Raw genomic sequence first — 72,089 nt, 5'->3', positions numbered from 1 at the left:
GGCAAATTTCCATATCAAGTTCATGAATTTCTCCAATTAAATCATGTCTTTTTTCTTCCACCAAATAGTATTGTAATGGATGGAAGTTTGTTTCACAAATAAAATGGATCTCTTCTTGAAGATCCAAAATTTTTTGTTTACTCCAATAGATTTCATCTAGGCTATTTGAAATGGACGAATCCAATTCATTTTTCATTTCTTACACTTGACGTCCCACTGGGCGTGCCAAAAATTGTTGGCTTGAAAATATCATAAATGCAAGCGTGCCAGCAATGATTGAAAAATCCTTACAGATTAAATTCAAGTCAATTATCAAGCGATTGTGTTGACGGTTCTTTTGCCTCAACGAAGAGGACTTCAAAATTGTCAAGTGTAGAGAAAAGAAAAAGTAAAAAAAGAAAGAGGGACGGAGAAAGACGATTGAGTGAACAATCAAAGTAATAATTACTTACCTCTACTCCTATGCTTCGAAAAGGAAGTGCATAAAATACTTTGAAAAGAAAATGTTGAAAATAAATGTTTCGAAATATAAATCTACGTTAAATTACTCCTAAGATAAGGAAAATGACAAGAAATATTGAAATCAATTGTCTTTGATTTGAATTCTGGATCTTCTACAATGTAACCATGAATAGCTATTTATAGGCAAATATTTGTAGGAAAAAACTTCCAGCAATAACTACCCAATATCCATCTAAAACTACCCACTCTTCCATCTTCATTCCCACAATGCCACATATCCCTCAATGTCTTTATAACCTCCTTTAACCTCCAATTCATGCTCCATGTTCTCCACTTTATTCTCCATCATTTTTTCACATTTCATAACTTATCAAAACCTCTAAATGAGTAGGAGGATGCCACATATCCTGCAATTATATAAATAATAAATAATAATAAAAATTGTAAATTTATGGTGCCAACAGTTTGGTAGAGTTTTCCAAAGTTAATTACATCGCTTAGTTTGAGGTAGATGTTTGGTTACAATTTTTAAAAATTAATTCGATACCCACTTTTGCAAACACGCCTACCTGATCATCTTCCTAGACGTCCCCTTGAACATCCGGCCGATTGACTAGAACAATGTTCTTTTTTTTTTATTTGGTACCTGTTATTTTTATATTTCAAATAAAAAATATTTTCAGAATTTTTTTAAAATTTTTTATGAGCTTTGAATAGAATTTTGGGTTATACGTTTGGTTATGAGTTATACGTTTTTGAATCAAATATACTATGTCAAATAAAAAATTTCAAACTCTTTTCAAAACTCACAACCAAACTAATTTTCTACACTCAAATCATAATTCCAAAACTCACAAACTCAAAATACAACTCTATTTTCAAATCATAATTCTAAAACTCTACCAAACGCTACCTTGACCTCTCAAATCTCCAACTATCTACTCTCCACAGTTCTCTAGTTCTCTCTTTCTCTCTCTCTCTCTCTCTCTCTCTCTCTCTCTCTCTCTCTCTTTCTCGCTTCGATCATCTAGTTCGATGGCTGATGTATTCGAAATCGTAATTGTCCGAGTCCACCACTCATCCAAGAAATTTTTTTGGCGGCACCGGTGGAAAGAGGCGTCGCACCACAAAGAATGGATTGCTCTGTTTCTTTCTCTCTCTTTCTCTCTCTCTCTCTATATATATATATCTTCTCATCGTTTGTTGCTTCGACAATGACAAGAAAAATGGGAAGAAAATTGTCGATACTATTGGGAGATGTACAGGTTTGCTCAAGCTATCTGGATGCTAATCATCAGTTGTATTTTTCTTGGTTTTGGTACTGGATTTGCAGATCAGGTAACTCATTTTCTCAATTTCTTTATAATATGTTTTTTGATCTTGTTTTGTGTAAAGTTGTTCTTTGTTTTAGATCAAGAGATTGGTACCAACTCATTTCTATTTTTTTTATTTTTTTGGTTTTTTGTTTTGTGCTTTGTAATGACTTCAATGACAATAAAAGCAAACTGAAAGTAATTTTGTTACTTTCTGAAGAAAATATTGTTGTTCTTCTAATTCTTAGTGTGATAGCCCGAATCTCTAATATGCTTTAATTCCCGGATTATGTGTATGATTATATGCCTGATTATGTGTGTATATTCAATATTGTTGTATCTGGCCAACTTGAATTTAATTTGAATTTTTTTAGGGTTTGAGTAAAGTATTTTTAAATTTGGTATGGGTTTGAATAAAAATCCAGAAGTCTGAATTAAATTTGGATGAATTTGGATAAAGATATCAAATAATCTGAGCAACTCGAAACCTGAATTATATATATAAATATATATAAAAAATATTGAATATACATATAAATTATTAGTCATTAGATGATATTAAATTAATTTAGATCATATTGAATATATATTATATACACAAGTAATACAATACAAAATCGGATTATAATTCGGGTTGGGGAAGACAACCTTGGATTATAATCCACGCTTGTGCAGGGCTAGACAGCTCTCAACATAACTTGGATTAAGCTTGAACAATTTCTCAACCTGCTCGAACACGTCCAAGTTGCACACTACCTCTATATGGCTGTGTAGTTACAAATCATGAGTAACAAATAGTTTGTATTTGAATTTGTAATCTAACTTTACTAACAAACTAATATCGTATAATCTTGGATAATAAAAAAAAGTATGTGTTTGAATTTGATAATTACAGGAGAAGGCTAGTTGGGAAGTAAAAAAATGTGACAAAAAAATTGGTACTAAGAATATTGTTTGTTTTATATAATGGAATAGATGTCATGTAAGATAACACTGCTGGATTTATTTTCTAGTGTGGCTCAATAGCCTACATTTTTTTACATGTTTTATTTTATTTGGACTCCACAATTAAATAAAGCCAATATTATATATAAAGTCCAGTAATTAGAATTTTAATATAATCACTCTTCTATGATAAGAAGGAAACCTTGATGGATTAGGAATTCTTCTGATAGAGTTTATTTGGCCCTCTTCTCTCCTCTATATAAGGATGGGTGACTCCCCTTTCATATCATGAGTATTTTTCCATCACTTTAAGTTTTATAGTCATCCTAATTAAGAGAGACGGAGAGAAGAAGGTGAGCCAAGAATTCAAGGTTCAACTATTAGGGGTATTTTCTCAACTTCTCTAATTCAATGGCTGACAAAGGTATGTTCGTTTTATTCTTGAGTTGTATTGAATTCAAGATCCTGTTAAGTTTAATTCCGCATTATTATTATGGTTACATGTATTATTAATACTTACATGTGGTATCAGAGCTTTAGTTTTGTGAATCAATACACCTTGGAATAATAATATATTTATGATGCTGTTATTAATAAACGGTACCTTTGTTTTATTAAAAGTATTGACTTTAAAATATTATCTCAATTTGTTTGTATTGATCAAACGTGTAATACACCTTTTTGATTTTTGTTATGCTATTAGCATGCTCTCCATAACCCTTTACAGTAAGCATATACATAGCCATGACGTTAAAGTTTGCATGATAATAGTCCACGTATCTGCCACATAGGTTGGTTGGTTAAATTTAAAGTTAAAACCTTGCATTCTTATTAGAGAATTGGACAAGCTTTTTTTTAAAACAAGCCACGATCAAAAATTTGACTCAGGCCGTTACTTAGTCATTGCACAATCCAACTGATTTTGCTACCAATTTTGATTGACTTGGTACATCAAAAATTGATTACAAATTATCGGATTAAAAGTGATTTTAGAATTCGTTGAATCATTCAGCCTATTAAATAAATATTTGATTGTATTACGTCAAATAATTATGGTTTTATCTTGTCTGATTATGTACACTTTATTATTAATATTTATATATTTTCATGATCTAAAATTGATATCATGATATAATTTTATGACATTAATTATTAAATATTGAAGTGTAATTTTTATTGACCATTGTATGAGATATTCATGATTGTCATATATATATATATATATATATATATATTCATGTTTGTCTAGAGTTATTATTATTATCATATTAGTAATTGCAATCACATAAAAGAAATTCTAGAAATCATTAAATAGTGATTGAATTAATGATAATTAAATAACTCAAATTAATGAATAGAGAATATTGTTGGTTAGTTCTATATTCATAGGGTTTACTAATTTAGTAGCTGCCAAAGTGGCCTAGATTTGTAAAACTTGTGAATATAGAACTACATAAAAGAATTGTTAAAAGGGTAACATTAAGGTTGATAATATTCTCAATTGCAGTTATAATTAGGAGATTGAGACTAGCCCAAAGGAGAGTCACTTTCAAATAATTATAAACTGGGTAGGATAATGTAACTTATGTAATTTGACATATTAGAATTGAATATCCAAAGGTAACATGACTAGCTGAAAAATTGCATAAATTACTTTAGACCTACATAAGTGATTCTTGACGAGTGGACAATAGATATACCTAAGTTTTGCCCAAAGGAAAGACTTATGTGATATCAATAGTTCATCATAATTCTCAAAGCTTTGATATGTATATTGTTTATGCCTTTTTCTGTGTTACTTATGAGATCTTGTGTTAATACCTCTTAAGATCTGTCAAAAAGATAGATTGCTATCTAAGGTGGTTGGATTTAGAAGGGAGGCTATATTGACTCCTCCGACCTTCCTAGGATCTTACTTGGTTATTGACCAATGGACTCTTTAGTAACGTTACCCCAACGCTTAAAGTAAAATTTGGTTAAAGGTTGTTGAAGATCGACAAGCCACTTGCTGGCATTATTATGGTTGAATTAACAACAATGAAATATAATGGCCATCGAGGAGTTTAGGATCACATCCTCAATATGGCGACAAAGTTGCAAAACTTAAAACTTTAGGGATACAGGTTGATGAAACTTTCCTCGTGCAGTTTATTCTCAACTCACTTCCATCACAGTTCGGTGTATTCAAAATTCATTATAACACCAATAATGATAAGTGGAGTTTGAATGAGCTAACTAATATGTGTGTTCAAGAGGAAGTGAGGTTAAGGGAGGAAGGACGTCAAACTGCATTGGCTGTAACTCATGGAGCTATAAAGAAAAAGATGGGTAAGTTTGTAAAATCAAAGAAAAATCCGCCAAAGAAAAAGAATGAACTTGGGGAAGAAAATCTGGCTCAGAATGGTTTCACTGTCAAGTGCTACTTTTGTGGCAAGAAGGGACATGTGAAGAAAGACTGCAGCAAGTGAAAGGCTTGGTTCGAAAAGAAATATAAGAAATTTTCTTTTGTTTGTTATGAATCAAATCTTACTGAAGAATCTTCTAATACTTGGCGGATTGACTCTGGGGCCACGGTCCACATTACAAATGACATGCAGGGATACCTCTTAACCAGGAAACCAAAGGAAAGTGAAAGATTTGTCTATATGGGAAACCGTCTCAAAGCTGAAGTCGTAGCTGTAGGAACCTACCGACTGATCTTAGAGACGGGTTCGTCAGATGGATCTAGAAAACACTTTTTATGTTCCTTCAATTTCTAGGAATTTAGTTTCATTATCCAAATTAGATCGTGTTGGATATTCAGTTTTATTTAGTTGTGGAAAACTCAATTTAATGTTTAATTCAATAATAATTGGTTCTAATAATTTATGTGATTGTTTATATAAAATTACCTTAAATCATTAGTTTGCACAATCATTAGTAACTCTGCATTCGAATATTGGTTTAAAACGTGGTCTAATTAATGAAAAATCCTCAATCTTGTGACATAGATGGTTGGGGCATATCTCTAGAAATAGAATTGAAAAATTGATGAAGAATTGGATTTTGGAAAACCTAGACTTCACTGATTTTGAGATATGTGTGGATTGCATTAAAGGAAAGCAAACCAAACACACCAAGAAAGGCGCCACAAGAAGTAATGAGCTTCTTTAGATAATTCATACAGATATTTGCGGGCCACTCAACATTCCATGTCTTAGTGGTGAAAAATATTTTATTACATTTATAGATGACTTCTCACGTTATGGATATGTGTATCTAATTCATGAAAAGTCTCAGGTTGTTGACATCCTTGAGGTGTACATAACTGAAGTCGAGAGACAATTAGACAGAAAGGTTAAAATAGTGAGATTAGACAGGGGTGGTGAGTGTTATGGTAAATATGATGAGTCAAGCCAAAATCCTGGCCCATTTGCCAAATTCTTAGAAAAGAAAGGCATTTGTGCTCAATATACAATGCCTGGTACGCCACAGTAAAATGGAGTTGTTGAAAGGCGCAATCGTACACTTAAAGATATAGTTAGGAGTATGTTAAGTTACTCAATTGTACCTATTTCAATATGGGGTGAAGCTTTAAAGACTACAATGTATATCTTAAATAGGGTTCCTAGTAAGGTAGTCCCAACAACTCCTTTTGAGTTGTGGACTGGTAGGAAACCTAGTTTGAGACACTTACATATTTGGGGTTGTCCAGCAGAGGCAAGAATCTTTAACCCACAAGAGAAAAAGTTAGACTTAAGAACAATATCTGGATATTTCATTGGTTATCCAGACAAGTCTAAAGGGTACAAATTCTATTGTCCTAATCACAGTACGAGGATAGTGGAGACTGGTAATGCTAGATTCCTAGAGAATGGTGAAATTAGTGAGAGTGAGAAAACACGAGTGGTGAATTTCGAGGAAATTAGGGTGGATGTCCCAACATTTGACCCTTATCAAAAAATTGTTGTACCTCAGACTTTTTCACAGGCTGAGGGAAACGAACAACAAAATGCAAATCCTTCACCACCTCATGTTTCACCACTTCATGAAGATACCACCATTGAAAATATTGTAGAACCACCACAACCGGCAGTTCTAAGAAGATCTCAAAGGGAAAGAAAGCCTGCCTTTCCAAATGATTACATGGTGTATCTACAGGAATCTGATTTTGATATTGGGATTAACAAAGATCCAGTCTCATTTTCACATCCCATGAATAGTGATGATTCTTCTAAATGGGTCAATGCTATAAATGAAGAGTTAAAATCCATGGAACAGAATAGTGTTTGGGATCTCGTCGAATTGCCTAATAACTGCCAAAAGGTCGGGTATAAATGGGTCTGCAAGACCAAGCGTGATGCAAAAGGCAATATCGAACGATTTAAAGCCAAACTTGTTGCCAAGGGTTTTACTCAAAAAGAAGGCATAGACTATACAGAGACCTTCTCTCCAGTATCTAAAAAGGACTCGCTTAGAATCATTCTAGCATTGGTAGCTTATTATGACTTAGAGTTGCATCAAATGGATGTGAAAACTGCTTTTTTAAATAGGAATTTGGATGAAGAAATTTATATGGTGCAGCCAGAAGGATTTGCAAAGAAAGGTAAAGAACATTTAGCTTGCAAATTAAATCAATCCATATATGGCCTTAAACAAGCTTCCAAGCAATGGTATTTAAGGTTTAATGATACCATTATTTCTTTCGGATTTAAGGAGAATGCAGTTGATCAGTGCATATATCTGAAGGTTAGTGGGAGCAAGTTCATTATTTTGGTGCTATATATGGATGACATTTTGTTAACTAGTAATGACCATAGCTTATTGCATGAAACCAAGGAATATCTCTCCAAGAACTTTAAAATGGTTGATATGGGTGAGGCAAACTATGTTATTGTCATAGAGATCTTTAGGGATCGATCTCGAGGATTGCTACGACTATCTCAAAAAGGATATATTGATCATGTTTTGGAGAGATTCAATGTGCAGTTTTGTTTAGTTGGTGATGCACCCATCACGAAGGGTGATAAATTAAGTGAAAAACTGTGTCCAAGGAATGACTTTGAAAGAAAACAAATGAAGGACATTCCATATGCTTTGAGGCTACAAATCATGCTTTATGGTTGCGAAATTTCATCTCAGGACTTGGTGTTATTGACTCAATTGCCAGGCCGCTGAAGATATATTGTGACAATACCACAACAGTTTTCTTCTCTAAGAATGGAAAGTACTCTAGTGGTTCCAAACACATGGAAGTAAAGTACTTAGTTGTTAGAAAAAGAGTCCAGAAACAACAAGTGTTAATTGAAAACTTAAGCACCTCTCTTATGATTGCTGATCCATTCACAAAGGGATTGTCACCAAAGACATGCAAAGAGTATGTTATCAGGATGGGTCTTTTAAGCAACCCTTAATGTGTATGGTTAATCGTGAGTACTTATTTTTATTTGACACTATTTGCGCAATAATAATTTTGTTTCTATTTTTCCTGTTTCTTAAAGTGTGTGTACACATTAATTTGAATATTGATAAACAGGGAATGTCTTAACAAGACAAATTACAGGGGCCTTTCAGGAAAATAATTATATATCCCGATAAAGGACTGGGTTGGTGAAGGTTATCAAGGGTGCAGTGCATAGAAGGAAATATGACATAAATGTTATATAACCGCTATGACTCACATTGGTGATCTGAAACAATCACAGTATTATAGTTTCTATTATATCTGAACTTATTGGCTATTTTTAAAATTCATGATCACGTGTCAAAGTTTTTAGTGTGGAATCCAATGAGTCAAAAAATTTTATAAGTTGCATACTTTTTGGAAAAACTCATACTTGCATCATAATCGGCTTAATGGGCCAAGTGGGAGAATGTTTGATTTATTTTCTAGTGTGGCCCAATAGCCTACATTTTTTTATATGTTTTATTTTATTTGGACTCCATAATTAGATAAAGCCAATATTATATATAAAGTTCAGTAATTAGAATTTTAATATAATCACTCTTCTAAGATAAGAAGGAAACCTTAATGGATTAGGAATTTTTCTGATAGAGTTTATTTGGCCCTCTTCTCTCCTCTATATAAGGATGGGTGACTCCCCTTTCATATCATGAGTATTTTTCCATCACTTTAAGTTTTATAGTCATCCTAATTAAGAGAGACAGAGAGAAGAAGGTGAGCCAAGAATTCAAGATTCAACTATTAGGGGTATTTTCTCAACTTCTCTAATTCAATGGCTGACAAAGATATGTTCGTTTTATTCTTGAGTTGTATTGAATTCAAGATCCTGTTAAGTTTAATCCCGTATTATTATTATGGTTACATGTATTATTAATACTTACAAACACAATTTATTTTTATTTTTTTACTAATAAACATAACGCAAAATTATAAAATCATTTTTAATAATATGATAGGAACAACTTATACAGTAGAGAAAAATATATAACAAGGGTGGCGCCACTAGAAGGTAACTAAAAAAAATGTTAGTTCTAATACATGTATATACATATTAGTTTTAAATAAATGGGAAAAACTATGTATCATATGCATTTTATAATTAAAAAAAATGATATAATTTTATACTTTTTGGATCATAACTAAAAAAAATAAAAATAAAAAAGTTATAACCAAACAACACATGAGGCATAACTAAAGATATCATGAGTCATAACTAAAATAAAATCGTAACTCAAAAAGAAAATTTGTCATAATTAATAAAGAAAATGACATAATTTAGAGGTGCAGACAATACAGAGTGTGTATAGTAAAATTTTCCCAAATAAAGATGCTAGTTCTAAGAATAACATTGGTTAGTTTTGTAAAATGTTTTGAATACCCTATGCAACCCTAGTCACCTCTAAAAATATTTTTTGCACGCCTTGGTGCTACTACCTTATCACTTTGAAACAAAAAAAAACAAAGAAAAACAATTTTTTATTTTTTATTTTTAGATAGTTTATAGTGCAATTTAACATCCTCAAATTTGGCATCTTTAAAAACTAGGGTGTTCAAGCTATAGGCCTATTTTATAGACTTTTAAGGGTATAGATCAAGGGCCTTTTTGTTTAGAACGCATAATTTGCTTGGTCCATGAGGACAGTGCATTATTTGTACAAATTGTGCCCAACAAGCACTCTATCACTCTTTTCAAACGGTCATGGAGGTGAGTCAACCAAAACATATTCTCTCTCCTCTTTCTGTCTTTACATTTCCGTAAAAAATTTGGGCTTTGTTTGGAAGAGCTTTTCAAAGTTAATTCTACCGCTTGGTTTGAGGTAGGTGTTTGGTTATAATTTTTAAAAATTGATTCGACACCCACTTTTGCAAACACATCTACCCGATCATCCTCCCGGATGTCCCCTTGAACATCTGGCCAGTTGACCGGAACAATGTTCTTTTTTTTTTTTTGGCACCTGTTATTTTTATATTTTAAATAAAAAATATTTTCAAATTTTTTTAAATTTTTTTATGAGTTTTGAATAGAATTTTGAGTTGCGTGTTTGGTTATGAGTTATAAGTTTTTGAATCAAATATTATACGTCACATCAAAAATTTCAAACTCTTTTCAAAACTCATAACCAAACCAATTTTTCATACTCAAATCATATTTCCAAAACTCACAAACTCAAAATATAACTCTATTATCAAATCATAATTTTAAAACTCTACCAAACGCTACCTTGACCTCTGAAATCTCCAACTATTTACTCTCTACAGGTCTCTCTCTCTCTCTCTCTCTCTCTCTCTCTCTCTCATTTTGATCGTCTAGTTTATGGCTGATGTATTCGAATCGTAATTGTCCAAGTTCACCACTCCTCTAAGAAATTTTTTGGGCGACACCGTTGGAAAGAGGCGTCACACCACAAAGAATGGATTGCTCTCTCTCTCTCTCTCTCTCTATATATATATATCTTCTCGTCGCTTGTTGTTTTGACAATGACAAGAAAATTGAGAAGAAAATCGTCGATACTGTTGGGAGATGTATGAGTTTGCTCAAGCTATCTAGATGCTAATCGTCAATTGTATTTTTCTTGGTTTCAGTATTGGATTCGCAGATTAGGTAACTTATTTTCTATATTTCTTTATAATATGTTTTTTGATCTTATTTTGTGTAAAGTTGTTCTTTGCTTTAGATCAAGAGATTTTTTGGGTGAATAAATCATAAATAAAAGACAGAATTTACAAGAATACAAGGGGCATGCCCCATGCCCTAACCCAACAAAAACTAAATACATAGCTACTGACAAAAAAAAAATTGTACCTGCACAAACAAACATCAACTAAGGTCATGTTTGTTTGGATGGACATGGGCTTAGGATTGGATTAATAATCCAAGAAAATTATTAATCCGATGTTTGGTTAAAAAATTAAAGTACGGATTAACAATCCTTTCGGATATGATGTCCCACATTTGATGGATTATTCAATCCCACAAAGAGGGGTGGGATATAAATTGGGGGATTAGCCAAAGTCTGGATTAACTCTTCAAATGACCAAATTAACCCTCACTATGTATCATATTTGTTGATTATTTTATTCTACAAACTTCACTTCTTCGACATCGCAACCTTCACTTCTTCGACATTGCTGTGATGGGATGAGAGTCTTCAAAGTTCATCGCCGAGCTTGAGCCACTGATCACCGATTTAGAGCCACCATTTACAAATCTAGAGCAACTGTTCATCGATTTGGATCCACCATTTGTTGATTCGTTGATCTCAACAAATTTCAGTGAGTAATTTTTTTTTTTTTTCCCGTTGATGTTCGGTTTGAATTAAGGTGCTATTACATGGTTTGATTTGCTATGAATCTTTGTTTTACATTATTGCTCTTTCTCTCTCTTCATCTTCATAGATCCATATCTAGGGTTATGAGTTTTTCACTCACATTGAAATCTCAGATTTGTTGATTGTGAGTTCATATTGAAATCTCAGATTTGTTGAAATCTCAGATTTGTTGATTGTGAGTTCATATTATTGATTGTGAGTTCATATTGAAATCTCAGATTAGGCAAAGTTTGGACTATGTTGCTTGCTATTGGATGACAAAGTTGAATGCTATAATACGTTGGTAACTGTCATCAGTGCTGAGTGTTCTTGGGGTTTGAAATGTTAAATCCTCTGTGTTCATACATGGAAATTGCTGATAGCCTTTTCATTTTCATGACATGAAAATTGCTGATAGATAGGTTAGGAATTTGCTGATAGATCCTCTGTGTTAAATCCTCTGTGTTCATAAATCCTCTGTGTTAGATCCTCTGTGTTGAATCCTCTGTGAAATGATAGATCCTCTGTGTTAAATCCTCTGTGTTCATACATGGAAATTGCTGATAGATAGGGTAGGAATTTTTATTGATTTGAATGGATTTAAAACTGGACTTAGCTTCTTCTATTTTTCTGTTTTCTTTTTATCGATACAAATTAATTGGACTTGGATTTATTTTATTTTTTTTTAAATTAGCAAAAAGAAATATATTGATGTAAAAATCAGTCTGGACTTAGAAGCTGTTCGAATTGGATCTTGAATTAAACCTAATAAGCTTTGCAACATCAAATATGGTCCATAAATTAGTACACAGCCAGCAAGATAACCCAAAAAAAATAATTCATGCACACATACACACAAAACCAAATAAAGACCTATGGAAGTTGATGAGAAAAACCAAATCATCACCAATCTGTGTTCCAATTGAGATATACAACAAAGAAAATCAATAAAATGGTAGCAATCTGCTTAAGGTAAATAATGCAAGAAATATGTTTTAATGTACCAAAGAAATGTGAAATCCCAAGTGCCAATCCATTAGAGATGCATCATTAGTTGACATGCGTGCAAACTTTTCAAGCATATCTGAATGAGATGAGTCATGTTCTGTGTCCCTGTCTTCCTGCCTTGAGAAAAAACAAACACCACATACCCAATTTCAATCCTACTCCCCAAAACCAATAAGTCAAAAAACATACAATAATAAAGATAAACAAAAAGAGTTAAATGGAAAATGTTCAACTAGTCAATCACTACAACAAAGTGAGGGAAAGGAGTCAGCTTTTATCTACAGAAAAGTAGAGTAAATTCTCAAAGTTCCCTTGTTCATAATTTCTTACATCTCTATGTATGTGAACTTAGATAGCCATCACAAGAGGCACAATAGGACAAAAGAACATAAGGTCCATGACATTATGCCTCTCCAAATTGTATATAGTAAGAACTAAGAACATTAGATGCTGATCCTTTTTTTCCTGCTACTTTTCACTTTCTTCCTCATTTTCATTCTCAATTTTCTTTTATTGTTTCTACTTAAATATCGTTTATCTTGTGCTTCTCCTTCAAATTCTAAAGCACCAACAAGAAAGCCAAAAAAAAAAAAAAAATTGATTTTATTCATATAAGTTACCCACAAACAAGAAAAGCATGAAGGCCTGTTTGCATTTGGAATCGGGAGGAAATCACATAAAAATTCATTATTATCTGTTACCTGCTAATGAAAAATTCTCCATGCTGGTCATTAAGAATCCCATAAACCATCCAGGAAGCAAGTTGATTATACATGACCTGGTGCCCATGCCAAAGAAGCCTATGCTTTCAGGAAACCAAAACAAAAATAGTTTGGTTATTATTTTGTATCTCAATAAATATTATGTCTGCATTTCATAAACGACTAAAGTATAATTAACACAATACTACTCCATTGGGCTTTTAAGAATAAGTCATTTAGTCTGTCCCAGAAAAAGACCACTGGTTAAATCAACACTTATCACTAATCATATCACAGTAAATTTACGTTTGAAGTCCAAGATTAAGAAATTGAACCAGACAAAGACTGTAAAAACTATGCATCAAACACAATTTCAGAAATCTACCACTACTATTACATTTGAAGCATAGTATTAGTAACATGTTAAAACCTTGTTTAAAAATAAATTCTCCCATTCCATAGTCCAACTGAAGAACATCACTAACAGGTCAATTTAGTCACACAGATTATGGTCTGCTAATTTGACATGATGGTGATGGGTCCTAATTTAAACTAGTAATTCCTGATTGTAACATTTTTTACATATGGCTGAAATTGTAAGAAAGCATGTCTATATGGAAAGATCTAGGAGTTGCATTATTCTTGGATTCACGTAGCTCAGGCATGCTACAGGGCTCAAAGAGAAAATATGTTTCCTCTATATTGGACGATACCAGTATGTAAAACACTAAACCACAGTATGAGAGGCCTTGTGCATAGGTACACGGTAATTTTTTTTGTAAGGAAAATGCATATAACATAAAAGTCAACAGTGACCCACTTTTAGCTGAAGACAACTATTGCTGAGCAATAGAAATTTTCATTTCTACTTTTAATTCGCTTCTATATGGATATCACAGCTATAAAAATGCATCACTTTTCCAATGTGTCAAAGAACATGGAACAACATATACATTTCATCAAAATTCTTTTTTAACAACATATACTTTTCCAGTGACGTATAGCCATGTCTTATTAATTAGTCTGGACTTAGAAGCTGTTCGTATAGCCATGTCTTATTTCCAAGGTAACTGTTGCGCATCTTATTAGGTTTAATTCAAGATCCAATTCGATAATTTAAATCGTTTATATTTTAAAAGATATTGAGTAAAACATACCTGCAAAAAGGGAAAAACTAGGCTTATTATATTACTAATGAATTGAGTTACTAATGAATCCCAATTTAAGAATATATTTATAGAGATTATTATGCTCATATGTTCTACATTATTATTATTTTTTTTTGTTTTGTTAATTTTTTTTTTTTGGAATTATGAAGTTTTCTTGTACTCTAATATATTAATGTGCATCACTATTTGCATAGATGGAGTACAATTTCGATGGTTTTGGAAATGAGAGTAATGAGGAGCTTGAGCTATACGTAGTGTTGCAAGTTGTAATGCAAGAATTGTACACCTTATGCGTTGTAGCATATATTGCCATTGAAATTGTCTTGAAGAGGTACATTCATAAGTATCCTCGTACCGTTATTCGAGGGCCCAATCGATTGCAAGAACAAATGGACCACATTAATCGGCTAGTGAGAGAAAGCGACATTACATGCATTGAACAACTTCGTATGGATAGGCGTTGTTTTATGACGTTATGCCATATGGTTCGTACAATAGGCGGGTTGGGGCATTCAAAGCATGTTACCTTAGAAGAGAAGATGGCCTTGTTCCTCTATGTCTTGGCACATGACTTGAAAGTACGAAAACTTAAGTTCAATTTCTTTAGGTCCGGAGAGACTGTAAGTCGACATTTCAATGATGTCCTAAAAGCTGTGTTGCGCCTTCAAGGCCACTTACTTAGGACACCAAATCCTATAACACAAGCATGCACTGATCCAAGGTGGAATTGCTTCCAGGTAAATGTAGTTTGTAAAACATTTAATAAAATACATTACACATTTTTTTTTTTTACAATTCATAATTATTACAATGTCTTCTATGTATTAGAATTGTCTTGGAGCACTTGATGGAACCTATATTAAAGTCCGTGTACCAGTGGTTTACCAAGCACGGTATAGAACGCGGAAGGGGGAGATTGCTACCAATGTTCTAGGAGTTTGCTCTCAGGACATGAACTTCATATATGTGTTGCCGGGGTGGGAAGGGTCAGCTGCAGACTCTAGGGTTTTGAGGGATGCGATTAATCGACCCAATGGCTTACGAATTCCAACTGGTAATTAATAAATAATTAACTTTGCTTGATGGAATTACTAAGTTTTATTTAATAATAGATTCTAATATATAACATCTCATACAGGGTACTACTACCTAGTAGATGCCGGGTATACAAATGGACAAGGATTCCTAGCACCTTATCGAGGCCAACGATACCATTTGTCTGTTTGGCGAGCAGGGGCCACTCCAACTAGTTATCAAGAATTTTTTAATATGAAACATGCATCAGCTCGAAATGTCATAGAAAGGTGTTTTGGTTTGTTGAAAATAAGATGGGCAATACTTCGTTGTGCATCATACTACCCCATTAGAACTCAAAACCGTATTATCACAGCATGTTGTTTGTTACACAACCTCATTCGTCGAGAGATGCCGGTTGACCCAATAGAAGAGAGGCTAAATAATGACATAGAAGATCAACCTCAATTGGGAGATGATTTTGTTGACACCGTTGAGACATCTAATGAGTGGACTGGGTGGCGGGATACACTTGCAATGCAACTATATAACAATTGGTTGGCTAGTAGGGAGGCATGAAAATGATAGTTTCAATATTTGTAAAAGTACTTATTACAAGTATGATGTAGTTTCATTTGATTTGTACTTGGAACTTGTATTAGCTTGTGGATGTTGAACCATGTTTTGCAAAAATTGTATGGTTTTTGTTGGTGATTGCATATTTTTTAAGTGACGATATTTTTGTCTCATGGATTTGTTACATGCATGTATGGGTATGAAATTTTTTGATTATTAAATCCATTTATGTATTGACTTGTTTTGGAACATTAACAGGTTGATAATCATATAATGGAGACTAACATGCACACTTTTCTTTGTTCTTCTTTGCTAGGCATGGATAGTGAAGTGTCTAGTTCTCGTAAAAAAGTAAAAGAGAAAGTTGATCCGTCAAAACCAAGGCGATTGTGGAGCCCACGAGAAGAGCAATGCCTTATTAATGCCTTGATGCACATTGTCAACAATGGAATGAAACAGGACAATGCCTTCAAGGCCGGCTACCTTATGAAATTAGAAGAGAAATTGTTGGAGATGCTACCCGGGACAAACCTCCGCGGCACTCCCCACATCGAATCAAAGATAAAGATATGGAAGAAGCACTACAACTGTGTAGCAGGAATGCTTGGTACTAGTGGTTTTGGATGGAATGACACCGAAAAAAGAATTGATGTTGAGAGTGATAGTGTCTGGGAAGCATATGTTCGGGTAAAATACTTTCTTTTAAGTTACTTTGTATAAGTTATTAATTTTTTAATTCATTTTTCTTTAATCTTAAGTTGGAGATATTAATTGAAATTAGTTATTGTAGAGAGAGAGCGATGCGAAAAATCTACGAAACAAAAGTTTTCCGTATTTCGACTCATGGATCCACATATTTGGTAAGGATCGAGCTACGGGGGAGTTTGCTGAAGGGCCTGCTGATGCAGTTGATGCTATAAATGCTGAGGAAGAATTGTTGTTCAATAGTCTTGCAGATGATGGCACATTTCTTGAACATATGGGTATTAGTAGTCATATCGGCGAGGGAATAAATTGCTCCAGCTCATCAAGTCAACGACCACCTGAAAGTTCTACAAAAAAGAATGACAACAAGAAGAGGCCTAGAGGCAATGATGATGTAGTGGAAGGGTTGTCTATGATTGCTAACAAGTTGGGTGAGGTATTTTCTGCCACCAATGAAAAGTTGGATTTCATTGGTCGAAGAATGGGTTATGAACATGATCTCGCATCTAAACGGGCAAGTTTGAATGATGAACTCATTAAGTTGCCAATTGCTCTTGATGAAAGGCTAGATGCTTGTGAGATCATATCACAAAGTGCTCAAAAGCTCGACATGTTCTTCAGCTTGACACATGATGACAAACTAAGGTGGGTGATGAGGTTGCTACGTAGGAGTGCTCCATGATAGACTCGTGGCTCTTTTATGTCCTTCTACGTACTTAGTTTTTTTTATTACTCTAATGCATGTAATAAGGACTTGACTTTTTGCTACTTTTTTTTGTTGAACTACTCATATTTTGCTACTTCATGTTGCAATATGCTACTTGGAATGCTTATTTTGAAATGATGAATGGTAGATTTATATTTCTACAATTTCATAGTTGCATGATTTTTGATATTTTTTTGTTCGAAAAAAAAGAGTTAAATTTTGTTTAAATAAATGCCTTTTTGAATTTGGGCAGTGAATGGTTGAATGATTAAAATAACAGGGCATATTTTTTAATGATTACTTGTGTATATATGAATTTTATAGTTGACTGATTTTTGATTTTTTCTATTAAAAAATAAGTGGGGGTTAAATTTTGTTCAAATAAATACTTTTTTGAATTTGAACAATGAATGATTAGATGATTAAAATAGTAGTGTATTTTTTAAAATGGTTGCTTATGTATATATAAATTTTATAGTTGAATTATTTTTTATTTTTTATTTTTTCTATTAAAAAAATGGGTTAAATTTTATAGGGGTATCATGGTCAATATATTGGATGTCCCACATCTTGTCATGTCCTATCCATTCAAATCTCCTTAAACAAACATCGGATTGGATAATATTTTATTAATCCTTCCTTATAATCCTAACTCAATCCAAACATAGGATAGGATACACAATCCAAAGGATTCATAGTCCTAGGACTAATAGTCCTAGGAATGCTAATCCAATCCAATCCAATCCGCCCAAACAAACATGGCCTTAGTTCCGTACATCACTTTGCTCCACACTATAAATCAAAGAGTCAATGGATCTATGACAACAGAGGCCCACAAAGTGACCAAACAGAGGCCAATGATTATTTAAGTCCCCTAAGGCGTGAGACTCCCGTGGTGGTACTTACAAAACATATTTATTTATAAAGTCATAGTCAAATATTTTCAAAAATTTAAACAAACATATCCATGAGTTTCATTTTAAACAAATAGAGTTCAGAAATTAATCCATGTAATTGAAATACTAATATAACTTATAAAACATAACTTGTATAAAATAAATTATGATAAGTCAAAACATACATAAAATATATTATGGTAACTCAAGGTATAATATAACTCACCTTAATTTTAATACCTTACTCTTTCTTTCTACTATCAAAGACCTTCTTTACTTCTAATATTCTATTTCCCCCTTCTCTGTTTGCTTTCTCCTTGTTCTTGTTCACAATCCACCTCCTTTTATACTAGGTGCACTACTTGCTCAGCAAGTTTGGGTGCCACATTGCCGCACCAGGTGACCTCTCTACATTAGGTGCATCATTATATTCTAGACTTGAAGGTCATTACTTCAATGGATAATTACTAGTTTTTTTTTTTATTATTTATTATTATTATTTCTATACAATGACCGTGTTGTAAATAAATTACACTTTATTTTATTTTATTCTTACAAAATATTTAATTAAGCATTCAAAGTTTTTCTCATTTATAATTAAATAATACTAATATAAAATTTAAAGGACAACTTAAATTTTTGGATTGTTACAAAAATATTTTTCATATAATTACAAATTGTTAATTTATTTAATGATTTACTTATTAATAAAATTGGTCATTCGTTATGCGAGTATAATTTATGTATTAATAAAATTAATTATTTGCATATATATGTATTTTCTTTTGCTTCTTTATTAGTTTAGTGAATTATTTTAGTAGTTTTTTTAGATGAGAGAATTATCTTAATATTTGTTTTATATTTATCTGTTGAAAAAAATATACACCATAATTTCTTTTTTTAATAAATTTAGAAGAAATATTAAAGACTTATAAATTCACCCAAAATAATATGATAATAAAATTGGAGTCTACATCATTAGTTATATAACAAATCAAAAAATAATACATACTATAATATATAATTCTATTATATATCTAATTATTTATTCTATTCAATTTAATAGAGCAATATTTTAATTTTTAAAAAATTATCACTACAACATTTTCTTAGTTTAGTGACATTTGAAAGTGCCACAAAACTATTCTTTTAATGACATTTTTTGGTCCTGTGGCATTTTGAACAAGTGCCACTTCTATCGGTGCCACGGTAGATACGAGTGCCACGGTAGATACTTGTAAGTGTCACTGCACCATCATGGCTAAAAACTTTCAATGACATTTTAATGTCATGGTAGATATTATTTGTGGCACTATCAACGCCATTAAAAAAGGAGTTAGTGACACTTATAAGTGTCATTACACCATCAAGACTAAAACCTTTCAGTGACACTTTAATGTCATGGTAGACACTATTCGTGACGCTATCAAATGTCATTCATGACGATAATTCGTTGTAGAACAATTTGATCCGCTCTTGCAGAGACTCGAACCGCCAACCTCCCACACCATAAACCTTATACACCATACTCTCCCCACTACACCTCTATAGCAGCATATGATTATATATGCAACATATATTATTTATATAGTACATACATCTATATTAATATAAAAGTATATGTATAAACATAATTATTTTATTGAACATAATTTATGTAAAATAAACTATTTACTAGTAAAATAAAAAAAGACCACTTTTGGCGACTAAAAATATTTTTTGGTTGCCAATTCTATACTTTTGGCTGCTAATTGTTTTTTAGTTGCTAAAAAACTTAACTTTTGCCGACCAAAATCAGATTTGGTCACCGAAAATGCACTTTCAACTACCAAAATTTTGGTCGCCAAAAAATTTAATTCCCGCCTTAGGATTTTAGTTTTCCTGCGCTAAAAATAACCACTTTTGGCGACTAAACTTATTTTTTAGTGGTCAATTATAGACTTTTGGCTACTAAAATTTTTTTAGTCACCAAAAAGCTTTACTTTTGGCTACTAAAATTTTTTTAGTTGGTAAAACCCATATAATCAGTGACCAAACTTTTTTTGGTCAGGAAATTAGTCGCCGAATATGTTTTTTCCTGTAGTGTATATTGAGTTTAATTTATTTATTTTTAATCATTTACTGCATTGTAAAAATTTTAAAAATATATTAGCATTTTTTGTTTTTTCAAAAATGTTATTATAAGCTTGGAAAGTTTTTGACTTAGTGGCATTTCTCAAAATGGTATAAAATATTTGTTTATGAAACTTTTCACCTAAGTGCCATAAAAAGTAATTTGCACTTACCTAGTGTCCTGACAGTTTTTAAAAAACGCTATTGCTACTAAAGTTTAGTGGCATCTGTTGGTAAATGTCATGAACATAATTTTTTGTGTCATTATTTTATAAAATGCCATAAAATTGACGTAACATTTCTTTATTGAAATGCCACTAGAGCCTTATATGTTTGTGGCTTTGTGGCATTTATCTAAATGTGTCACCAAATATTATTTTTGTGGCATTTTCTAAAAACATGCCACTAGTATAGTGTCACTAAAGTGTGTTTTTGTTATAGTTTTGTGACACTTGTTCATTGAAATGTCACTAGAGCCTTTTATGGTTATCGTTTTGTGGCATTTTTCAAAAACGTGCCACTAAATATCATTTTTGTGGCATTTTCTAAAAATATGCCATTAGTGTAGTGCCACTAAAGTATGTTTTTTTTATAGTTTTGTGACACTTGTTCATTGAAATGTCACTAGAGCCTTTTATGTTTGTCGTTTTGTGGCATTTTTCAAAAACGTGTCACTAAATATCATTTTTTGTGACATTCTCTAAAAATATGCCACTAATATAGTGCCACTAAAATATGTTTTTGTTATAGTGTATCAAAATACAAAATTTAAATATATTATATTAATAATTCGTGCCTGACACTGGCCTTCTTAAACTTGTATATATATATTAGTTTGGCACTGAGTATCTGTGCTTCTCTTCTAGTTAATAGACAATTACAATAAAACAAATAAATTAGGGTATATTATATTAAACTCCCTTAATATTTGAAAAATACATAAATTTGACATAATTATATTATACTTCTTTAGACTTTAATTCACATAACTATGACTCACTATGTCATTAGCTAATTGTATAGATTAAAAAAATATATCTATATAATGAAGTAGGACGATTTTTAAATTTTCAATATATTTTTATCCTATTAGAACATTTGGATATCTCAAATATGTTCAAATTATAAAACAATGGCTGAGATATATCTTTAAAAATGTCCTACATGTACATTTTTTACTTTCCTGCTTCTGTTTCTTATTTTTCATTTTCCCACCCATCATTCCATGATCCCATAATTCCACCTTTCCTCCTCTTTTCTTTTTATTTTTTTATTTTCTCCCATTTTTATTTTTCTCCCTGTTTGTTTTTTTTTTTTATTTGCAACTTTTTGTTCACTTATTTTTATTCATATTATATGGAAAAAGTCTGTGATCCTAAATTAGGAACCAGATTTTATTGTGTGTAGTGGAGATTAAATTAATGAATTTTATAGTCCACAAATTAAATGAATTTGAATAATTAATTATTATTTTTAAATATATTGAATACTTGATAGACTTCATAAATTTAGACCTCATATAAATCTTCAACATCTATATAATAAAGAAGAACGGTTTTTGAATCTTCACCATATTTTTGTCCTACTAACACATTTGGATGGCTCAGACCTGTTCAAATTATAAAACAATGACTGAGATACATTTTTCAAAAAATGTCCTACATGTACATTTTCTACTTTCCCGCTTCTGTCTCTTACTTTTTTTCTTTTCTCACACATCCTTCTATGATCCTATAATTCCACCTTCCTTTCTCTTTTCTTTTTATTTTTTTATTTTCTCCCATTTTTATTTTTCTCTCTATTTGTTTTTTTTTTTATTTCCTCCTTTTTGTCCACTCGTTTTTATTCATATTATATGGAAAAGTCTGCGATCCTAAATTAGAAGCCAGATTTTACTGTGTGTAGTGGAACCTAATTAATGAATTTTATAGTCCACAAATTAAATAAATTTGAATAATTAATTATTATTTTTAAATATATTGAATGCCTGATAGATTTCATAAATTTATACCTCATATGAATCTTCAACATCTATATAATAAAGCAGGATGGTTTTTGAATCTTTAAAATATTTTTGCCCTACTAGGACATTTGGATAATTCAGATCTGTTCAAATTATAAAATAATAGTTGAGATATATTTTTCAAAAAATGTCCTACATATACATTTTCTATTTTCCCGCTTATCTCTCTTACTTTTTTCTTTTCTCACTCATCCTTCCATGATCACATAATCCCATCTTCCTCCATTTTTTATTTTTATTTTTTTTATTTCCTCCCGTTTTTATTTTTCTCTCTATTTGTTTATTTTTTTTATTTTCTCCTTTTTGTTCAATATATTTTACACATATTTCCATACAATGTATGTATGCCTGTAATACACAAGAACATTACGAGCATACATACAATTTCCATATAATTATATAAGCAAAAGCAATATTGTATGTATGTCTGTGAAAATTGTATGTATGCTAGACACATCTATCTATTTAGTTATATATTATATAGGTAAAAGCGAGTTTTTATGAGGAGTTTTGTAAGAACTCTAAAATTTTATAATAAATATATGATTTTATCAAATTAAAAAATAAATTTAAATAGTGTTGGGATTACAATTATATTCTAATCCTAACATTATTTATATCGTGCTTCAAGCACGGACATATGCTAGTTATCATATATTTTAACAATGAAATATATATATATATATATATATAGCTATTCACATATTTACACACTACTTATATTAGGTCCCATTTGGCAATTTAACTTTTCGGTAATGCTACGTCGCTCGAAAAAAGTCCCCCCGAATCCCCCTAATCCCAGAAACGACGTCATTTCTGCATTTTTTTTTTCTTTCCTGGTTCAATCAGAAACGAGGGAGAAGAAGAAGGAAGAAGGAGAAGAGAAGAGAAGGAAAGAGGAGGAGGAGGAGGAGGAAGGAGGAAGACTGGAGGGGGCCCTAACCACGGGGAGGAGGAGGCGGAGGCGAGGCAGAGGCGGGGGCTGCCGGAGACGACGATCGGGCAAAGGCGGGGGCTGCCAAAGATGACGATCGGGCAGAGGCGGGGGCTACCGGACACGACGATCGGGCAGAGGACGACGATCAAGCTCCTCCTCTTCCCTCTCTTCTGAACTCCTCCTCTTCCCTCTCTTCTCTTCTCTCTCTCTCTCTCTCTCTCTCTTCTGAAATTAGGGGGATTCAGGGGAGGAAATTAGGGGGACAAATCATTATTCTTAACTTTTTAACCAAAAAATCAAAAATCAAATAGGCAAAAATCTACTTAAAAAAAAACAAATGAAACATCTCAGTATTTTATAATTTTTGATAAATTTTTTTTTAAAAAATCCATCCATAAATACTTTAATTTTTTTCACCTCATAAAAAAAACTTAAAAAATTACTAAAAAAATTAATTCTCAAACAAGGCTTTAGTTATGCTGATTTTAACCTTATTAAATGGATGATCAATAATCAAGCCCCGTTTGGCAAGATATTTAAGATTAATTTAGCTCACTAAAAGTAAAATAACTTAAAAAGTTAATAAGACAAAATATTACATTCAAATTATAATCATTTCATTTTTTCTCTCACAAAATTTAAAAAAAAATCAAAAGTTCATCTCAAATAATTTTTTTTTAATCAAATTAAAATACCCAAAAAATTAAAAAGTCACCTTAAAAAAAGCCTTATAAAACTTGTGTATTTTTGTCAAACCTAGTGTAGTGATTAGTACAAGGTTGGGCCGGGCTGATGGGCCGTGGGTTCCGGGTCGGATTCAGTGCAAATCCATGTTTGTCTATACCATCTGCACGGCAGCCATGTCACGTGCGCATTCTGGTGGCACGTGCCGAAAGACAGAAACCCCAGTTTGGTGGGGGGTATTTGGGTTGGGAAGGGGGGGGGGGGGGGTTTTGGGTCGTCGTCAAATCTCTCTCTCTCTCTCTCTCTCTCTCTTCTTCGCATTTGGAATTATGGGTTTGGTTTTTCAGTGCAAATAATAACTGGGTTGTGAATTTTCTTGCTATTTCACCAACTTAGGTTTCTCAAAAATACTCTTAACCAAAAGCACAGAGTTAGCTCAGTCATTTGAAGGTTTTTAATCCCTGAGACTGTTTTCAAATATGCACCGTATTAGCCGCACTGGGTTTTTAGTCAAGAATAGATGGACAAGTGCTGTAAAATCATACAATGGGTTGTGTTCTCTCATGGAGTGTAAGCCTACAAAGCAAATATCTGATGTGGGTCTTGTTGATTTTTCATCTTTGGCTACAGAGAGGACTGTGTTTAATGATTTTGCAAAAAGGGTATGTCAACATAATCACCTCTCTCTCTCTCTCTCTCTCTCTCTCTCTCTCTCTCTCTCCCTCTCTCTCTCTCTCCTTGTATTCTTTCTCTCTCTATTCTTCTTTTATTTATTTATTTAAATGTTTTTTTTTTTTTGGGTGCCATTGGGTGACAATTCTTGTTGTTGTTGATAGATTTTCTAACTTAATTAGGAAGAAACAAATTATAGTGCATTTCCTATTTTTGTATGATGTTCTTGTAGTCTATCCACTTGGCAACCTTTTTTTATTTTTATCCTGTTTGTTTTCCTGGAAATATTTTTACCTACAAGTACATAATTTCTTGGATAATAATAATAATTTTGCACTTGTTGAAATTGTTGCTCAAAGTGATTTCTCTGGCTGAACTATATGTGCCAGCTAGCATGTGCAATCAGGCATTATAACAATGGTATGGTAGCTATTTGTTAATGTAAGTAGTCATTTATCCACTACTGGAAATGCAGTTAGACACAAGGCTTTATTTAGAACAACTAACTTAGAAATTTACTTAGGCTGTTTTTGGATTTTGGATTTGTGATGGAAAAAGAAAATGGAAAGGATCATTCATAATTCCCTTTCCTTCCAAAAATTCAAGATCCAAAGACAACATTAATTTGCAGCCATTATTTGCCTATTTTAGTTGTATGCTAGTACTCCCCATTTCTAGAACCACAACAAAAATTCTGTTGCACTCAATACTCCCACTATGTTATGCAATCACCCTGAAAATGTAATATTGATAAACCATACCTTATAGTTGCCGGAACGATGGTCAGGATATAGCTAGAAGACACAGCTTTCTTGTTTTCTTTTGTACTGGTTCTCTCACATGGCTTAAAAGAGTTTTTCAATTGATTTATTTATTTGTAAATGGGCGCACTTCCAACTAAGACCTCGTTTGGGAAGAGGCTAATTTAGTAACTTTTTGGCTATTTGGCTAAAATATGAGCTAAAAAAAACTAGTATGATTGTGATGACTTTTTGGCTTTTTACGAAAAGATGTGCAAAAAGTAGAGAGAAAAAAGAATTTGACTTTTTGGTATGAGTTGTTGGTTTTTGGGCTAATTTAGTAACTTTTTGGCTTTTTGGCTTTTTGGCTAAAAAGGATGGTTCCCAAACGAGGCCTAAATTTGCAGTTTTTTCCCCCTAAGAATGATTTTAATATGATGTTTATGTATGAAACTTAGGATTTTTTTTTTTTTTTTTTTTTTCTGATAATGATGTAGTTGCAAGTGGTGCTGAAGTCAGGTTGTGCAAGATCATCCAGTGTTAATGACTGTATGACTAAGGTGACAGATGCATTATTGTTCACTCCCATGTTCTAAAGCTAATACGTCTCTGATCACTAATAATGTTTTTATTTTTATTCTGCAGGAGATGCTTGGAGCTGCGGGTTAGTAAATATGTAATCTAGGTTCATATTATTGATTACTATTTCGTATTGTAGTCTATAAGGCTTACAACTATCTATTTAAATCTAATTCCAAGTGGAAACATATGTTTTAAAATTTTTTAGAACTTTAAATTGTTCCAGCCCATAAATTAATTAAAAACTTACCTTTGATGTATGTAAAGATGATACAAGAAGATTATCCCCTTGTAGAGCTTAAAATTTGAATGCTTCTTGAGCTAAGTGCTTTTCTTCAAGAGCACACTTGAATCTTGATGAAGCATCATTAATTCTTGATGAATTATTAAAGAATCTTTCATTTTGAATGCCTTGAAGCCTTCAATCCAATGTCCTCTAGGATGTTGTACGGCCAGAGGATTGTGGGATCCTTTTAGTTTAGAGACTTTCTCGAACCTCTTAATGTATCCAAATCCTTCTATGGTTTGGATTGGGGCCTCTTAGGCTTCCCCAAATTCTAGCTCCAGTTGGATTCTTTCACCCCTGTCTCTTAATAAGGATAAAGACAACCAATTAATTCCAATTAACTTCACTTAATAATTGCAATTGCACTTTAGGGCTCAATGACTTAATTGAGAATAATAATAGCCTATATGTGTCACAATACTACAATGTAAACTCCTCCAGCAACCAATGTTCATAAGTAGCAATTGGGGGTAAATAATTTTACTGTCTAACCAATGCATACTTGCATCTTATATTTCATGAAGTATTAGCTTGCATCTTGTAGTCACTTGTGACATATTACATTCTTATGAAATATTCATGAGAATAATTAGCTCTATATTTCGGTGACTAACTCGGGGAATTAACTTAAGGGGATGTTATGTTTTGCTATTGCATAAATTGTGGATTTCATCTTGGAAAAAAATGTTCTCACATCCCTAACATAGATCACCCATGATAAGCAATTGAAATAGGTTCTCTTTTGATCTACTCATGTTCAAAGAAACATATGCTGTATCAAATGGTTTGTATTGTCCACCAGGTAGTGATTTCTAGATATCTTTTGGGATTAACTATAAAAATGTGATTCTTGGTGATAAATATGTGCTATAGGAAAAAGGAAATTTATTTGTCGTCTTCATTAATTTAGTGTTATATCACCAATTCATCAAGTTGTCTATCCCACTTACTAAGGCATATGTAGCTATTCAATGTGGACTTACTGCATCGGATGTAAAGTTGAGGCTGTAAATGCCACCGGTTGGTATTAGCGTAGCCATAAGTTTTTCCATTTTTCTTTGGAAGCTTGTTGATGAAAAAGTCTAGAGAAGCCCTATTCTTTTTTCCTTTCTTTCTTTCCTTTTATTTTTTATTTTTTATAAATGAAACAATTGTTAAGTTAGATTGCTTCTATGTTGTCACTTTGGATGATTGATTTTTTGTGAGGTTAGTTCTGCAGATTCTGCTCCATATGACACACATGGTTGCTGATTTACATGTTATTTCATATTAATGAAAGAAAAACCTCTTCAACTTCAAATCAATGTCATCATAAAGCGCTAATACCCTAGCGAATTACATATTGGTACACACGTTATGAAACATGGTATACTTTCATTCCAAAACTACAAATTTAGTGATTCATAGCGATGCCAAAAGTTTTGTCTAATGTATTTCTTTAAATGTTTTCTTAGGAGGAAAAAAATCAAATATAATGAACTAAATTCTAAGATGAGTTAAGTTTTGATAAGACAAGACATAAAAAATGAGTTATAATGCTCATAGAAATGTTTTGCTACATGGAAAAAAAAAAAATACTTTTTATTGAATGCCTAATAGTTAAAAGAAAATTGCACTAGAAGTATTTTAAATTCTTAAGTGTAATATTTACAAATCTACCCCATCGTGCCACATTTTAGAGCATGTGGCGTACCATGTTCCCGTTCCCATTCCCATTCCAGGTAACATAGCTTCAAATAGAGGTCCTTCAAAGTATGTTGCTTGCTGTGAGAGCACAATTGATGAACCTTGACTAATAGTTAATATATTGTTTGAAGTTCAAGTTTCTATGGATTCTAAAGATTCTAGGATACAAAGTACAAAGAATATTTGATACATAAATTAAGTACAGGAATAAAGTGAGGGGTCATGAAAATTCATTGCTTGGTTCACTTATCTTGAATTTGATATTTCACTAGCGGAGGCCTTTAACTTGATGGATGATATGACCTTTGATACATGCTAAACACTTTGAATTTTAGGCTTTTTCAGTTGAGTTAATGATCACTTAGCAATGGTGAGCGCTTGCTATAGGTTCTGTGTATACAATAAAGGCTGGTACGATAGTCTAGGTTCTATTAGGAAAAAGTGTTTTGTAGCAGCTTCTGATAGCGTCGCTGCTACAAATTTGGTATGAGTATCTGTGGAACTCACAAATCAACACATGGGAAAGGAAAGGATTTAGGTGTAAGAAAGCTAGTTTTGTTTTGTTCCCGAAAAGTGATAGTGGCACTCATTAATTAGTACATATGCATATGCTAAGCCTCCAGTGAAAGGCGGAAGGAATACACTTCTTCACTTTGTAGGTATTTTTTTACTTTCCTTTTTGAGTGATTTGTGTTTTTGGCAGGAACTTCTTCTCTAATTATAGGACAACGGACTAGAGAAAGTGTAATGAGGCTTCAGTCACCATTCTTATTCACTGGAAGCCATGGAGTCAACATCAAAGGTCCTTACTGTGCTCGGACCTTTGCATCAACAACTTCAGAACAAGAGGGACGAAAATCATCAAAGGTTTGAGTTTGAATTGGAGTTTATGAAAACTTGATTCTTAAATACATTTTGTTGGTGGGAAAGCTGACCACAGCACATAATCTCTGTATTTCCTGTGCCGCTTGGCGGTGAGCTTGAGCCAAAATGACTAGATAATTTATATAATTTTAATTTGAATGTTAACAACAGTTGTCTTGTGTGTAATGTTTTAATCACTATTCACAAATCATTGCTAGCTTATAAATTTGGGTATCATGGTCTCAACTTAACAAGATTGTGAACAAATGTTGTTTCTCTCTCTCTCTCTCTCTCACAGTTTATTTATGTGACCAAATAACAACTTCATGTGCTTACTAATAAGTGATTGTAATGAAGGTGTGAATGGGTCGGTTCTGCTTCAGTTTCACCCATGCAAAGAACAGCGTCCTTCTATGACATTAATTCAGTTATCTATCAGTTTTAGTCCAGTTCTTTAGAGAAGTAAATGGAGTAGATAATGAAGCAGTCATGGATTGTTTGAGTGATCCACTTCACTCGATTGTGTGGATCTAAGAAGCACAGGCACAGACACTCTAACATGGAAATTTTAAGAAAATATAAGACACAAAACATGAGGGGGACAGACAAAACATATAATTTTATATATTTATTATGTCATATATAAGTATAAGCAATTATTATGTCATGTATATGAATGTTTAATTCAAAAATAATAACAAAATACAATGTAACACTAATTTCTAAAGTTTATAGAAGAAAAATTGGTGTAAATTTATATTGTTTTTCTTTTGTCATTAGATTCCAAGTTTTTGTTTTTGATTGTCAAAAGTCAATAGTCAGTTGTTAGATTAGCACCTGAGGGAAGTTAAACTCCCAACCAAAACATTAAAGTCTTGTTTTTCTAAAGACTTCTCCCTAAGAGAGACTTGGTGGCCAAAGGGTTCAAAGGGTTAGCCAGTTAAGCTACAACCCATTGGTTTTAGATTTCAAGTTACTTTATTCAAACTTGTATTGTGTTTCATGTGTGTCTAAGCTACAGACGCTTGTGTTCCCCAAGTGTTTGAAGTGTGTCTAAGCCCATAATTTTTTTAAAAAAATAGTAGGATATGTATGGACATGTGTCTAGTAGGTGTTGAGAAGTGTTAGTTTAGTGTCATGTCATGTTGTGTTGTTGTTCAACACTTGATACCTTCTTAGAAGTGTTTATGCTTCTTAGGTTCAGATCACCATGTCTTGCTGATCTCTAGAACAATCAAACAATTTTACTTGTATTGCCAAGTACCATACATTGCTTGCTTGCTAGAAGATACTTGTCAGAGCTTCTATAGATTTTCCTTTTAAGATCATATAAATCTTAAAAAGTAGACAAATGTACAAAGCAACACTTTCTGGCCTTATGGTTCCATGGTCATTGCATACTAAATAATTTTGAGATTAGATGAGAATTGACTAGAAAGACCTTTGCTTTAATCGTGTAGACAGTTACTTTTGTTATGGCAATCATTTTTTCAATCTACCATAATTAAATCTAAAATCATATAACTAACAGGAGAACGATTTGTGGCTTTTATCAATTGGAATCAGAAGTAAAATTTGCATATTTCTTCTACATGTATTATCTACATTTTTCTTGAATTTGTCATGGTAACTGCAAGTTTTATGCTTCAATCAAGTGCCTTAATTTCTCCTCTTTTTCCTTTTAACAGACTCGAAAAGAGATATCAAAAGTTGAGGATCCCTTTGATGCTCCTACATACAATATCCCAGAGAAACCAGTGACATTTACAGAGGGAGCTTCATACAGTCTTATCATTCTAGTGGGGCTTGGAGTTGCTGCTGCGGCTGGATATGCTGTTTTCAAAGAACTTATTTTCCAACCAAAAGAGTAAGACTTAGTCTTTTTCAAGTCCCAAACCCTAAACCTAACAAGCTCACTTAGTAATTTTTCAAGTCCTAAACCCTAAACCCTAAACCGAACTAGCTCACTTATGCCAGTTTTTGCTTTTCCGAGAGGTTCCATAAACTTTATGAAGCTTGTTTCCCATTTCACCGGCACAGATACGAGCAAGAATCCTTTAGCTAACAGTAGATTAAGCAGTAAAGTCCTTACTTTTAGCTGCTAACAGTAGACTGAGGACTTTAGTGCTTAATTATGTTTTATGGTTTGAACCTGGGGATTCAGGACTTCCTTTTTTAATTTCTTTAAATTCTTAATAACTGTCATTTTTTGTAGGTACAAGATTTTTGGCAAGGCTCTAGAAAGGATTCAAAATGACAATCAGGTTAGATTTAAACCAGAATTTCTTCATCTCATACTACCGTTTCTTAAGTTCAGTTTGGAATGATGTAACCACTAACCATTTGTGGATAGACTTCTAAGTTCTAACCAATGGGGGATTTACAGTGGGGTCAATGGCCCACTGGGTTTTCTGAAATTACTGTTTTGACCCTTTTTTTTCAAAAAAGTTTTTTTTTTTACTGAGAAATGTCAATTTGTCCCCATAAATTTTGATTCAAAGTGGGCAAGAACAATATTTACTCTCATCTATCATTTCTATTTCTCTATTCTTTCCAAATTTGAATTGTAATTTTATGAGAACCCATATTTAAATTTAGGGTATTAATATCAATGTCATTCAGTACATTAATATACATAGATTTTGGGTTTAAATTAGGACAAACTTGGACTCTATATAGCAGCTCTCCTCTTTCGTCTCCATGCAACCAGCGCTAAGTGGAGACTCGGATTCAATCATTCCAGACCTCAATTGTTGTTCTCTCTCTCTCTCTCTCTCTCTCTCTCTAGGGATGAATGACTCTATTGAGTCTACTCTCACTCTGTTCACCTTTGGTGATTTTAGTGCCACCTCAGCAACAACAATGCTTCTCAGAAGGCTCCCTCCATTATCCTACTCACCTCCAACTTCACACTACAACTGAGATTACCTCTTAGAAAGGATTTGTCCATACCTTACATCTTGGTTGCGAGCTAACCTTTTATTCTTGTGGCATTACCTACAATCCTCACCTTGTGGCTAGCATGGAGTTATAAGTTGTGTTGTGTGTACAACGGAGCATTTTTAGGGTTTGATGGGCAACTAAGGGGAACCTATGGTCTGACGAATTATTAGTTTTGGTCCGTACACTCAAGTCTTTGTACTGCTATGGCATTTATAGACCTTAATGCGGGCTGTTTGGGTTTAAAAATGATATTTACAGTGAATTATATTTCTTTGAATGTTTTCATTACATTTTCATGCTTCAAATGGTTTAAATTTTCTCTGGATCAGGTTAGTGTGAGAATTGGATCCCCTATTACAGGCTATGGCCAGGAAAGCAGGAATCGTGCTGCTCGCCAACGGATTCCAAATAGGATATGGACTGACGAAGATGGTGTTGAACATGTTGAGGTAACTCATGGGCATCACAAAATTCATCATTATTAGAAAATGACCCTTCCCTGATTATAAGATTCTAAATTTAGGCAACACAATTTTGTTATATACAAGTTAAATATTAGACAATGCCACCAAAAAAAAAAAAAAAACCCTACTGTTTTTTCTTTTTTCAAATTTTTTGAATTGTGTATATTGACAATGGGGCTGTTTAGTGCAACTTAAATGTGCTGTTATAACTTATTTTTTAAAATTTGAGAGTTTGTATTTGGTACAACTTTTGTAGCTTATGAGGCAAAAATAGTTTTAAAAAGGTGAAGAAAAACTAATTATCTGGAAGTTGGGGGAGAAGTGTTTTTTGCTTCTACTTTTTGATTATCAGCTTTTGGCGTGTAATAAGATGCATCAAACAGGCCCAATATATGCCAACCCCACCCCCTTGTTTTCCACTTCCAAGCCAACTGTGAATTTGGCAGAGAATAAACCGAGTGAATCCTGAAATTCCAAATTGCTCAACAATTTTACTGTCAGTCCATCAATTTTTCATTATGTTGGATCAGATTTCTCAGATACCTACTCGATAAATTTTATAGAAAATGTTGAAAACATTATTATTGATTTTTTACAGCAAGATATGGTGTAAGTACTTCCATCTATGTCGATATGAATATGATCAATTGAATAAACAGGTTAATTTCCATATTCGGGGGCCCCGCGGAGCCGGAAATGTCTACACAGAGATGTTCAGAGACAAGGTGGACAAGCAATGGAAATTCACATATTTGATTGTAGAGATCAAATCACCTTCCCCGGCAAAACTAATGCTCGAGTCCTATGTACCAGCCTGAAGAAGGATATACAATCAGTTGCATCGTCTATTTTCTCCAAAATCATATTTTTTCTCGAGGTTCAGTATATTTTGCTGAGTCCAAGTTTTGATTGCCCAGAGGTTGGAAAGGAAATTCTTAACTTCTTTCTTACAGTTTGATACAAAAATATCTCTTGAATTCGTATATTGTTTGAAGATGGTTCATTCCTTTTTTGGGGGTTTACTTGGAAGTGGTTGACCTCTTACAATCTGGAATTGTGGATTGTTTCTTTTCTAGGGCACAGTTAGGGTTGATGCGATTGATGCAGGTTAATAATTTAGACATAAGAATGGCGTTGACATGCCGTGTTCACTTGACATGGAATATCAGTGATAGATTCATGCTTTTCAATTAAATTCTGTCGGATGTTAAATGAATTTGTCATTGGTTCCGATTTGCACATTCAAAATTCATGGTATGTGTCATGAACAAAGTTTTTGGAATGATTCATTTTTGCTTTCAGATTCAAATGTACTTAAAAGAATGATTTTTCAGTCTATCCATTGCCATACTGTGGTAGCCTAAGAACTCCGAGCAAGAATTCCTGATGTTTCCCTGTTTCCTAAGCTACGGCGGGGAATGATTTATGCTCTGTTTGTTTCTGGGGAAAAAAATTGTCATACATTTTTTAGTTTTTTAGTATTTGATATGATAGAAAACATTTTCTATGATCAATGAAAATGAGTACATTTAGGCAAAAACTATTTTGCAAATGTAACGGGACATATTGATCTTACCAACGCCATTCCTTTGTGATATTATTTTCTCTAAAGGAAAATAAAATTAAAACAAAATTTTAATATTTTTTTAACAATTGATAAGAGGTGAATAGGGTTACAAGTGAGTGAGTCGAGTGAAGTGGTAGATTGTTCAAGCTAAGGTTGAAAACTTAAATGGGTTTGAAAATGTGTTTAAATTTAATTTGTTTATATAACGAATCAATCTCAAATAAGTTTTAAATGAGTCAAACTCAAGGAATATTATTTTTTATAGTGCATAAACTTTTCAAGTTGGAGTGGCTTGATTCATTTTTTTAAATTTTTTATAGAGTATTTTGAGCCAGCTTGATTCAATCTGCAGCACTAGAGGTGAATAGGAAAAGAAAGCTGCATCTGCAACAGTAATGCTGTGTTTGGTTGAGAGATTTGAGGAGGAATTTAGAAAGAGAAATAGAAAAGGTAGGTGAAATGTGAAAAAAAATATGCCTACATTTCGCATAGTTTCACACACCTTTTCCCTTTCCCTTTCTAAATCCCTTTCCAAATCCCCTAACCAAACACGCGTAAAACTCAAACTTAAACATCACACCTAGTGAGAGTGTCTCATCCACCAAGCCAACACGCAATGGTAGATGAAGAATCTGGTAACATATCTCCCTCCATTCTCAATTGCTTGCATGTTTGGAGTTGTAGGTTTGTTGCGAATAAGATCTCATTCTTAAGCAACAAAGGGCCAATTTGGTTTACAACATATTATAATTATGAGTAACATTTTTGGTTTTCTAGTTGGATCATATTGCAAAGCATTGCAATATTTGTTTAAATAAGATGCAAACTATTTTATAGTGTAATTATCTTTTTGCCCTCATTAAATATTTATAGTCATGATGACAATATTTAAAAAGATGAGAGATATTTAACTAAATTTCCAATTAAAAACATCCTCTAGCCAGCTTTATAAAATCTACTTATTTGGCAGCTTAACTATTTTACCATAAGCTACATTAAAAATGTTAACGAAAGTTTAAAAGTTAAAAATTACAACTTTCATACAAAAAAATCTCGTGCATCCTGGCAATCTATTTCAATTTTGGACACCCAATCTACAAACTCAATCAATCACGTCAGTTTAGGACCCAAATATTCTTTGTTTCAGACCATCTTTCTCTTTTCTTTTATATTAAGATGATGGGTTGAGAATCATCTATCCGCACATCAACACAAATGTGTTGCCAAAACCAGGGTGGATGTGTTTAAAGAAAAAGAAAAAAACGAAAAGAAGATCCTGCACATAAATGATGTAGTAAAAACATACAAAAATACATCAGCCTCGAGAAAGGAAAGAAAAAAACTACTCAGCAATAGGTTAAGGTCGAGACAAAGGCAAGCTCTCCATAATTAAAACTTTGAAGGCAATGAAACTACAATAATTCTTTAAAAAAACATCTATTTATCTTGGGCCCTTGGAGGAATCCTTAGTCCATTTCTTATATTTGCACCCACTTGCTTGATGTCTTCAACCTAAAAAATATGCAGCCCATGAGATTATTCTAGGGAAGGAAAAGAAATAGACAAGTAAACTCTAGGAAAATGCAATCTCAAATGGGCAATCATGATGGATTAAAGAAAGGTAAAGTCTGAGTATTAATTATATTTTTAGCAAGACTTGGAGGGCTGTTTCGTGTAAATAAAGCTAATGCTTGGGTCCAAAATAAACGCTTCAAGTTGACAAAAGGAAAACAGACAATGTCCATACCTACAAAACCTTTTTATACCCTTAGGCCATGTTTGTTTAGACGGACTGGATTAGCATTCCCATGATTAATAGTCCTAGGATTACAAATTCGTTAGATTATGTATCCTATCTTAACTAATAGTCAAGTTTAAAATAATTAGTCCGTACTTCAATTGTTTAACCAAACATCGGATTAATAATTTTATTGGACTATTAGTTCAATCCCAAGCTCATGTCCGCCCAAACAAACATGGCCTTAATTTCTTAATTTCCACTAACTGGCTAATCAATATGTTTCAGTTAGCAATAATATCTTTAATTTCTTTTTCATTTCTGTCATGGAGTTATCAATAATATTTTTATGTAATAATAAAAAAATAATAATAAAAAAAAAAAAAAGAGCCATTGAAGAAGCACCAAAAAAGGGGTGGCTTACATGCAAAATATAAAACATACAAAAACCACATCCCATGAGAAAGGGACTCAAATGCTTAATCGTTTTACATTACCTGCAAAGTCCGTGAAAGAATCTAAAGAGGATTTTTCTTTCCTATACACCAACTAAACAAGGATCCCACTTCACTCAACAGCTCAACACGGTCACAAAATCAGCACTCCCTTTCATCCCAAAATGCACCAAATGAGGCAAGGAACAACCATTTTGCACACTCTCCTCCTACCAAAATTCTCCTTGCTACCATTTACTGTTGATTTAGGCAACACCATAAGGTAAAAACAAAATGGACCACAACTCTTATATAATAGACAAGGCAATCCATGGTCTCCTCCATGCCTTTACACATGAAGCACCGATTAAAGAGTGCTTTTTCCCTCCAAGGTTAATTGTCAATCATCAAGATTCTCCCCATCCCATTATCCAAGCGAAAAACACCGCATCAGATGGAACCTAGGTTCCTCTAGCACCTTTCTTCAAGAATCAAAAGGATTTGGCAGTCATCCAATGCCTCCTGATCCCTTTCCACAAGCCAACCCCATGCAACCTCGACCTCTTATCATGCAACTATCCACGAGAACCTCACATTTACCTTCCAACCACCTTTTTACCATGGTTGCCTCTATCTGTTGTAGATTTTCATAACCACTCCCTAATGAAGCTTGATCGATAATCTTATAGATTCAAAATCAAGATTCTGAGCCCTCTATGTGGTGAAGGCCATTACATAACACAGAAACAAGGCTACTGACAATCAAATAATGAATGTAATAAAACAAGTTGCCACAGTCGAAAAACAATAAAGAAACATATAGTTAGATGAATCTAAAAAAGTAGTAATGAGCAGGAGTAGGCTTCTAAGATGGAAGTATAAGACAAAAAATGTGGTGGCGGTATATAAAGAGAAATGAAGGCCCATTGCTCAAAGAAGAACATTATGCTATAAGAAAACTCAGTAGAAAAAAAAAGTCACTGGTACCTCCAACCAATCAAGAGCTACAACAAATTTTACAACTAATTATTGATTGTAATTATACCTACATGTTTTGTTAATGCATTGAATATCTAACTGATAAGACCTTTGAAGCTTTAACAACATAAAAATTTCCAATAAAAGAAAAGAAAAAAGACTAGAAAAAACAAAAGACGAAGAAATGGTAATAGTTGATTTTTTTGAATTCATGATGCTAAGGCACTTGAATACCTTCTAGATACAATTTATTTAGCCGATAACTAATAGTCATTGTTAGGTCTTCAATATTTGTGTAGAAGTTTTTAGGTACTTGTGGATTTATTAGTGAGCCTTATTTGGAGCTTATGAATTTTTTAACTTCACATTTGTAATGTCTTTCAAGGCCTATATGATCTGGCATCAACCATTACAATGCCCTAGCAGAAATTAAATGTTTTGACAAAATTTGTGGGATGTCAATTGATGGGCTATTGAAAGATGTTGGAAGGAGAAAGCATGGTTGGGTTAGCTGGGTTGTGGGAAATTGATTCGATCCCATTGGATTGTTGGATAATTGGATTAGTTTTGGGGACGACAATGAATTCTTTGTCATTTTCTACATTCTGATTGGTGACACGAAAAGTTGAGAGGGTTTCGGTGTTTTTGCTAAATCATAGGGAATTTTTCCTAAATTTATGAGTTTTAGTATGATTCGAATATTGATCTCAGAGAGAGAGAGAGAGAGGTCACATTTATAACCCACGTTATTAACCATGCTTAAGCCTTTGCTTAAAAACGTGATTCGAAATCATGTTGTATGCTATTGTTATTGAACAACAAATTCTTCACTAAATCATAGGGAATTTTTTTTTCTGAATTTCTAAGTTTCAATATGACAGAGACTTCGAATGTTGATCACAAAGAGAGAGAGAGAGAGAGAGTTATTAACCACGCTTTTAAGCCTTTGCTTAAAAATGTGATTCCAAATCACATTGTCTGCTATTGTTTTTGAGCGATTTGAGGAAGAGAGGGGATTATACACTGGCCCATACAATTTACACCACGAATTGGGACCAAACAGAGCCACAATTCAACAATAACAGGGAAGTAATTAACAAACCCATGTACAAACCGGCCTCACCCACGTGCACTTGCAAAACAACATCACAAAATATGCATATACAACAAAACATGCACATACATCAACTGACAGATGCCTTTTTGTCTTCCCCATAACCCACGAGCTATCCTTGAGCAGAACACCAGCATGCTTGCACACAGGAAACTTGGGCAGGAGATTTGCACCTTCATCAACGCGAGATTTGTGGGATGTCAATTGCCGGGGATTTTCAGATGTTTGAAGAAGGCGGCATAGTTGGGTTGTGAGAGATTGATTCGATGCATTGACTTGTTGGATTGGTTTTAGGGACAATGAACTCTCCGACATTTTCTATTTTTTGATTGGTGACTGGTAAAATTGAGACGGTTTTGGTGATTATTCTTTGCCATATATTAGGGAATTTTCTCTGAATTTTTGAGTTTCAATACGAGAGAAGCTTCAAATATTGATTGAAGAGAGAGAGGGAGAGAGATCACGTTTTTAACTCATGTTAAAAGCCTTTGCTTAAACACGTAATTTGAAATTACATTGTCCACTATTGTTATTGAATGATTTTGAAGAAGAAAGGAGGAAGAGATTTGTGGGATGTCAATTGATGGGGATTGAGAGATGTTTGAAAGAGAAACCATGGTAGGGTTGAGAGAGAAGGTATAATCGGGTAGTGAGAGATTGATTCAATCGCATTGGGTTATTAGATTGATTTTGGTGATGATAACTAGTTCTCTGCCATTTTCAATTAGGCAAAATCCATTTTATCCCCTTGTGGTTTGGCCCTACACTAGAGCACTTAACCTCCCCATCGTTTAAAAATAGCCAAAGAGACCACATGTGGTTTTGAATTAAAAAACAATGCTAACTCCATTAACCACAAGGAACAAATGACCTTAAAACCCCTTTGCTATATTCTTATTCTCTATTTTCTATTATACACATTTTTTTTTACTTTAATCACATATCAACCAATTAAACTACATATTAATCCAAATACTCTATTTTATAACTTGCTTTTAACTTTTTAACATAATTTATAATTTTATTACATTTTTAATTGTACATATATATACATAGACATATATACACAATTCTACATATATAAACATATACAACAAAAAGTTTGATTAAACACTACAATGGAAAAAACTATGGTGAAGTACACTAGCAATAAGCCACCCATAAACCAAAACAACTAGTTCACCAGAATTAAGCCCAAACTGTGCAGAGTGATTATTCTGGTAAATACAATATGATGGAAAATGTAAGAAATAATGTATAGAGAAAGAGAGAGAATAAATTGTATGTATTATTATTGATTGATATTTTTATTTTTATTACAATGATTCATGATTCCTATATATAGAAGAGGGTGAGTGTGTAGTAGGTAAGGAGTATGTGAAGTGGAGGTGGTAGTGGTGTAGTGGGTTAGGTTTAGTGGAGTAGGTGAAGTGGTAGTGGTGTAGTGGGTTAGGTTTAGTGGAGTAGGTTTAAGTGGGTGAAGTAGGTGGAGAGTAGGTGGATTTTAACAGCCCCCCGCAAACTCAAGGGGGATAGGAACTAACCAACTTGAGTTTGGAGAGAGTAACAAAACAAGAAAATACATAAAAATAAAAGAGGATAGGTGACACTGTATGGTCGTGTCAGACCATTGGTGAAGACACTGTATGGTGGTGTCATAACGTTGTAGAGGACACTGTATGGTGGTGTCATAACGTTGTAGATGACACTGTATGGGGGTGTCATAACGTGGTAGAGGACACTGTATGGTGGTGTCAGACCGATGTAGAAGACAGTTTATGGGGTCATGTCGGACCGTTGTAGAAGACAGTTTATGGGGTCATGTCGGACCGTTGTAGCAAACAATGTGGTGACAGTTGTTGTGACAGTTTACGGAGTCTTGCTGGACCCTTGTAGAAACTAACCGGAATCAATGTCGGGACAGTTTACAGAGTCTTGTCGGACCCTTGTAGAAACTAACCGGAATCTATGTCGGGACAGTTTACAGATCTTGTCGGACCCTTGTAGAAACTAACCGGAATCTATGTCGGGACAGTTTACAGAGTCTTGTCGGACCCCTAAAAAGTCGCACCCTCAAAAGGTGTGCCCAATCTTTCAAAAGGCGTGCCATCAAAAGGCGTGCCCAATCCATAAAAAGGCGTGCCATCAAAAGGCGTGCCCAATTCATCAAAAGGTGTGCCGGACATGATGGCGAGGCACGTGAGTACCTTGGTTGGCGCGCCCGTCTGTCGGCAAGTGGCGCGCGAGGCGCGGATCGGCCCTGGCTATTTAAACCAAGGTTGAGGCAGAGGCTGAGGCAGACAAAAAACTTCTGAAAATCCTTTGAAAAAACTCTTCGTTGTGCTGAGAGAGAGAGTCTGTAACACTCTGTTGCGAGAGATATTCTGTAACACTCTGTTGCCCAGAAAATGGCCTCGTCTTCCCGGAGTCTGCTCACTCTCTTTCCAGACCTCAACGAGTCAACAAGAGAGAAAACTGGTGCGGTGGCACTGGAACCTCAACCAAGCGCCCCGGAGTTTGCTCCGTTGAACTTTCCGATGCGGTCGGTGGAGCAAAAAATGGCAGTGCAAACGGATGTGGAGGCTAATCAGTATACTTTGAAGGCATGTGTGGAGTCCATGACGGCGGTCACAAACTTGTCGCACCGGCTGCAGAGTAGGACAAATGAGGTGCAGCAATTAAACTCCCAGCTGGCTCTGCTCCAACGCATGTATAAGGATGCGCGAGCAGAGATAAGTGTGCTAAAGGCGGAAAACAAGGAGCTGAAGCGGAAGGCCAGTTTTATGTTCCGATTTGGAGGGCCGCCATATGCTGCAGTGGAGGAGCAGGGAGTAGTGATCATGCCCAGTGGAGTGGGAAACACGGAGGCAACACCGGCAAGGGCCGCCCAAGACGGTGACAAGAAGAAAAGACCGGCGGAATAGGCGAGAAGAAAAATCCCACTGTTCCGATTTGTGTTGGTTGTGTTTTGTTTTGTTTTGTGTTTTTTTATTTTTATTTTTTTTATTTTTTTTTTATTTTTATGGTGTAAAATGCTGATCGGGGTTGATCCCCGGCATGAAGAAATGACAAGTTTGTAAAATGTTGTTTTTTTTTTTTTTTTTTTTGTTTTTGTTTTTGTTTTGGGAGTGTTTTGTTGAAAAAATAAAAATAAAAATAAAATGAAAGAAAACAAGGGAGAAAGAAAATAGATAAAAAATATTTATAGATGGATTATATGAAAAACATCAGTGCGATTGTTTCAAAATAAAGTGGGGTATTTAAAAAAGAGGAAAAGTGACTTGGAAAAAATAAATAAAAATAAGTGATTTTTGAAATCAAATGGAGGAAAGAGAGGGACAAACCCATGTGATAAAGTGGAGAGAGAGTCGGTGAGTGGGGTGCAAAAGGTGAAGGAGAAATAATGGATTGAAAATGGTTTGGGTCAAAAGTGGACACTGTTAGTGGGGAACATGAGTGCATTGATTATTTGATATAATAATAATAATAATAATAAAAATAAAAAGTTAGAACAGTTGGAGAGAATGAGTGGAGTATGGTAAGGGTTTCATCCAAAGCCAAAATTCCTGCAGCGAATCACTTCGCAAATCCTAGTATGAGCTTTTTCTCTTTCCAGGCTTATTCATGAATTTCCTGGTGATTTCAAGAGCCTCTGGTGGCATTGTGGCAGAGAACACCCCAACCTGGATTTTGGGTGGCAGCAACTGAGAACACCCCAACCTGGATTTTGGGTGGCAGCAACTGGAAAATATCATAGATCTGATTTTTAAAAACCTCGTGACAGCATTTCATCAGCTTCATCCAAGACAAACATTTTGATGTAAACAGGGCGAAGTGATTGTCCCCGCAACATGTCAAACACACGACCAGGAGTACCAACAACAACATGAACCCCACTGGAGAGAATGCGCTGATCTTCGCGCACACTAGTCCCTCCAACACAAGCATGAACCTTCACACTTTGCTGGGCAAGTTCAAGAGTGGGTGGAAGAACCAAAGCTTGGCACTCAACCAAGCTATAATCTAGCTGCTGCAGAATTTCAGAGCAGAATGTTGCAGTGTTTCCAGTTCCAGACTGTCTCGTCATATGAGGTGAAGAATTCTTCTCCATCAGCCTCACACATGACTACAGTTGCACAAATCTTTGTTGATTTTATCAGCGGAATAGGTTGAGGTCCGGCGGGCGGCTAAGGTGAGGTTGCCGCCCGCCGGGGAAGCGAAAATACTAGGTTTTAAACCAGCTCTGATACCATGTAAGAAATAATGTATAGAGAAAGAGAGAGAATAAATTGTATGTATTATTATTGATTGATATTTTTATTTTTATTACAATGATTCATGATTCCTATATATAGAAGAGGGTGAGTGTGTAGTAGGTAAGGAGTATGTGAAGTGGAGGTGGTAGTGGTGTAGTGGGTTAGGTTTAGTGGAGTAGGTGAGGTGGTAGTGGTGTAGTGGGTTAGGTTTAGTGGAGTAGGTTTAAGTGGGTGAAGTAGGTGGAGAGTAGGTGGATTTTAACAGAAAACAAAAATGAAAATTTTGATACAACCCTAAAAATTCCAAACAAGCCCAGAACGCAAAAACCTTTGTCAAGAATTCAGAGTACCGGAGCTACAATTGTGGTTTTGGGCGCAGTCAGCCAAATCGTTCCAAGAAATTTAGCCTCCACTACCTACAACAAATATTTGTACGGAGGTTGGTTGTATAGAAACTAAGGTAGTGTTTGGTAGAGTTTTGTAAATGTGATTTGAGAGTATGAATTGTATTTTGAGTTTGTGTATTGTGGAATTATGATTTGAGTGTAGAAAATTTGTTTGGTAAAGAGTTTTAAAAATAATTTTGAAAAGAGTTTTGATTTGAGTGGGGAATTGTTGATGTGACATTTGAAATTTGATACAAAAATTTACAACTCATACAACTCAAAATTATTTTAAAGCACATAAAAAATTTTAAAAATTTCAAAAAATATTTTTTTCGACTATATATCAATTGAAAAAAAAAAAAAATCACTATTCCGGTCAACCGGCTGGATGTCCCATTTTGAAAAAAAAAAATTGAAACACGCGCTCAGTTTTGACAGAATAGACAGAGCGTTTTGCAGAGCTGTGGAAAATTAATTCCACAGCTCCATCCAAACAACATACTCAAACTACCACGTTGAATTACATTTTGAAATCACAACCAAACACAGCCTAAATATTTGGTTTCTAAGGAATTGGTATCCCTAAATATGTTTTTGGGGAAGTAACAATTGTACCAGGTTAGAAATTGATTCAATCCTTAGTTGCACGAAGCGGGAGCGGGAGTGGGGAAGCGTGGCCATGTAAAGGAGTCGTAGTTTGAGAGCGCTTATATATTATTTTTATCGAAATATTTTTAATTTATCTATATAAACATTTTTTAAATTTTTTTTAATTAACATATATATGTTATAAATTTTTTATTTTTATGTAATATTTAATTACTTAAATACAACATAAAAAATATTTTTTAAAAATGAATAACAAATAAAAGTAGTGGAATGGTATTTTTTAGAACACTAGTCATTATATTGGAATAAAATTTATTATATTTTATTTAATAAAACAACATTTATGTTTCATTTAAATATATTTATTATTTTTTTATCTTATATATTATTTTTATTGATAATATTTTTAATTTATTTATATATATATTTTTAATTTTTAATTGACATATATTATAAATAAATATGATTTATAAATAGTTATTTTTATTGATATATGACATATATATATTATAATTGACATATATATTAATTAAATATCTTTTGAGAGAGAGAGAGAGAGAACAGAAATATGCCTGTTTATTTATTTATTTATTTTTTATATAATATAATATGTATGTTTTTTAATGGACTGTGATTGTATTATAATTGGTATCCACTATTTTTTGAATCTGTAAGCTATAGGCCCAATGAAGCCCATTGAACATTTTAACTGCAGCCCATGACCATATGCTAGGTCAAAATAAAATATATATAAAAAAAAGAAAGATACATAGAGCAAGTGGGGCAGCTCAGCTATGTCATCTTCTGTCTTCAATTACTAGGTTGATTTGTTCCTTCGACTTCTCTCTCGGTCTGTTTCGCTTCATCTTTTTTTCCGAAAGGTATGTCGTCGTCGTCGTTGTTGTTGTTCTTCTTCTTCTAGCCCACATCTGATTTTGAAAAAAATTATCTTTTTATTTATTTTTTTCCTTCGATCAGATCCATATCTTTAGATCTATGCCCAAATCTACTTCGGATTTTTTTTTTTGTTCTTCGGGAGTTGTTTGATTTTTTTCATCATTGATCCCTTCTTGGATAGAATCGCGTTTCTCTCCCAAAAAAATCGTGATTTTCCCTCTAAAGAATCGCGTTTCTTACCCGATTTTGATTTGGGAACGCAAAATCGCGTTTCTTCCGGAAAATCCTTACCTACTGTAACGATTCCTGCTACTAAGATTCAATCGTACTGGATTGTTGGATTGGTTTTGGTGACTCGGGAAATTGAGAGGGTTTCAGTGATTGTTCTTCGCTAAATCATATGGAATTTACTTTGAATTTCTGAGTTTCAATATAAGAGAGATTTCGAATATTGATGAGAGAGAGAGAGAGAGAGATATCACATTTTTAACTCTTGTTATTTGAAATCACATTGTATGTTGCTATCATTGAGTGGTTTGAGGATAAGGAGCAAGGGAGGGCGGGCGGGATTCGTGGGGTGTCAGTTGATGGGGATTGAGAGATGTTTGAAGGAGAGGGCATGGTTGGGTTGGCTACGCGGGGTTGTGAGAGATTGATTCAATTGCATGGGTTATTGGACTGGTTTGGGGGATGACAATAAATTCTCCACCACTTTCTATTTTTCGATTGGTGACTTGGAAAATTGAGAGGGTTTCTGTGTTTATTCTTCGCAGATAATAGAAAATTTCTCTAAATTTATGAGTTTCAGTATGAGAGAGACTTCGATATTGATCAAAAAGAGAAAGATATCAGGTTTTTAAGCAAAAATCGTGACTTTGAATCTTTAAGCTCTATGAAACTTTGGTACCTTGTGCATCGTGAGGCTTCAGTAACTATTAGGCAGCGTAATAATATTTTTTTCTTTTTTTTTTTGATAAATAAGAATATTATTAAGAAACTAAAGTATTAAGGAGATGCAAAAGAATACAAAACGGCACCCCCAAGAAAAGAGCACCATACACAAAAACAAACAAAACTAAACAAATCAGCCAATCACATCATTTAAAAGGTCCAAAAAGGTAAACAAATCTGGATCCACCCGCCCAAACACCCAACCGCACAAAAAGGCAGTGTAATGATATGTTAAAATCTGATATTTACAAATCCACTTCAAAAATAAAATTAGAAAAGTATAGATCCTAAAACACTCATATGATCGCATCATTGAGTTACAACTCTAGTTTTTATTTTATTTTATTTTATTTTTAAACTTACTAACAATTCGGATCAATAAATGACAAAAAAATCCTCCGAGGTATCTGTATCTCTCTCTCTCTCCCATACCCCGGACCCAACTCAACTTCTGTACCCTCCACAAACATCACATTTTGAAGACAACATTCAGACTACAAAAGGTATAATAATTGTAAGGGCTAATTTAACTTTTATCCCCTAAACTATCACCATTTTTTCATTTTGTCCCTAACCTATCAATTTCATTTACTTTAGTCTCTAAAGTTTTTTTTTTTTTTTTCCAGTTCATGTGGTCAAATTAAATACAATTTGTAGAAATCAATAAAAGACGATTATACAAATTCTAATTTGATGGGGGGAAAAAATCAAAACGTAAACAACATAAATCATACAATAAAATACTCATGTTTCTTCCAATTTTGAACAAATCATACCTCACAACTAATTTAATAGATATTTGCTTATATAATTTAAGTTGTCCTCCAAACCAAATCATAAAAAAAAAATTATCATTTTGACCATCAAATTAGACTTCAACTGTTAGTGATTTGCACAATCGTCTCTAATCGGACCACATGAACCAAATTTAGGAACTCAATATAGCAACACCATAGACGAAATCAGTACTTAAGTGATGAAATGAAAAAAATGATGATAATTTAGGGAAGAAAAGTGAAATTAACAGTAATTATAAATTTTATTTTTCTGAGTCCATGGAGTGATATTCAGTGCCTAGTTTTACACCATATAGTTAATGTTCTTCTTAGGGTTTATACAGAATACATAGGTTAGGTTCCTCCAGAAATTGACTCGGAGAGAGAGAGAGAGAGAGGCGTACCGAGTGGATTCCAGAGGAATGGAGGAAGGCGACGGCGGCGGAGGCGGTGGCGCCGACGAAGAGAGAGGCGACGGAGAAGGCTTTCAAAGGCATGAAACGAGAGTCGCCGGAGAAGCCTTTGCGGTAGAATTTGATTCCCAGAGCCAATTGGGCGGTGCTTGCGGCGCTCCACCACCAGTACCCTCCTCCGCCACCTCCCACTCCTCCCCCAACTCCTATTTCTTCCATCTCCACGTTCTTCCCTTTTGTTTTTTACATTTCTTTTTTGTATTCTACGAAAGGCCTCGGGTGGGCTTTCTGTGGTGTATGGGTCAGTCCTATTTCATGGGCTTATTGTTTACAAAACATTTTTTATCTTTTCATTTTTTTTGTAAATATATATATAGTAGCCGTTGGTATATGTATAAAAATAAATAACTAAGAATTGTAAGGTTTTTATGCTCAAATCTCATTCTCTTCTTAACCTAATTAATTTTTTTTTTTTAATAGAAATATTAACACTTGACATAATGAGGCAGAAAGGTTTCAAGATGCTAACAAAAACAGTTTTTGTTAAAACCTCTACTTAGAAAAAAAATAAAATAAATAAAAACTCTAAAAAATTTAAAAATAAATATAAATAATTTAAAATTTCAATTAAAAAAAATTTAATTGAAAAAAATAATTTTTAATAGGGGTAAACATGATTCAGATTGATTTAATTTAGAAGTAAACTAGAACTAAATAATTATTACCCGTTCTTTGAAATTTGGAACCATGCTGAACTATGAAAATCTTAAAACCAAATCAAACCATGAAAGTCTTGGAACCGAACCCAACCAAAACACTAAATGTTGTTCGGTTCAATTTGAAATCATGATTTTTATAGCATTGTCATCATTCACAATATGATCACAAAATATAATTTACAACTTCAGAATTGTTTAGATGAATGTTTAAAATTAGTTTTACCACTATATAAATAACATACTTGTAAAAGTAGAAAGATGTAACTTATGCATATATATTTAATACTAATAAGATATTTGAATATTTATGGTAGTTGACAAATTATATATATATATATATATATCGAAACAGTATAGTTTGGTTTCAAAATGGATTTGTAATTATAAAATTACGGACCCAACCATGAAGTATGATCTGCCTATTTTAAAAACAAAGACTAAATTGGATCGAATCAGTTTGTAATTTTTTTTTATATTTTTTGGCTCAATCCTAATTTTAAAGAGTTTTTAGTGGAATTTTTAAATTTTCATTGGATATTCTTTATCTTTTTCATTTTTAGAGCTTATTACATCGGCCTCTACAATTTCATCTAAAATTATATGGTGTTGGAAAATATTTTGTTTATGTATTTTATGGCAATAGACGTCCCGCTTAACATATTTCTTTTCAGACCCCATCGTCAGGAGTAATATTGGAAAGGGTCCTTATCTTTTTAGACCCGTTATATCTAACTAAATATTTATAGTATAATTTTTTTCTTTTTTCCTTTACAGATCATCAAGGCTTGATGGGGGGTTAGGACCCATCAGCCTTAAGATGGAGTCACCCTTGAGAGTACTGCCTTGGACTCTACTGAATTAAATGGCTTTCGTTGAAGGCTTCCAGAGTGAGGAAGGCTACGACGCCCCCAGTGACCGGCTTCCGTTTTTTGCTAGTTTAAGCTTTTAAATTTTGAAGGTATATTGTTTGCAATTCTAACCTTGTTTGATTTATTTCTCTTTTTTTAAAATTGAGTTTTTTTTATTAAAAAAAAAAGTTTGGTTAAATTTTCACTGCCCTAGGGTGTACTCACAGAAATGACATACCAAACAAAGCTACAAATCAGCCAATTCACCTAGAACATGTTATGGGAACAGGTTAATGCATTAGTTTCCAGTTAATTCATACAAAGATGAGCTTCTCTACACACCAAAGTATGAGTACTTTCCTTCTAAATACTTGTACCAATAAATTCCCATGCATTTTCCTATTTAACTTATTATTGATAACAGACACCTAAAATATCATTCCCATGCATTTTCCTATTTTCCTATTTAATTTTCCAATAAACATTTGACTCGTTCCGACTTTTCAAACTGAATTACACCATGTTTCCCACACATTTCACTTCAATCACAACTCTATTTATCCTTTTTCTCTTTAACAGAACACAACAGCATTACAACATGCAAACAATTAGATGAACAATATGAGACAATGAACATTCAGAGAGGGAACAGTGGTAGATAGAAAGAGTATTTTAGATATTTGCCAACTGAAACAAATTCAATCTATAACAAGGAACAGAGAGAAGCAATTATATCAACATGATTAGATCTTCTACCTAATTGACTTTACAATTTCCAAGGCAGGCTACTACGTGAAATGAACAGTAGGAACCGACCTTTAAGATTAGTTCGCAATTATTCAACCTAGCTATTTCTCAATTCAATAGACGCTCAAAGAGTGAATAGTGTCCCAAATAAGGAGAGAGATGCAAAAAGCAATTCGCAGTATGTCTATACCTAATTGTAAATAAGACCACATGTAAACATAGTATCTAGTTAGATACACTAGAATAAGACCTACCTTCCCCAACTTCTATCTCCCTCCACCTCCCAGACCGCTCTTCCTTTCAACTTTGTTCTCCCCACACTGTTATAGACATTCACATTCATTAGCAGCACACCACTGGTGATTCTATTATCATGAGAGAGAAAAAAAATCTCGCTCTTTTTTTTCTCCTGGTCAACAATTTTTCTCATAAGCAACTTGCCCAAGGCTGGAAAAGGCTATTCCATAATACATCCAATGTTTAAAACCCAGCGAGTTCTCTAACCCATGAAACACATCATTGATCAACATTGAAAAGAGTGAAAAATGAAGTGCTCTAAATTCATCCTCTACCCAACTACAATCTACACCACATTAAAATGAAATAAATGGACTAAGAAGACTGAGGTGCAGGAGATATAAAAGTAGTATGAAGACGATAAGCAATTCTAAAGGTCCTCACTCCTCAATAATAGGAAGAGACAGTGGAGTTACTTCAGTGCTAATCAGATGACTTCCGACTAGAGTTCATAGCACAAAAACAGCCACCACAGAAAAATCTTTTAACAATTTATGAATGCCTATAGAAAGGCAAGTTGTTCATAGAAAGACCATTAACCCTATATTTACTTCTCAATAAAAAAGAAAATCCTTGTCAAATTTGATAATAAACCCTACATCAACCATGTGCTTCAAATGTATCTTTCAACAAGAAGAACTTCAGTTCAACATGGCCTTTCAAATGCAACCAAATCCAGATAGTATAGTACAGCCAGTTTTTCCAACAAAGAAGGGGTCAACAATCTAGACGGTCCTTGTCCTGCTACTCAATGCAGCTCGAATTCACAATATTGATCTACACCATATAAAAATAAGCCACTTTTCTAACTTTATAATATTGATCACAATATTGGTCCTTGTCCTGGCACTTAATTTTCTGGGAATCCCAGAAACTTTATAATTCTCAAGTAAATGCAAACACAGGTTCATTTGTTACCAACTAATCTCCTAGGTTGCCGACAACGTACAACTTGGCATATGTAGTAAAAACCTCTCCTAGATTCCCCCATACATAAATAGATTTCCCCAAGCCATAAATGTCGGCATGTGTGCATAGAACATTAAAGTACAAATGTCTCCTAGATTCCCAAAAATTAAATTGTCGGCGCGTGTACATACACCTCAAGCAAAAACAAAATAGAAACATCATCAAATCTCAGCTTACTTCCACGTCTAATAAATACGACATTGTCCACAACTTAGATAGCGTATATGGAAAGTATAATCCGTCAATACTAACTATAGACATCCATAACAAAAACCGGAAAAACTACTTCATTAATTACAATATTTTAAACCGCAGCAGATAATTGGTGGATAACTAAATCAAGCTGAAGATCTCATGCATTAAAATTTTCACATTATTTCTCAAATTCATAAGCAAACCAACGTCTCCTTCACAAAAATAGCTTTTTTAAGATAAACAAAGATGCTATCAAAACGAGCACTCTCAGCTGCGCACCCCAGCTATTTGCATTCCAACATGTTTTGTTGGGTGAATACATTCCAACATGTTATGCAATCAAGAAACAAGTCCTTAACAAAAACAAGATAAAGGTTTAAAAGAAAAGATGTATTATAAAAGCCATTAGATAATTCATATGTACATCTGCAACTTCTTATAGAAACTAAAAAACGACGAGCCTTACAAATCAATTTGTTGAGCTCATCGGAAAATAGATAAAAAGAAACACTAACAAGATACATTTATTCATTTCTCCTTCCATCTTTTCTGATTTTGGTCGGTAATACCTTTGAATGAGGTCACAAAATTTGGAAGTTTTTAGCCTTTAAACTTCCAGAAGACATTCGAAGGATCACAATCTGCATCTATTTTATCTAACCCTGCAAGCAACATAATCATATTCTCAAAACCCACAAAATTAAAAGATCAAACCGTCAAAGTTCAAAACTAAAATTCAAAGACTCTGTGTAATCTTAAACAGTTATATACCTTTAAAGGAGGGTCAGGGACTTTGTATGTATCAGGGGTTATTGAAGCCAACCACATACCAGGAAACAGATTCTGCAAAAATATATATTCCAAAAGCCAAATTAATCAGAAAAAAGAAAACACAAAATAAACTTGAAAAATAATCATAGAATGGTTAAATTCTTACATCGAGTTGTTTCTGAACAATCTTAGCTCTCTTCTTTGGCCTCCGAGCTGGTTTTGAACCAGTCAACGAAAAGATATCCTCTTCAATCTCACGGCGAGAAAGCGAAATTGAGAACCTCTTCTTCTTCTTCTTCTCACTCTTCTCTGTTGCCTCCGCTTCAGCAGCGCTTCGCAACAAACCACCAGACTCTTGTTGCAATTGAGCTTTGTTCTCCTGCGACGACGGTGAAATAGCTTTCGATACACCTCCATTCGCATTCGACAGATTGCGAATAGGCTTTCTCGGCCTCAAATTCCATGTCTTGGCCACCAATTCTTCCGCTTCTCCTTCTTCAGTAGCTGTTTTTCCTTCATTCTGAACATCTTCAGACTTGTTCTTTGTTCGGAGCCGAATACAGATCTTCGATCTGCCTTCTTTAGCTCCACTACCCTCAACATCCGACGCCTCCGCCGATTTCTTCTGCGATTTCTCGATTTTCTGATTCCGATTCTCGGATTCCGACTCGGAGGCCGAATAATCGCGCATCGGAGATTGTCGCGGCGGCGGAGATTGCAGGAGAGCCGAATCCAACGGCGGCGATGAGTCGGCGGGCCTGCGGCCGCGGTGGTGATTGTTTGTGTGGTTCTTGTTCCATTTCAAGTGCGGCAACGAGAAGTTGTGAAGAGGTTGAGACTTGGCTGGAACAGGTGAGGCCATTTTCCAATTCAGATTTCACAATCCGAATAACAAAAACACCATAAATCACTGAAATTTTGAAGAAAAAAGAGAGAATTTTCTAGAGAGAGATGCGAAGGTTTTTATCTTCTTACATCGGTTTTACAGAGATTTTCATTGATCAAAAAAACAGGTGAATTGTAGAGAGAGAAGCAGAAGGGATGAAGTGCTTCTTTGAAGAGGTGTATGTACAAGGTATATGTAGGCATATGTGTGTGTGTGTGTGTGTGTGTATATATACAATCTTTGAAGAGGTGAAGCCTGAATGGAGACAATAAAAACCCTAAAAAGGACAGAATTGCAAAGGAAAGATTAATGTAGAGAGAGAGAGAGAGAGAGAGAGAGAGAGAGAGAGAGAGAGATGGCTTGAGGAAGAGGAGAAGTGAGAGAGAAGAGATGGGTTGGGATGGGGATTGGGATTATGAAAATGAGAAGAGTTAAATGTGAGGAGAGACAGCTCAGGCACTGGTATGAAGAGAGACGGGTTGTTCTATTTACATCCTTTTGTCTCTATTTTACATTTTGACTTTTTACATTATTATTTTTTTTTAATAATGGTAGAAAATTCTAATTTTCAACTCTAAAGAGAGTTCTAATGATGTGATAAAAATATATATATATATATATATAAGCATATATATTATATTATATGTGGACCTCACTCTTTATCATATTATTAGGTCTCGTTTATTTTGGGAGATAGAATGGAGGGAATTAATAGTGAGGGGATTAATAGTGAGGAATTGTTAAATTATTTTTATATAAAATAATAAAACAAATAAAAAATATAAAAATTAAACATTAATATTTAAAAAAAAATTCTAATATATAAAAAATAAAAAATAATAAAAAAATTTTTAATCCCCTCACTATTTTTCTAATACTATCTCCACCTTCTCCTTACCAATCCCCCTTCCTCCTCCTTACTAGTCCCAAGGAATTACTAGTCTTCTCCCTATCTCTCAAAACAAACACTCCATTCTCAATCCCCTCCTCACTATTAAACTTAATCCCCTCCCTATAACCCCAAACAAACAGGGCCTTAGAGCTTTCTTTAAAATTTCAAAATTAAAACTCTCAATCTTTATTCTTATTTTTTTAATTTTCAAGTTACCAAAAAATATATAATTCACAAAAACAAAAATTTTAATTTACCAAAAAATAAAATTTGAGTTTTTAAAACTTATTTTTCAAAGCTAACTTGATAAAAATATATATATATCAAATTTTGATTTTATTAATTTGTTAAAAGTTATTTCTACTTTAAAAATGTGAAAAATCATAGTAAAATAAATTCTGAAAATTTAATAACGTGACACTTCCACAACATCTGTTGTCACTATTCCTCACATCGTCTGTTGTCACCATTCCTTCATTTTCTTCATTTCTCGCCACTATCTTTCTCCGCACCATCCACTATTATTGCCACTCATTTCTTCACTTTTCGCCATTTATCATTATCTTTCTACTGATTTTGCGACCCCTTATTACCATCTCTCTATCACTTACTGAGAGGGAGATTTATGAGCTAGAATGAGCTATGGTAAGGCCGGGCAAAATGAGGGGCCGAACATGTTTAGGCCGTGATAGCTTGGGCAAGTCCAGATAAGGTTTTGCTCGGTTGAGACCCAGGACCATGTTGGGACCGAGCTACTTGGGCTTGTCTATGTAGAAAACCGAGCTACTTGAGTTGCTCGGCTGAGATGATTGCCTGCCATGCTGGGTTCCACGGTTCATGCGTTTAACGTGGCAGGAAGGCCTTCGGTTTGCTGGCTCGGCCTATCGTGAACTCGGCCTTGCCGGAATGCAACCGAGCTCGGTCGTTCTGGAGCTCGGCGAGTGGAGCACTCGGGTACGCTGCGCAACGCGGTCGTGAAAGGCCGAGGTGATTCCGCCGGTCTACCGGGCTCCGGTAATATAGCCTGACGGTTTGGTTAGGTGGTGATTGCAGGATTTGTGCTGACAAATAGAAAAGCAGCACCACGCGTCAAGAGACTAGTGGGAGCAAATTTGGGCACATAAAGTATATAAGCGTGTCTGTGCCCCCCCATGCTGAGGGAACATCATTTTTGGTGAGAACAACCTGAACACTCAACTCTATCCTCTCTTTCTAGATCCCTGAGTGTGTGCTAACTTGACCGTCAGAGGGGTTTTCCGGCTACACGGTTTTGTTCCTCCCCCACTGGGGGAAAAGGCCTATGCAAGGTAAGAGGAGCCAGCCTGCTTATAAGGTGGGAAAGTAGTCCCTCACAGACCGATGTGGGATTTCCCGCACATTAGCCCCCAGCCGCGCTGGCTCCAGTCACCCCAGAGGGAGTTCCCACAGACGACGCCAAATAAAGCCACCGGTCCCCGTGCCTTGCACATATCGTCCGCTTTGGCATTCTGACCGCACGGTTTTGTTCCTTCCCCACTGGGAGAAAAGGCCTATGCAAGGTAAGAGGAGCCAACCTGCTTATAAGGTGAGAAAATAGTCCCTCACAGACCAATGTGGGATTTTCCGCACACTTACCATTATTTCTTAATGCACTCTTGTCCCATTGTTATCTCCAATTTCAAAACCAAACTTCTCAAATTGCCAGTTTCAAACCAAACTTGTCAACACTTTTTGTTAAAATTTTATATTTGAAAGGATAATGAGAGAAAATAGACATGAAGATTTCGAGTGTAAACATAATGTGAGATGTTTAAAAAAAAGGGATATAATGAGATAAATAGAAGCACCAAATATCATTGTTTTCATATGTTACCCTTCACGATTTGTTAATTCTACTCAAAATTTTATTTCTATAAATAATAGAAATTTTATGCAGTTAGAAAGAAAAAAAAAAAAGTATTTAGAATTTGCGTGTATGATGTAGATTATATTAATGTGATGTGGGTCACAATCAAAATAAATTTAATTTGTATATTTTAGTTTTGGTTATTTTTGTCACATTTTTTATTTTCTAGGTATATGCATTGTTGTAAAAGTGCAATTGGCCTAAAAAATTAGTTTAAGCAAATTGCCTCTTCAAAAATGTTAAAAAATATATTAACCTTGAAAAGATCATTAGAACAAATTATCAGTGAATTTAATTAAATTGTAACAATGTCCACTCTTAACTAATTGATAATGTAAGAGATAAATTGTACTTTCAAATATCTTCTCAGAAATATTTTGTTAAAAAAAAAAAAAAACTTTTAAAGGCCAATTGCAATTTTTTATTTTCTTTTTTATAAAATAATCTGCAAAAAAAATAAATTTAGAACTATTTTATCTGTAGAAAATAAAATTTAAATTTATGTCAAAAGTAGGTTCCAACAGATAGATACACAAATAGAATAGATAGGTCAAAAAATTGAACTGATAAAAATATAGGATCCAAATTTGAAAAGATAAGATCAAAAAATCAAACAGATAGTATCAAAATTTGAATAGATAGATTAAAAATAAACTTGGTTAATTTTAACAGATAGATCAAAATTTTAACAAAAAAGATTCAAAAAAAAAATATCAACAGATAGATTCAAAAAAATTTCAATAGATAGTCAAAAAAATTAAATAGATAGCTTAAGAGGTAAAATTAGAAATAAAATATCCTCCAAAATAATAAAAGAATTTCTTACCAAACTATTTCACAAAGGGTGGATGTCTCATTAATAAAAAAATATTCACGGACCCTAATGCCTTCGACAATTATTAGATTGGACTTTTCAACAATTTTCTTTTGATTAAAATATAAAAAAATACTAAAAATAAATGGAAACTCATTTGAAAACAGTTTTTAAAAAACCAAACCAAATAGATTGGACTTTGGTGGACTAATTTTATTTTTATTTTTATAAAATTCCTCGTCTAGTAGTATTTAAAATTTAATTAATTTTTTTAAATAGTTATCAAACCAGCCCTCATTATATTTTTGAGCATCTTTGAAAAGTAAATTCACAAAATCTGTAAATAATTATAAAATATTTTTGATTGACTAACCCTTCAGTCAACCACTAAAGACACGCGAAATATTCATATGCATGTAGGTCTTCCTCAAAGGTTGTAATTAATTTTATAAATTTTTTTATTTCCTTTGTTTTTTTCCAAGTAACATTTAATTTGAGTTTTCCTTTTCTCTTTTTTTTTTTTTTTTAAGTTTTTTGTTGTATCCATCATGCAATAAATTTATTTATATGAAACAAAAATAGGGTAGAAAGAGATTAGGTTTGTTAGAAAATTTTGGAAAGCATTTAATATTATTATAATTATTGTTATTTTTGTGTACACGATAAAACAGATATTAACGATTGAACACAAATTAATTATTCAAATACTAACCATTGAAAAAAACCCAATTCGATGGTGTTAATATTTGAACAATTAATTTTAGTTCAATTGTCAATATCCAAATAATTGATTGTTATTTGGTAATTGATATCCGAACAAATAATTGATATCTACAAAACGGCTCAATGTTGCACAAATTTCAATTATGTAAAGAACCTTGATCTATGATTGTGAAGTGTTGGTGACTCTTTGGCATTGGGTATTTTCCGACATGAAAAGGTTGGTCGTTTACATTAGTCTATCAATTTTCTCAAATCTCTAGATTGAAGTAAAGCATTGTAAAAATTACGTAACAACTCTTGAAAAGCGTAAAGCCATTCGACATCCAACGCTATTACCCATTCATTTGAGAGCGATCGTTGATTTTACGAGGCAGAAAGCCTTCTAATATTTCTTTATTTACGATTAAATAAATTAATCAAACATGCAATAATAGTTATTTTAATAGACAACGAGTGAGCAACAAGTTACGACTTTAACAAGAAAAATAGATATTTTGGAGACGAAAATCTCATGCCATTAAATTTATAAAAATTCATGTACGTTGAGTTGGCATGACAAAACATCAAATAAGCATTTTAGAATTAAGTGTTCAAAAAAATAAATAAGCAAATAAACATTTTAGAAAAATAAAAGAAAACCATTATATGTCTAACCAATAGTTAACACTTCCTACTTAAATTGGGAAGTACAATGAACACATTTAAGTCTCATAAATGCACATATGTAATATAAAAGAAAGAGTAATGCTAAAGACCCCAAATATTCTATCAAAAATTTTATCAAATGTCTCACATGAGTGTAGGACCCACGCAATGTGAGTCCCATTGTAGGACCCACGCAATGTGAGTCCCATGTGGGTCCCACACCCATGTGAGACATTTGGTAAAACTTTTGGTAGAATTTTTAGGGCCTCTAGCATTTTTGTAAAAGAAAGAGTAGAGAAATGTTATGTATCTCAAATATTCTACTAAATTTATCACATAGGTGGATTCACACAAATTCACATGTGCGTGGGTCCTACACCATGTGAGAAGTTTGATAGAATATTTGGTAGAATATTTAGGGTCTCTAACATAACTCAAAAGAAAATAATATCATACAATTATTGAGGTGAATCCATTGTTGTCTTAGTTTTTCCTAGTTCTAGCAATTTTAAATAGGTTATGTATGAACATATATTTTACATTTGACCTATGTAATCACTGACAATTGTATTTGATTTGGAAGAGAATTTAATTTCGTACAATCTATTGTAAATTGAAAATAGATAATAAGAAAATAAAGGTTAAAAATATTCATGCTAGTGTCTCAATAGTTGATTTTTTAAGAATTTATTTAAGTTATTTTTTGTATAAAAAATTGTATGTAAGAATTGTGCCAAATACGCTCACCCAATTTTTTAAATTTAAAAATATTATAAATAATTTTCAATAATCTATACCAGAAAGAACCGAGTAAATTGCTTATGTTTTGTACCAATTAATGTTCAATCTTTTACAGTATCTGGGGCAATAACAAAAAAAAAAAAGAAAAGATCTTAAGGTTTGAGTTATAACAAAATAAATCTTGATTTTTTAATTTTGTCATTTTAAACACTAATCTTTTGAGTTATTTTTGATCTAGATCGTTCGTCTATTTTCGTTAAGTAAAACCAACGGAAACAAAGTATTTTATTTATTAAATTCAATGTAAATATAGATAAAATGTCTAAAATATTCTTTTTCACTGAGTTTAACAACTAAAATACTCATTTTTTTAATCAATTTTACTTAACGAAAATAAACAAATGATTTAGATTGAAAATAAATTAAAAGTTTAGGATTTAAATTGACAAAATTAAAAATTTATTTTGTTACAAACGTCAAACCCTAATTTTTTTTAATTTTTTTTTTTATAACTTTTCCTTTTTATTTAATAAACAACTCTAACATCCTATCTCCCCAGATTTAGGTAATCTGAATGCCTAAATTACACGCCTTACAAGCATTTATTTTGCAGTTGGGTCAAAATAGTTATCTTTGGTATTATTATTATTATTATTTTCAAAAATAAAAAAGGAAAATTACTAAATTTTTTTTTCCAAAGTTTGACCCTTGTAATAAAATAAACTCTGAAATTTAATTTTGTCAATTTAAATCATAAACTTTTGATTTGTTTTAAATCTAAAACATTTGTCTATTTCCATTAAGTAAAATTAAATTTAAAAATAAGTATTTTAGTCATTAAACTCAATAAAAAATAAAAAATAAGTATTTTAGTTATTAAAAATCATCGTTTAATTTTTTATAGACTTAAAAAACAAAAAAATATTGTGAATTAAATCAGTGGACAACTTTATCTTTTATTATACTGTTGGCTTTTTGGCTTTCGAAGGTTATTATTGTAATTGCGAGCATGCCAGCAAGGATCAATCAGTCCTTACAGAAATTTAATTGCCAACCAAGTATCAGACGATTGTGTTTTAGTTCTCTCAGCCTCAATGAAGAGGACTTGTACTGGTGGCTTGATTTAGGAGAATTAAGCAAAATATCAATCAAATAAAGAACAACTGAAGCATTTCATTAGAATGAAAAACTTACAATGATTCAACCTCAGCCTCGTAGAGGTTTACAGCGACAATCTACTTAAAACTACTCCTATGAATGAAGTGCAGTGCAGAATTTAAAGTATTGGAATGTGAAGAACAGGAAATGTAAAACTAAGTAAAGTAGAATAAGACTGGTTTTTGGATCTGAGTCTGGGGGGCTTTTCTAGGGCCTTCTCTGCTATTTATACTGCTTAAGAATGATCATCGAACTGTATTTCCAACCGTCGAACTTCTCCTCCATGATCGCTGATCATGTTGCCTCAAGATTAGCTCCATTACGCCATCACTTGCAGTTAGGCTTCCCTCCTAAATTTGAATTAAAATGTGAGTAACTGATAATGCCACATCACTTTGTATCTCTCTACTGATCCACTGCTACTCAGATCTCGTAACAACCAATACTAACTGTCATGTGTACGATCAGGATCGAAGATTTGAATAGTCTTCCCGTACTACCCTTACTTTGCCACGCGTCGAATTGTAATTGGTTTGTACAAAATATGTAGCCAACATTATACCCAATACTTGGTGATATTAGTGGATCAAGGTCTTTTTCCCACGTCTTAGAACGTGCATGGGTTTTGCATTTTCCCATAAATGCAACTGTCATTTACTATCTGCATTAAACTCTCCTTCAATCTTTTGAACACCCCCACCACCTTAGCATTCGAACAGACTGATACATTTTATAGTCGAATCAATTTTCTCCTCCAATGATCAAACACACGAAGAGTCATATGACGATACTGTTCCTCCTAGAAAGAACCTCCATGCATTAATTAGCCACCTTTACCCACATTTCTATATTCAGGTCATGGATGCCTTTACAAATTATCAACCCTTGGATTTCGAACATATTGCCCTTAATCCTTCGATTCAGAAATTCACAAATATGGACATGAGAATTTCTTCTTCTGACTCACCCTTGGACTACGAACAAACCGCTCTCAATCCTTTGATTCAGAAAGTTGCAAACATGGACATGGAAAATTCTTCTTCACAACCCTTTACATGGGACAAGGCTGTGACTTCTTCCTTTTCTGGGGCTTCTGACTGGACAAGCTGGTCAAAACCTGAGGCCTGTGATTTGAGGGAACGAATCAACCATCACTTTGTCGAATTTACTGACCCTTTAGAGTTCCCTTCTTATGCGCGAAGCTTGGTGGTGTATCCCTACGTGCCCATGGACCATCGACGCAGTTTGGAGGAGAATCTGCTTGTGGCATGGTATACATCCTCTATACCTAAAAAGATAGTGCACGCCGCCCGACACTTAGAAGAGGCACAAGGGTATAATCCATCATTCTTAGCCCAGAAGGCAAAGATTTGTTCTTCTGACTGGCTCGATTATATTAATGCCCTTGTTCCTTCTGCCCTTATTCCATCTCCTGAAATAAAAGCATCCGCACCTTCCCCTCCTATAAATTCTTGCTGGACAGAGAGATTGAGGCTTGCCCTTTCCGCAGATAAGATCTTTTCACCCTACAAGCCTCCACCTTCCCCTACTCCAGCTGAGCGGAAGCAAGGTCAACTTCTGCTCGCGACTTTTTCTCACTTGCCATTCAATGTTCTTGAGGACGAAGTCCCTTTCAAGAACCTTCGATGGGTTTGTGATATTCTGACTCGGGGTCATGTCCTCAATCCCCTCGCCCAAGCAGAGCTTCACATGTTTTTGGACCGACTTCTATTGCTTCTCCACTGGCATCGGACCTCTATGGCCACCACACAATCTTTAGACCAACTTTCGTCCCTTCGAATTCATGCCCAGTACGAAGCAGAGAACTTCATTGAAGAATTCGATGATTTCAAGAATACAGATTCTGCGTACTGGGATGACTTAGAGATAGACGAATTGGAACAAGGATTGAGAGAAACAGCATTCGAAATAAAGGCTGATGAGCTCTTTTATGAAGTGAGAGCACATCAACTCATGCAGCCAATGTTAGAAAAAATAGATGATAGAATAAAGAAAGAACAGAAATTCATTGATCATTGTTGGACTAAATTTCATGATCTTGTTATTTATTCCATTTCCTATTTTTATGAGCTTGAGTTTGTACCCAAATAGGGCCATTCGATGTAATTGCTTTGGTTTTTAATACCACTAAGACTTTTCTTTGTTTGGTATAGTTTGATCTTATCTCCATTTGTCTTTTAAAAGCAAATTCAGAGCTTCGAACTGAACAAGCTTATCCTTCGAACTTGGACTCAATTGTTTTAAATGAAACACTAAAAGAACCAACAATGAACCTGTCCAATTTATGGAATATAATTAACAATTTTTGTTGATTTTTTTTTATTTAAAATTGGTGCTTCGAATTTAATAATCTTACCCCTTAAAGCTTGTTTCGATCATAACCAACATATGGTCATGGTCAGTATGATCAATCAGTTTTAAATTGATCATTTTTCCTTAGAAAAATAGTCCATACTTTCAAAAAATATGAAAGCTCCTTTTTAGGGCTGCACTGTTTTAGTCTAGAAAGAGAATCTTTCTTAAATACAAACCAATTATTGGTTCTGATTTTCAAGCAGCAATTCCCACCCTTAAGGGATCTCAAGTCTTGCTTCGAAGGACATTACTTTCCTTGAGAAACCTAAAACAGGTTTTTAATTTCTTCGAAGTGAACTAATACTTGAGCACTCTTTCATCCATAAGTATGAAATGTACTTCGAAGTCATTTGTTATTTGACTTTTGGCGCCAAAATTTGGTTTCGAAGCTGGCTTCAACATCTGGGATGTGTTTTTCCCTCCAAAAGTATCAATATTGGAGGAAGCTCAGTACTTAACGAATTACGCGACATGTCTTCCGGACACAAAGGTTTTTGTTATAAAACCTTTTTTATTTCGTGCTCTGAAATCATTCGCTCGCTCAATACACAAACCCTTTACCTCTACCGATCTTCCACTTCTCTCTGTTTCCCTTTTCAGCTTCATCCTCCGAAAAAGTGTTCTATCAATGGCTTCTTTTTCATTGAAAGTGCTAGTCATAGAGCGTGCGAGCCCATCTGTAACCCTGAAGAGGATCATCGATGTAGAATGTGAGAAGTACAAGGCTGGGGAGAAAAGTGCCATCGATGGACGCATCTTCATCCCTCGTCGTCATGAGCAACAAGACTATGTGCTTGGGTCAATATTCAAGGAGATTCTTACTGAGCTTTTAGCTCTATATCCTCGTCTAGAAGACCATTGTCTTTTTTACGAAGGTGGCCTTGACTGGAGAAACTGGAAGACGAATCGCCCCCACAGATGTTGGCCCACAGTGAGACCAGAGTGGCAAGAATGGTATGATCGAGTTGTCCCTAATAGAACTCTGGACCTTCAAGAACTCTGCCTTCTAGATGCCCTCCGATTATCCAGGTTGACTATTCCTGAAGACCCTTTTTTGACTCTCGCTGCTCTGTGCTTTTGGAACTCTGTTTCTAATTTCTTCCAATTTAGATGTGGGATGATGGCCCTTACTGTCCTTGACATTTGCCATCTTTTAGGATTATCTCTCATTGGAACCCCTATTGGACCGGATTATCCTGACCTAGCAGTCCCCTTTTCCCTCCATTCTCTTAACTCATCCTATAATGACTTTATCAAGGCTGAGAATAGAAGAGAGGGTCCTGTGACCGATAGGAAATTCTTTTCTTTCTTATTATATTGACTTTGCAAATTCCTTTTCTGCATTTCCTCTCAAAGAATCATGCCCGAATTTGCCCCTCTTGCCAAAGCCTTTGTTTTACAGAAGAGGGTGGCCTTAGGTCCATACGTTCTAGGTCACGTATATAGAGCTTGTTCTCTTTTCTGTGAAAAACCCTTAGATGCCAATCAAGGGGGGCCATTCTGGATTCTTCAGCTTTGGCTTTTTGCTTATTTCACTGAGTTACAATCCCAATGCCTTAAATTTTTTGAACCTAACGCTCCTACTCATGGCATGAGGCTAGCCAATGCTTCACTTTATCCTTCTACTTTTTCTTTTTACTTTTCCTTCTTCCACCAACTTCTAGTTTCTCTTCCTTCCTACTGCTTCCGTCTTTTCGAACCAATCACCAATGGCCCACTTTGGTTGAAGAATTTCTTAAGTGATAGGCTCTGTGTTTCACCTGCTCATAAAGACATATGGGCCTCTATTTTAATCCCTAGAGAATTGTTCATTGGGACCTTGAACCCCAGAGCTTATAAATGCATTGTTGAGCACTACTGTTCTGCTCGATTTGCTAGACAATTTGGCTTCTCACAAGGGATCCCAATACCCCTCTGCAGTAACACCAATTTAAGTCTTACCACCAGAGATTTGAAAGTTCGACGGTCCAGACTAGAAGAGGCAACTTCTAAGTTTATACAAGACCTGATCGATTTTGAATATATCCATTTTCTTCCTCAAGGTAACATGTTGAAGAGGTACCACAACTAGTGGGCGACCAATATGGAAGTATACTTGACCATTTCTCCTCAAGACCTACTGATGGTATTGGATGTGCCCAAGCCCAAAGGGGCTGGAATTGTTACTTCTTACACTGCCCTTACCACTCAGATTCCTGTGCTTTCTACTACACAGTCTGCTCTTGCTGCCTCAACTCCTCCTAGAATTACCCGAGCCGCCTCGAAGAAAGGTATACACCCTTGTTTCTTCTCGTTTTGCCTTCTTTATAATGCTCTTAGCCTTATCTTTAGTTCTTCTTTTGCGAAGATGGTACGGATGCCTCACAAGGAGATTCTCTTCAGAAGACTCAGGCTCTAAATCTTCTCAAAAGCAAACGACAACAAAAGAAAAGGAAACTTTTACTTGAGCCTAAAAAGGAGGTACCTGAGGTTCAAGAAGAAGAAGAAGAAGAAGAAAATCAAGAGCAAGAGTCACCCCTAAAAAGAAGGAAAAGAGTGACTGTCCCTTCTTCTAATTTGATTCAAGATGAGACAACAATACAGAGAAAAAAGAAAAAAAAGATAACTATCTCTCCTTCTTATTTTGCCAAAGATCCTGTATATGAGGCAGTTGCCAAAGTAGTAGAGCAGGAACACTCTAAGGCCATAATCGTTTTCGAGAGAGCTGAGAAGAGACGACAGCAACAATTTTTGAGAGATGAAGCCGCTACTGCTGATGCATTACAAAAGGAAACTGCAAGAAGGCAACAAATTGCCGAACATTACTCCCTTCGTAGCTCTCCTATTATTGCCAACACTTCTGAAACAAGTAATTTCTTTTATGCTTTTGTTGTTTTTCCTTGTCAAATTTTGGTATTGAAACTTGACATTACTTTACATTTCTTCTTCCTTTCGCAGCAACAACTACTGAGTCTATTCCTCCAATGGGGACTCCCTCAGTTTCAGTTGAGGTTGATCATCTGCAGAACGTGAGGACTATTCAAATCATCTTTCCACTTCCTAAGCCTGTATTTGATGTACCCTCCTTGAGACCAATCATTCCTAAATTTCTTTCTTTTGGGTTGGCTCCATATCTTCCCCATCTGACCCTTGACCCACCTCAATTCGGTTCTCTTTCGAACCTTGCTCTTTTTCCTTCTTCCAAGGAAATTCCAACTGCTACTCCATCTCTGATGGTAGTTGATTCTCCTATAAAGGGTACTGGCAGCTCTCCAATTCATGGTTTATTACCTCTGCCTACTTCCAGCCCTCCTTCTCTTGACCTATTGGTGGCTAGGACCATAGAGACTGCTGAAGATGCTCCATCTATTTCTCCTATCCCCATGCAGTCCTCTGTGCCTTTTACCACTACCCTTTCTGCACCCCTCATGTCCACGATTGAGGTAGATATCTTTGAAGCGAGACTAGCCAGTTTCTTTGACATGCACTCTACCTCTCCAATAACCAATGATGAAGCTGAGCCATTAGTTTTAGCTGACTCTTTAGTAGAAATTTTTCAGAGTCCTTCTTCCAGTAGTAAGCCTTCTACACCTTTGATAGATTTGGACAACAGCCTGGAACTATTGACATCTTTTTCAAGGATTCCTTTCGAGGCCCTAGAGAGACCTATAATAAGGAATGGTTTCCTTCAGTGCTGCAAAATTATTGAGCAATCCGGCATGTCTGTCTCAAGTCATCTATCTCAGGCAGCAACTACTATTGACTTCTACATCAATATTTGTTGTGCTGCCAAGGCTGCAGAGGAGAAATTGGTCAGATATCAGGACTTTGTTTCAACAGTACATGCTAAGATATCAGAGCTGAAGGGACAACATTCCTCTGTCTCCTAATTTCGCACTCAACTACTGGAAAGGAAGGCTCAACTTGAGGAGGAGTTATCAGTAGTTAACCAGGCTTTAGCCCGAGCTGATACCAAGTTGCTGATCACCAACCAAGGACTGGCCGATCGAAAGCAAGAAATGACTGCAGCCATTCAGTTGTTTTCATCTTTTAAAACTAGAACATCTGTTATAAAAGAACAACTGAGGCATTGTAATGATTTTTGGGCCAATTTATGGCAGAATGTATTCAACTCTTTATAAAAAACAAATTCTTATTTATCATTTGAGTATTTTTGTGTTCTTGTACTTGTCATTTATTTTCTCCTTATGTTTCCCATATAGTTGGAAAATAAGGCTTCAAATATCTACCATTAATCTTTTTGGGATGTACATATCCATTCAAATTTCTCAAATGGTATGCTCCAAAAGGAAGGACTCTATGGACTTGGTATGGCCCGTCCCAGTTAGGTGACCATTTGCCAAACTTATGGCTTTTAACCCCTATTGGGAGTATGGTTTTCCACACCAAATCACCTTCATCGAAGCCAATGTGTTTGACTTTCTTATTGTAATTTTTGGCTGCTTTCTTCTTTTGAAAGAGAATGCTATTTAATGTCAGAATTCTGGCTTCATTTATTCCTTCTAATTCCAAGCACATACTCTGATGGTATTGCTCAGGATCTAGCTGGTCTTGGTATCTTACCCTTAAAGATTTAACATTAATTTCCACAAGTAATACAGCATCATGCCCATACATCAAAGCATAAGGAGTAACTTCTATGCTTGACCTTGGGGACGTTTTATAAGCCCACAATACATCCAACAATAAGTTATGTCAATCCCTAGGATTGTCTTCCACAACTTTTTGTATTCCTTTCTTCAAGGACTTATTGGATGATTCAGCCTGGCCGTTGGCTTGTGCAAAATAGGGGGTGGAATTAACAAGGCTAATTCCAAACTCTGCCATAAAAGACCTCACCATTTTCCCATCAAACACAGTCCCATTATCAACAGTTATAGTTTGTGGGATGCCAAACCTATGGATTAAGTCCTTGATGAATCCAATGGCCTCAGTCTGGTCTATAGCCTTGTATGGTTTACCTTCGACCCACTTGGTGAAGTAATCAGTAGCCACTAAAATGAAGTAATGATGCTTCGAAGAGGGTGTGTGTATTTTCCCCATCATATCCATGGCCCATCCTCTGAATGGCCAAGGCTTTACTACTGCATGCAGGTCAGTTATGGGTACATGCCTTATTGTGTCATGCTTTTGACATGCCTGGCAACCCTTTGCATATTCTATGCAGTCTTTAAGGATAGTTGGCCAATAGTAGGAATGTCTTCGAAGCAGCCATCTCATTTTCACACCAGGCTGATGAGCACCACAGATGCCTTCATGAACCTCAGCCATAGCTGTTAATGCTTCTTTTGGGCCTAAACATTCCAGCAATAGACCATCTCCCCCCCTTTTGTAGAGAGCATTGTTATATATGATGTATTGCATAGATTGCAATTTAATTTTTCTATTGGCCTTTGAGGATGGGCCAGCCAAGTACTGCATTATTGGATGCCTCCAATCTTGTTCCTGCAAGTCATTATGATTGACTTCCAGGACCACATTCCTTTTATTTAAGGGTGGTATAGATTTCTGGTATGTTGTTTGGGTTATGTCCCTTCGAGTATTATCCCTCCTCTTGAAATTCGAAACTTTCTGAGCCACATCATTAGCTGTATTATTCAAGAATCTTGGGACATGAGTTACATTTGCTATTTGAAATTGAGAAAGCAGATGTAATGCAACAACATAGTATGACAATATGCTTATACTTTGACATTTGAAAATCCCTTTCACTTGGTTAACCACCAATTGAGAATCTCCAAATATGTCGACTGCATGTACTTGTAATCCAATAAGAATTTCCAATCCCACTATCAAGGCTTCATATTCAGCTTGATTATTAAAACAAGTAGTTTCATCCACTCTGAAACCATGTGTGGTTTCTATTCCTTGTGGTGACTTAATCACTATACCAATTCCAGTTAGGCCATTGGCTTTCGATCCATCGAACCACATTTGCCTCGGCTCAACATTAGCCATACCAAGTTCCATTATCTTTTAGCTCTCTGTTTGAGATGGTTTGCTAAAAAATTGGCTAAAACTTGTCCTTTCACTGCCTTTTGGGAAACATATTCTAAATGAAATTCTGACAAGGCTAATACCCATTTGCCAATTCTTCCCCTTAACGTAGGTCTAAATAACATATACTTTACCAAATCTGTGGTTGCAATTACCAAGACAGTTGTAGGCAAAAGATAATATCTTAATTTCATTGCAGCAAAATACAATGCAATGCAAAGCTTTTCTACAGCTGAATATTTACATTCACAAGAATTTAAAAACCTACTAAGGTAATAAACAGCTTGCTCCTTGCCTTCTTCATTGTCTTGGGCTAAGAAAGCTCCCAATGAATCTTCTGCTACAGCTATATACAACTTCAAAGGCTTATCGCCCTTTGGTGGCATCGACACTGGAGGGTTGGCCAAGTAGGCTTTGATTCATTCGAAAGCAATTTGATGCTCTGCTGTCCATACAAATTCCTCTTCATCTCTTAACCTTAACAAGGAAGAAAATACTTTAGTTTTTTCCTGTAGTGTTAGAAATGAATCTTCGAAGAAAATTAACCTGTCCAAGGAACTTTTGTAATTCCTTTTTACTTGATGGGGGTCTGGCTTCAATGATGGCTTTGGCTTTATTCTGGTCAATCTGTATTCCTTTCTTGTGTACTACATAGCCCAAGAAATTTCCAGATGATACGCCAAAAGCACACTTAAGAGGATTGAGTTTCAACTTGAACTTTCTCATTCTTTTGAAAGCGGCTTCTAAGTGAAACAGATGCTCCTCCATGGATTGGGACTTAACTACAATATCATCAATATAACACTCTAAATACCCTCCAATGAGGTCATGAAAGATAGTGTTCATAGCCCTCTGATATGTAGCCCCAGCATTCTTCAGACCAAATGGAATTTTAACTCATTCGAAGGTGCCAATATTTCCAGGACATCTGAATGTTATTTTGTGAAAATCCTCCTCCGCAATGCAGATTTGGTTATAACCAGAGTGCCCATCCATCATTGATAAAATTTGATGCCTTGCTAAACTGTCTACCAGCAAATCTACTATAGGCATAGGATACTCATCTTTTGGAGTTGCTAGATTTAAGTTTCTAAAATCAATGCATACCCTCATTTTACCATTCTTCTTAACTACAGGCACAATATTAGATAGCCATTCAACATACTTGACTGTTCTAATAAAACCTGTCTTGAGTAGTCTAAGAATTTCTTCCTTAACTTTCTGAATCACTTCTGGACCCATTCTTCTTGGTTTTTGCTTGTATGGCTTGAAGTTAGGCTTCATAGGGAGCCTATGTTCAACTAATGACCTATCCAATCTTGGTAGTTCATTATAAGACCATACGAAACAATCTTTATATCTCCTCAGAATAACCAACAACTAGTTCCTGTCAAGAGTATTCGACCAAGCACTTATATAAATGGGTTGTTGTACAGAACCTTCCCCTAAATTTATTTCTTCTAAGGGGTCTTGTATCTAAGAACTTACTAGAGCTCCTTCTTTGATTCCTTCTGGCTTCGAAGTAATCTCCTTGTTGTGTTTTGTTCCCAGGTTCTTTGATTCAACCTCTTTACCCTCCTCTTCATAGACAAAGTCTGTCTACAAGGCTTCTTCTTCCTGTATTTCCTAGACTTTTGTTTCTATGTCCAATGCACAGTATTTATCAAGGGCCAAAACTCTGGCTTGTTGCTGCTCCTGCTTGTAGCCAATTATCATGGCTTCTTTCTCTTGCTCCTGCACTTTCTGGACTATTGACTTTATATCCAATATTGAAAACTTAATTAAAGCCAAAGACTTGGCTTCTGGTGTTTCATCTTGCTGCCTACAACCAGGCATCGTTGTCATCTTTAATGACCACCTCTTCATCAGCACTCTCCTGGACTAAGTGCTTCAGGTGTGTCATTTCCTCATCAGCCGTCACTTCGGCTGAGCCATCAGATTTCCTCAGTATACTGAGTGGTGTCACTTCCTCAATATACAACTTGGCCTCTGCGAAGTCTGCGCAGGCTATGAAAGGTTGAGGATCTGCATCAATTTCCTCTGTCTCTCCATTGCGTAGGGCCATCATTATTTTCTGATGCAAAGAGGAAGACACACATTTATTAGTGTGGATCCAATCTCTACCAAGTAAAGCATTGTACTTAGCATTACTGTCGATGACGAAGAACGCCGTCATGCAGTCCCTGGTTCTCACACTCAGGTTGATGGGTAGAATTCCCTAGGCCATCTGTTTGTCCGCAGCAAAACCAGCAATGGTTGTACTGGTTGGGATTAACCTGGGATTCCTTTTCCCTAATTTCTTCAAGGAAGATTTCAGTAGTAAGTTCACCGCTGCCCCATTATCCACCAAGACTCGGTTCAACTGTATCCCATCGAAGAAGGCCTTAATATACAAAGGCTTAACATGCTGTGTCATAGAATTCGAGGGATATTCAAAAGGATACGAGAGGTTAATACTTACCACTTCTTCACTCTCATATTCAACTTCCATTGGGGTAACCATTTCGGAATTATCTTGCACTATACTCGCTTGTGAGTCTTCGCTAGAGATTGGAATTGGGTTAATTTCTTGCCCCTTTTGATTCTCATCTCCAGCTTGGAATTCATGCAGTAGTATGTGTACCATGTTCACTGACACTGAGCCAAATTGGATGGCTGGCTATGTCTGCTTCTCCTTTTGGCCACCTTGTTCAGTTACTCCAGAAGCATCCTTCTTGCTGCTCTCTGGTACTTCATCCTTTGAATGGTCTGTCACGACTGGTTTTTCAACTAGAAATGTTTGTTCAGCCATGAAGGCTTCGAACATTTCTTCCTCAACCACTTCTTTCTTTTGGCCTAAGCCAACTTCTGTCTCTGCCTCTGCCTCGTTGTCACTTTCCATCAATGCCTTCTCCAATTCCGCTAAACTGGACTTCTCTCTGGCTTTGAGTTCAGAGTGAACTTTAGCCAACTGTTCTCTGTTGCAACCCATTTTGCCTTGTAGAGTTGGTTTTGGAGTATGGTCGGACTTTGGATTCTTCTTTCCTTCTGTCTGTACCAATGAAGAACTCTCTCCATTCTCTTTCAGGTCTCACTGGTACTGAGTATACATACGCTGAATTTTTCTCCTTTGTGATCTAGAAATTACAGGGACCATATCTGGTTCCTTTGTTTTTGGGTGCTTAAGTAACACCCAATTGTTTGGAGACACCAAAGGAGGCTTAACCATCCTACCTTGGTTTCCAATTACATCTCTTTTGGTAAACACTTCCCTAGGTTTATTCTGAATCACAAACCAATCTGGGACCCCAGGTACCCACGAACCTACTGACCCTGCCGTTGAACTGCTTCTTTCCTCTTTCGAAGTCATCTTCGAAGCTAGCTGCGAAGGCCATTGCTTGGTCCTGACTTCATTCTTTGGGCCTAACTCAGGCCTTCGATGAAGGTGTCCACTTTCTGTCCTGCGTGAGGTTGGTCTAGGGGGCCAATCTCTGGCTTTGATCCCATAAACTGAACCTCTCTCCAATCTCCTCTCAGAATGACTGCTCTGCATTTTGGCGACAAAATTGAAATTTAGTCGCCAAAACCTCTACTTTGGGCGACTAAACTGCATTGTAGTCGGCAATTCTTGACTTTTAGCTACTAATTTTTTTTTAGTAGCCAAAAAGCTTCACTTTTGGCTACAAAATTGATTTTTGTCGGTAAAATACGCACAATCGGCGACCAAACTATTTTTTAGTAGCCAAAACCTATACTTTTGGCTACTAAATGTTTTTAGTCGCCAAAAACCTTCTCTTTTGGCTACTAAAATTTTTTTTGTCCCTAAAACCCCTATATTCGGCGACTAAACTGACTTTTGGTCGCTAAAACCCCTACATTTGGCTACTAAACTGTTTTAATTCTATTTTAGTTGCCAATTCTACTACTTTCAGTGACGAAAAATTTATTTTTAGTCGCAAAATCTATTTTTTCTTGTAGTGATCCTTTGTCAATTGCCTCTCTATTGCCGGTCGACATCGGTGATCGCTCATTGTCATTACCATTCACCGATGTCTCTGATCTACAACTAGCAACTACAAATTCATTTTTCATTAGCGCAGCTTATCTTCTCATATCTATTAGAAAAAAAGCTACTAGAGTTGAGTTTTTAAGACTTACTTAAATTTTTTTTTTATTACAAAAAAATTAGAAAGTATCTCGATATAAGTAAATATCAAAAAAGTTTATTTTTATTTTTTTTTTAAAAAATAGAAAGTATCTTCATATAAGTAAATATCGAAAAAAAAATAAAAAATTAATAGACATGAAGATTGTGAGTGTAAACAGAATGTGAGATATAATGAGAAGCACCAAATATCATTGTTTTCATATGTTACCCTTTACGATTTGTTAAATCTACTTGAAATTTTAGGTAGTTAGAAGAAAAAAAATTAGAAAAGTGTATAAAATTTGCGTGTATGATTTTGGGGTGAGACAAAAGGCAAAATACCCAATTACATTACTCTATTTATTTTTTTGTACGTATTTTTGTAAAAAAATCAAAAAATTAATTAAAATAATTAATTTTCAAACGAGCCCTAAATGTGGTGTGGGTCACAATCAAAACGAACTTGATTTATATATTTTAGATTTTGGATACTTTTGTCATATTTTTCATTTTCTAACTCTATGCATTGTTGTAAAAGTGCAATTGGCCTAAAAAATTAGTTTAAGCAAATTGCCCCTTGAAAGATGTCAAAAAATATATTAACCTTGAAAAGATCATCAGAACAAATTATTAGTGAATTTAATTAATGTCTCGTTTGGAAACATGCTTTTTTAGTAATTTTTTGACTTTTGACTATAGTATGATGTAAAAAAAAGTAATATATTTGGGATAACTTTTTGATTTTTTACGAAAAGATGTACAAAAAGTAAAAAGAAAATAAAATCTTCGACTTTTTTATATAAGTTGTTAGCTTTTTAATTTTTTAATGACTTTTTAGCTTTTAGACTAAAAAGATTACATCCCAAACGAGGCCTAAATTGTAACAATGTCCACTCTAAGCTAATTGATAATGTAAGAGACAAATTGTACTTTTAAATATCTTTT

General features: G+C 34.4%; 3 protein-coding genes across 4 annotated transcripts; 2 read left to right on the top strand and 1 right to left on the bottom strand.

Annotated features, from left to right (window-relative positions):
• The first annotated feature begins 10,449 nt into the window (after window positions 1–10,449).
• Window positions 10,450–17,514, top strand: LOC145790772 (uncharacterized). 2 transcript variants are annotated; one of them, XM_082869450.1, is made up of 5 exons: window positions 10,450–10,765; window positions 14,544–15,086; window positions 15,178–15,403; window positions 16,256–16,626; window positions 16,730–17,514. In XM_082869450.1, exons 2-5 carry the CDS (start codon window positions 14,544–14,546, stop codon window positions 17,324–17,326), a joined length of 1,737 nt encoding a protein of 578 aa, XP_082725576.1. In that variant the 5' UTR covers window positions 10,450–10,765; the 3' UTR covers window positions 17,327–17,514. The 2 variants fall into 2 exon arrangements, with proteins under 2 accessions (XP_082725576.1, XP_082725575.1); XM_082869449.1 differs by lacking the exon at window positions 10,450–10,765 and adding an exon at window positions 11,248–11,436.
• A 6,669-nt stretch (window positions 17,515–24,183) lies between these two features.
• LOC114323942 (putative mitochondrial import inner membrane translocase subunit TIM21) lies at window positions 24,184–33,452 on the top strand. The gene is made up of 8 exons (XM_028271639.2): window positions 24,184–24,664; window positions 25,912–25,974; window positions 26,060–26,078; window positions 28,669–28,832; window positions 30,518–30,696; window positions 31,045–31,093; window positions 32,102–32,221; window positions 32,896–33,452. Exons 1-8 carry the CDS (start codon window positions 24,482–24,484, stop codon window positions 33,052–33,054), a joined length of 936 nt encoding a protein of 311 aa, XP_028127440.2. The 5' UTR covers window positions 24,184–24,481; the 3' UTR covers window positions 33,055–33,452.
• Window positions 33,453–50,505: 17,053 nt separating this feature from the next.
• Window positions 50,506–52,287, bottom strand: LOC114273670 (uncharacterized). The gene is made up of 3 exons (XM_028215468.2): window positions 51,068–52,287; window positions 50,902–50,973; window positions 50,506–50,792 (listed from the first exon to the last, which is right to left on the bottom strand). Exons 1-3 carry the CDS (start codon window positions 51,761–51,763, stop codon window positions 50,787–50,789), a joined length of 774 nt encoding a protein of 257 aa, XP_028071269.1. The 5' UTR covers window positions 51,764–52,287; the 3' UTR covers window positions 50,506–50,786.
• Between the last annotated feature and the right edge of the window lie 19,802 nt (window positions 52,288–72,089).

This window comes from Camellia sinensis, chromosome 5 (genome assembly GCF_055761805.1).
Source record: "Camellia sinensis isolate YWXY chromosome 5, ASM5576180v1, whole genome shotgun sequence".
Lineage (NCBI taxonomy): Eukaryota > Viridiplantae > Streptophyta > Magnoliopsida > Ericales > Theaceae > Camellia > Camellia sinensis.
Note: the sequence above shows the minus strand (reverse complement) of the source record. Positions and strands in the feature narration are given on the sequence as shown.

Bases quoted from the DNA above. Each gene is read 5' to 3' on its own strand.
- LOC145790772 (XM_082869450.1), top strand. From the start codon at position 14,544: ATGGAGTACAATTTCGATGGTTTTGGAAATGAGAGTAATGAGGAGCTT. The intron at 15,087-15,177 runs GTAAATGTAGTT...TCTATGTATTAG, and splicing joins CAAGGTGGAATTGCTTCCAG to AATTGTCTTGGAGCACTTGA. The intron at 15,404-16,255 runs GTAATTAATAAA...CTTCTTTGCTAG, and splicing joins TGGCTTACGAATTCCAACTG to GCATGGATAGTGAAGTGTCT.
- LOC114273670 (XM_028215468.2), bottom strand. From the start codon at position 51,763: ATGGCCTCACCTGTTCCAGCCAAGTCTCAACCTCTTCACAACTTCTCG. The intron at 50,974-51,067 runs GTAAGAATTTAA...ATATTTTTGCAG, and splicing joins TTGTTCAGAAACAACTCGAT to AATCTGTTTCCTGGTATGTG.
- LOC114323942 (XM_028271639.2), top strand. From the start codon at position 24,482: ATGCACCGTATTAGCCGCACTGGGTTTTTAGTCAAGAATAGATGGACA. The intron at 28,833-30,517 runs GTTTGAGTTTGA...TCCTTTTAACAG, and splicing joins AGGGACGAAAATCATCAAAG to ACTCGAAAAGAGATATCAAA. The intron at 32,222-32,895 runs GTAACTCATGGG...TTGAATAAACAG, and splicing joins ATGGTGTTGAACATGTTGAG to GTTAATTTCCATATTCGGGG.